Genomic DNA, 71582 nt, shown 5'->3' with positions numbered 1-71582 from the left:
TTCCTATGTAGTTATGTATGCTTACCACAACCATATCGTCTCCCTTATAATCCTTGCATACCCCCCGACCCATCTCTCACATGCACGTGCATAGACAGACAGACATCCCCGCCCTCTCTTATTGATATTTCACTTGTACCCTCCGTTTGTCTAGCAGGCCTCTCCCACCATTTGTGAGACGCCACTCCACCACCAACCCTCCGACACTCTACCTTTGTCTTTCTCCCGACCTTATTCCTCTGCTACACATATCCATGGATGTTGATCGATCTCCCTCTATACATAGCTAGGTCTCTCTCCTTCTCCACACATATACTAGTCGATCTACCTCTCTATAGTTAGGTCTCTGCCCCCTCCCCCCACCGATAGTCGAACGTTGTAGGTAGGTATCCATGCCACAGAGAAAAATTGCACCTCTGCCCTCTCAAATTCCAGTAGGCCAGCCACCCTGCCTAGACGCATTAGTATTAAATAAAATGATTGCTGTGCGAAAAATTGAAAAATCCGCTCCACTATATACAATGGAGCCTGCCTGTCGGGGTTTGTCTCTCATCACACCATCTCACACAAGGCGGAGGTGGCCTCTCTCTCTCTTACCATTGGTCAGTGATCTGGCCGCATCCCGTCCACTGGCGGAAAGGGAGGATATGCATCGTTTCTCTGTTTGACGGCGTTGAGGCAGCATGTCCCGATCTGCGGTACCCGCCATTCACTCTGACCAAGCTCCGGCATGGTAGGGCCTTCGCCACTTGCTCGCTGCCGCAGTATGGGCAGATCCCGGCCACCGGCGCCCTCCTAGTAACATCCCGATGACCCTCAGGTACAACTTCCTCTAGCCTTGCTCCACTGCCCATCTACCCACGTTGTTGCATGGGGATCTTCTTTAGTTGTTTGCTTAAAATGTATCTCGGCCGGCGTACTTTCCATCTTGAAATCTCGTCCTAAAACCATTTTTGATAAACCACCATGCTTCTATCTTTCCCTTATTACATGGAATATGCTTCTTTTTTGTCGGCGTATGTGTCTTCAACTCGTTTTATTCGCAAGTAATTGTTTCCTTTCTACCTCTTTTTTTGCAAACAGGGTTATCCATTTCACCTCGTTGCTATTGGGACCTTTTGGTGAACTGCACATATCACTTTTTTCTTAAGAGTGTTTTGTGCAGTTCCGCCACAATGTCACACAGGAAACGTTATTACATTCTGTGGGACTATAGAAAGGGAGATTGGTTTTGCTATCCTCCTCATCCAACTCTGTGCCTAATCGTCTCCAACAGGTAGTTAGTCCTAAAGAGAGATCGCAGAGGTGATCGGCTTCTATTTGTGTGTGTTATGTTTCATCATCTAGTTCCACTATTATTGTAATCACACTGACTGGATATCTTTGAAAATAGGGATGGTCAGCCCGATTTTAGTGGAGCTGCAAAAATTGATCGGATTGTGGTGTCCTCCGTACACCCCCTTTTTGGCTACAACGTTGGGTGAAACTAGCTGCCAAGCAATGAACACTGTGCCCAGGAAATGGACCCATGCCTACGAACAGCATCAATCAATTATATATTTTTCTTTATTTGTACGCCTTCTCACAACTTTGTCTTTAGTTGTGATGTGAATATTGGCGCTGATCTGCCAACCATTGAGATGCATTAGCAGCCATGGTAGTTTCATTTGTATTTGATGGAATGTTTTAACGAGATAATCTTGAGGCAAGAGGACACATGAATCCTAAGTGGAATCCTAAGTCGCCTCACCTTAAAAGCATTGCAATTTGTTTTGAAGGACAACAGCTCATCATCGGAGATGCCTCTTCACTTGAAAGGTTGCTCGTTGATAATTGTTATAAACCTTTGCAAATAATTGTCGTCTCTGCGCCCAAACTGGAGACCTTGGGTGTAATTTGTGATCCGTTTAATGATCATAAAGAGTTGGTGTTTGGCTCCTCACTTTTTTAGGTACCTTATATTATCATCTACACATTTGTAATCATAAGCTGCATCTTTTATTTGTGCGCATAAGTTTTATATCATCTTGGAGTACACTTTGGGTACTAATATTATGTTATATGCTCAATGAAGAGTTCGTCCATGGATAGCCTATCAATGCTGCTGGATTTTGTCAAGATCTTATATATCAGAATGTATAGTTATGATGTGAACATAATTATTGGCTTGCTGCGATGCTTTTGGTCTCTGGAGAATTTATATGGAGGTGACGATTTCATGCACATTGAAAGACTGTATATATTGTACTCGAATTAACCGTTCAGCTGTTGCTCTTTTGACATACTCTTTTTTGAGACTTTAACTGTTTTCAAATCTTCATGTCTACTTAGGTACTGCAAGTACATGGACATAAACGTATAACCAATCGGTGGCGTAATAAGCACCAGGATTTTCTCAGTTCTCATGACATTCCTTTTTGGTTCTATGGAGGCAAGCGCAGGTGCGGGGTCCCGAGGAATCAGGTAAAGGTTTCCATATCGGTGCAACAAGACCAATACCAGCAGGACGGAGGTCATCGCGGAGCCCATAGCATCATCACTAAGGATGGAAATGGGTTGGGTTTGGATCGATTGAACAATATCAAATCCATATCCATATCCATGAAGGCAGTCCTAGCCCATCCATGAAATATCCATGGGCGAAAAATTGTGACCATGTCCAAATCCGATGGATATCCATACCCATTGGATATCCATCGGGTCCTGTCAAGACCTATACATAAGACATAACTCATTGCACAATGTGCACTCTGCATTGGCGTGCTCACTCCCTGTCGTGCAGTCATAGCCCTTGCATTGTCCCACTGTTGCGGCCATGCATCAATGCGTGTGTGGAAAAGCGAAGACGGAGGGGTCAAGGAGATATGGAGCTGGGTTGTCGTAGGCCAGTAGTGGCTGCTGCAGTGATCCACCTTACGTGGGGGTAGCGGCTGGCAGCGGCGGCCACCTCTAGGGCTATGAGAGGAGTAACTCAAGGAGATGGCACCGATTCTCAACAACAAGTCATTTAATTAGTGTAGATAATAGGATGAGAAGGTGTGTTGGAGTATGTTACGGTGGGGATTGTGTAATTTCTTTTGGATGTTTTAGATAAAGGATAAAATTATAGTGGGACATGTGAATATGGGGTAGGGGTTGTAGAATATTGCTCGTTAAGTCAGACGATCGGGTCGGGTTTGGATATATCCATGGGTACAAGATTATGTCCATGTCCTATCCACGAGTAATCGGGTCGGGTTTGGGCGCTGCCCATGGGCGCAAAAGCATATCCAAACCCTATCCATTCGGGTTGGATATCCATGGGTAAAATTGCCATCCTTAATCATCACCACTAGAGCGTTTGGCAGGAGAAGACCACCTTTTGTAAGGATAGCTTGTACTAGCTGCCCCCTTCAAACTTGGCCATTGTGGGATCCCTTCCTGCCTGACATTTGGCCTTCAAACTTGGCCATTGTGGGATCCCTTCCTGCCTGACATTTGGGAAGAGAACTAATGCCACTATAAGTAGGACTTAGCCACCACCATAGAGAGGGGCTGGGATCGGATTCATTCCACCCTAACAAGATCACCAGTTCATCGAGCCCAAGCACACCTCATCTCCTGAGGCTGTTCATCCATTGTATTAGTTCATCCTCAGCCCGCCGAGGCAATCCACCCACAAACTGGAGTAGGGTATTACACCGCAAGGTGGCCCGAACTAGTATAAACCCTCATGTCTCTTGTTCTTCGTGTCCGTCGAGCTAGGCCGTGGAATCGTTGAGTGAGTGAGCGAGCAAGAGAGTGTTCTTCGTGCGCACCCTAGAGTTCGAAGCTCACAATGGTTTGCCGGAACCCACAATCTGACAGGCACCTCTTCCAACAAGAGCACCAGTAGTGGCGGCTATGACATGCCGCCACGCCACCGGGCTCGCTTTGAGGACGGTGGCGTGTCGTCCCGCCATGCTCCGGTGAAGCACGAGGAAGGCTCCGGCTGAGTCCGGGGGGCCCTTGGAGCCAATCCTCGTGTGTTGCTGCGGTTGTGCATGCCACTTTTGTTCATCCTTTCTTTTCTTCATGAATTTTTCTAAAGAACAAGCATGGGGCCATGCGGGGGGCGCGTGTAATGAACTATGGTATTTATGCTGCTATGTTATGCTTATCGCTCAATCTTCAAATGCGTACGGTAGGATACTTAGCTTGATACGCTTGCGGTAGTCCCCCTCCTCATGAGGGCGCGTGTTCCACTATCTGGTGAGGCCCTTCTTGCCGTTGGCTCGGGTGTCTCCGACCTCAGGGGGTGTCATGAGGCTGTGGGGTCGTTAGAAAGCTCTGTTGGGTGTCCTTATTCTTCTTTGCGCGAGCCCTTAGGCATGATCCCATCGTGGCTCAGTGCACCATGCCGCAGTACCCGAGGGGCATGGACATCAAGAGGGTGCATAGATCACGAGCTTGCAAGAGGGCGTCTCGCAAGGACAGAAGAAGCCGGAGCTCCGAAGGAGCGGGGCTACGACGAAGTGTGTTCGCTGCGTGGGGCGAGCCCATCGCACACACACACCTGCCCAGCCCCCGCGTGCGAGACGCGCGAGAAGGAGCGACGGGCAACTACCACTCCTCTATAACCAAGACCAAAATGCAAAAGAGAAAACGGAGAGGGAAGTCCGCCAGGCAACTGAAAGCATGTGAACTCCAAATTCACTAAAAGGTTGCAAACCAGATACAGAAAGCAAATGGACAGTCGTGTTGGGCACCTAGTCTAGCATTCTCACTAGCACGAAGCTAAGTGCTGCCACTAGGATGTGTGAACATTCTGGGAACGGGGGTCCCTAGACTTGCCTGCCTGCGGCCCACGGCGTGGCTCTGCGAGCGGGCCCGAACGGCCCATCTTCACCAACAAGCACTCAAGACCCTCGCGAGGGGCCAAGCCTCGCGAGGTGGACGACACAAGACCTCCTCGGGAGCACCCTCACCAGGCTGGCTCGTGAGGGGCGGAGAGTTCAAGGCAAGGCAAACCTCGCGAGGCTCCAATAATGTAAGCCATGATGATCAAGATCAGGCGGGCGCCAATGCGCACAGTGTCCTTGTTTCCTCTTTGGTGCGAAGGAAGCAAGCGTAGGCACAGAGTACCGAGGCGTCAAGCAAAGGTTTCCATATCGGTGCAACGAGACCATGACCAGCAGGACAGCAAGATGGAGGTCACCATGGAGCCCAAGGCGACGTCACCACCAGAGCCTTTTGTAGGCGAAGACTGCTTTTGTCAAGATAAGCTGGACTAGCTGTCCCCTTTCAAATTGGCCGTTATTGGCTCCCTTCCCGCTCAATATTTAGGGAGAGGACCAGGGCCTCTATAAATAGGACAGGCCACCACCATAGCAAAGAAGAAGAGAAAGAGGAAAAAGAAGAGAGGAAAAGAAGGGAGGAAGAAGAGAAGAGATCCGAACAACCACAAGTTGACCAAGCACAAGAACACCTCTCCTCAGGAGGCTGTTCTTCCCCTTGTACTGTTCATCCTCAGCCCAAGAGGCAATCCACCACACCACATTGGAGTAGGGTATTATACCACAACGGTGGCCCGAACCAGTATAAATCTTGTGTCCTTTGTGTTGCGAGTTCGTTGAGTTAGCCCTTGAGACCTTAGCCAATCTAGGATGTGGATCAGTAGGGGGAGATCTTCGTGCGCACCGTAGTGTTCGAACCTTGAGGGTTTTGCCAGAACCCGAGATCTGACATTTGGCGCGCCAGGTAGGCGTGCGCCGAAGCTTCCCTTCCGTCACTGCACGTCCCGCTGCTCCATCATCTCCATGGCGGACGCTCGCCGCGCTCGCGCTAAGCGCCGAGCAGCCCTCGCCGCCCGCATTGCTTAGACGGCTCCCGTTGGCGGGCCAGCCCGTCGTTCTCCGTCGCCTGCCGCCAACACAGCCACCAGCCCGGGCGGGAACGAGTAGCAAGCATCCTCACTGCACCCCTCGATGCGGCGGGACAGCCGCACCGCCACTCCATCGCTGAACCAGGCCGGGTCGTCATCCCACGCTCGTCGCGCTCCCGTGGACGCGCATGCCGCTCTGTGCATGGCGCGCGAGCTCCTGCACTATCGCCCCGTCGACGACCTCTACGAGGACTAGCTCGACCACATCACCGAGCTTGTCAGTGCCGCAGGGGGCTCCCCTACGCCGTACCTCTCGCTGCCTCGCCCTCCACCAGCCGCGGGCGCGTGGCCCATGGAGCGCCTCCACCACCTCTGCCCCAAGACGGAGTCTTGGCGCCCAGGCGTGTGGCCCCACGGCGCGACCTACCACGTCCGTCGCCCGCGCAAGAAGAAAGAAGCTGCCAAGAAGTCCTTTGGCCGCGAAAAAACGCCCCCGCGCTACCTGCTCCACCACGGCAAGACCGTGTGCCGCCTGCGACGGCGGTGCGCGGACCCCATCAAGGACAAGTTCTCCACCAGCGCAGAATCCCAGTGACCACGACAGGCTGTCGTGCCTTCACCCCGGAGTTGCGTAGCATCATTTGGCCGAGTAAGTTGAAGCCGGATCTGCCTCCTCGCTATGACGGCACCCCAGACCCTGCGGAGTTCCTGTAACTCTATGAGCTGAGCATCGAGGCGGCCAACGATGACGAGAAAGTCATGGCGAACTAGTTCCCCATGGCTCACAAGGATGGTGCCCCGCTCTTGGCTCCTGAACCTGCCTCCAGGCTTGATCTCCTCCTGGAACGAGATGCGCGACCGTTTCATCGCCAACTTGCAGGGCACTCGTGACCGCCCATCGGCTGCGGGTGACCTACTCTGCGTCAAGCAACAACCAGGAGAGACCCTCCAAAAGTACATCCAGCGCATCAACAACGTTCGCCTCAAGATCCCCATGGTGACAGACGAGGCCATCATCTTCGTGTTCTCCAATGGCGTGTGTGACGTCAAGAAGAAGGAGGAGCTTGCCATCCACGAGGAGCTGTGCATGTCTCTGGAGCTGTTCAACCTAGCGACCAAGTGCGCAAGACCTGAGGAGGGGCGCCTCTCCCTCCTCGAGCTCCCGGCCATGGACCCGGAGGAGAAGAAAGCCAAGGCCAAAGACGTGAAGCGCAAGGGAGCAGCCGGGCTCGCGGCGAAGCCGGACACAAAGCGTGGTAGGGACCAGCCCGAGTCATCCAAGAGCAGCTGACCGTTCTGTGCCTTCCATAACCTGCATAGACACAATACCAGCGGCTATCAAGAGCTCAGAGCTATTCAAGAAGGACGCTTAGGTCGACGCCCCGAGCGCAACGACCGGGGCTACAGCCAAGGAGGAGGACATGGTGGAGGACGCTGGGATGACCGTGGCCCGTGCCAGGAGTGGCGCGACCGGCCTCGTGAAGACCACACGCAGGATCAGTCTCACGAGGGCGCCTGGAGGGATCAGCCTCATGAGGATCGTCCTCAAGGCAACGCCGGTCTCCCTCCACTACCGCCACCACCAAGAAGGAATGACGACCACCATCAGGACGAGGGGGCTGGGGGCTTCCAGGAGTCGCGTGCCATCGCCTGCATCTTGGGCGGAGCTCAAGCCCCAGCCTCACATTGTATCTTCAAACAGTTTGCTCGTGAAGTGAATGCAGTCCTTCCCAAGCTCGAGGCCACGCGCCCACTCAGATGGTCCAAGTGCGCCATCATGTTCAGCATGGTAGAGCAGCTCAAGTGCGCGGTTACCGCTGGCGCCATCCCAATGCTCTGTTCACCAGTCATTAGCAACGTGCAAGTTAACAAGACTCTCATCGATGGCGGCATAGGGCTCAATGTCCTATCTGTCAACATGTTTGACAACCTCCATGTGTCGTATGATTAGTTTCAGCCCACCAAGCATTTCTCAGGAGTGACCGACGGCTCCACCACCCTGATCGGGCAGGTCTGCCTCCCCGTCACCATTGGACAGCGCGACAACTACCACACCAAGCTCATCGACTTTGACGTTGCCCAGATCCGTCTGCCATACAATGCCATCCTCGGGTATCCGGCCCTGGCCAAGTTCATGGCTGTGACGCACCACGGCTACAATGTCCTCAAGATGCCAGGAAGCGGCGGGATCATCACAGTCCCCTACGAATAAAGAGATGCGGTGTGCTCCCTCGAGCGCGCCTTCCAAGCAGCGTCAATCAAAGACCCCAGCAACAATGCAACTCGGTACCCTCCTGAGGTAGTCCCCAAGAAGAAGAAGCAGCTACTCCATGCCGGACCTCAGGAGGGCAGCGCCACAAGTGGCACCTCGTTAGGATCAGCGCCCGCACCTGAGGCGCCTCCCTTTGTCGCATAGGAAGGCATGCCCGACGCCCTCCTTAGGCAGGGCACATGGGCTCTCTTCTGGAGGGACTCATACCTAGCCAACATCACGAGGGAGGCGCTCGGGAACCACTTGGAGGCGTGTTTCGCGGCACGTCTCCGTCAGGACGACACTGGGCAAGGAGCGCCCAGCGCTCAGGAGTTCATCACCAAGGTATCTCAGGAGCTTCAGGAAGCAAGAGCAATACGCGGCGAGCGCCGTCCACCTGGTGTTGCTCCCCACCCAGGCAAGGGTCGTGAGCTGCGCGTCTGCATCAACATACCAGGGCTCAACCGAGCCGCATCTCAGGAGCTCTTCTGGCCTTCACGTGTTGGGCGCTGCGAAGGTCCACCTCACATCTACGCTCGTCTGCCGAGCGTGGCTGCTGCCTTCTAGCGCAACCTGCGGAGTGTCATAGCGGGTCAGGAGGCCAGGCACCACGCAGTCCTGGCGGAGATGGCGATGGTCCTCAAGGAACCGCCTGAACCCCCAGGGCCTCCCGAGGCTCAGGGCCCCGGTGGCTCGTGAGGGGCAACCCCTTCGCCGTGTACGTTCAGCTGCCTCAACACCCCTTCATCAACGATACCAGGTGACATTTTCCAAGTTCATTTAGCTAGGAGCGCCCAGGAGGCTGCATTATTCCCAGGCCATGTGGGTCCATCCCTGTGGCATGTATCCCTTCTTTTTTATGTCTTTAGCTTACCTTGCCGGGGGCGCCCCTCGGGCTGCATCATCCCAAGCCGCTCGGGCTGGACCCATTGGCGCGTATTGTTCATGCATTTACCTAAGCTAGTTTGCCTTCCATGCTTAATCTACCTATGATTATCACCTGCTTGATTGTCTCCCACCACGGGAGCCGTGCGTCGGTCGTCTTTCTTCAGGACCCTTCGCGTGAGAGGGTTAGGCACGGCGTTTGTGCTCGGGTCCATCCCTGCAGCATCGATAAATCCAACGGCTGAGCTCTGTCTGTCGGGCCGGCCCCGTTCACATCACCTCCTGGGCTGTTTGTGCTTGGCTATCACACGCGATAACCCCAGGAGATTCGTTTGGCGCAGGTTGTCTGACCACCTCGCAGGACCAACACACCGAACAAGAATCAAGACCAGGCGCAACCCGCCTTGAGGTTAGGCCTCGTAAGTCCCGCGCTGGCTCACGAGTGCCCAAACACACCTCGTCTAGCCATGCCGTGCAAGCCACGTGTCAAGGCGGGGCTATACACGCCCCGGGAGCTCTCCGCAGTAGGGAGTTCCCTCCCACGTACCAGTGGAAGCACCATGCTCCGCCCTGGTGGTCGACACTGCCAAGGAGCGGCTATGCCCATGCAAGTGCGGAAGCGCCATGGGTATGTCCTAGTGATAAACAACTAAGGGCAGCCACACGTCCGTATCAACCTCAGGGAGCCTCCGGGCTCGGTGTCTGGCCTCAACGCAATGCCTCCCCTCGAGAGAGCCGCGTGAGGGGGCTGAGCACGGGGGCTGCGCTCGGGTCACGCCCAAGCATACGCCACCCCGCCAGGTCCCTCGGACCCGGTCGTCACGCACCCCTCCCAAGCCTCGGCGATGGCGATGGTATGAAGGGTGTTTGCACGTCAAGGGGGACTCCTGAGCATCGCGACTCAGGAGCCTAACTGGTCACGTAGCCCCTCACTCCTTGAGTCCGTCCTGGTCTCTGGTCAGTCCAACGGCGGTTGAGGTATGCGCGGGGTTGGGCCCTGATGATGTAGAACACAAGACCTACCATTGCATCTCCTTTCCACAAGTTGTTTCCGCGTCAAGGGGGACTCCTGAGCATCGTGACCCAGGAGTTTAACTGACCATGTAGCCCCTCACTCCTTGGACCGTCCTGGTGATCCAGTCGGCCGAACGGCGGCTGAGGTATGCGCGGGGTCGGGCTCTGCCGACGTAGAACGTAAAGCAAATGGGAAGGAAATCACAAAATCTCAAAGCAAATATTACAAGACATATTGTTCTCTGAATATCAAACACAAGTTTAAACGCCTCCACGAGGCACGCTACATGTTGCAGGAGTTTCAACAGGAAAGGAGCCGCAAGTCAGTCATCCCTCGATACCGCCGGCACCTGCAAGAGGTGCCCCCTCTTGGGTGGCGTCGCCTTCACCTGCACCACCGGTTAAAGGCGCGGGGGCGAAGGCATCAAACTTCTCCAGCGGGGCTTCCACCTGACCTTTCACGGCTGCGGCGGCTGCTGAAAGTGTTCATCAGCCACGGGCTCCAGCAGCTCGTCAAGGCGGGCGGCAGGATTGCGAAGATGGAGGTGGCTGAAGATGCGCGTCAGCGCGGCTGAACAAAGGACGCGAGCCTCTGCCTCCGCCATGGGGCCGATGCCGCGCATGACTTCCTCAAGCGCCTCGGCCAAGTAGGGAAGCAACTGGGCGGGGCAGTCCTCATTGGTGGCCAACGGCTTCTCCAAGCCCTTCTCATAGAGTGACTTCAGGGCCTTGCGAGACCTCTTCTCCAGAAGCGCGAAGGCCGCGCGGTCCTCGGCCAGAACCTTCGCCTTGGCATCAAGTTCGGCCTTTTAAGCCTGCACCTTTTGCTCCAGCTCCTCTAGCCGGCCGCGCTCAGCGGCCTGCGCCTGCGCTAGCTGCTCTAGCTCGGCGTCGCGACCCTTAACGGCGTCCTCCCGGGCCTTCATCCTCTCTTCCTCTGCCTTACGGCCATGGGAAACTTCAGCACGTTCATCACGCAGGATCTTCAGCTCGGCCTCCAACACCTGGCAACGACCTTGGGCGGCCTCGGTGTCCTTTAGCGCCGCCTCGCGAGCAGCTGCTGCCTGAGCTGCGGCTGGCTTCTCCCCCTCCGAGGTCACCACAACCTAGCTCAGCGCCGCCCGAATGGACACTTTAGAATGGAGCTAACCGGAGACCAGCTCTAGGCGACCAGCCGCCAGGAGGGGTTCAGCGCTCTGGAGATCTTCTTGCAGCCGGGCAATCTCAGAAAGGGCCCGCTCCGGGACATTAGGAGAAGCAGAGGAACCTGGGGTCAACAACATGGCAGAAGAAGGAGGAAGCAGCGGCGTCATCACCATGGCCTAGGAGGCATGAAGCTCCTGAGCCTCTCAGACCTCAGCACCCGAGCCGGGTGCTGGCGCCTCCTGAGTCAGCGGTGCTTCGGGGGCTGACTCCTCCCGAGGATGCTCCACCCAGCCTCACAAGGATGATCGGGATGGATAAGCACGAGCACCGTCCCCATCTTTGCTCATGGTGAGCGGCGCGGTGGCAGGAGGCGACCCGGTCTCAAGCAGCGCCACCTCGCTCTCCCTTCTCCTCTTTGCCGCAGGCGTCAGCCTGGTTACACAACAAGGAAAAAGAGTTGGAAACAAGCATCAATAGTAAGAACAAGGTGAGACGGGGACACTTACTGGTCCGCCGCGACATAGTCTCTCCTCTTCGGGAGCTTGAAGCCGGAAAGCATCACAACCCGAGGCGCAGGCGTGCCAGCTCCGGAAGCAGAAGCAGTTGCGGCAGCTGGGCCGGAAGCGGCTCCAGGCGGCATCGGAGCAGAAGCAGCGTCCCGGGAGATCAATGTCGGTCGGTCCCTCGTCGGGACAACGGGCGTCTCTCCCTTCTCCGGGTGGGTGTCAGCCTTGTCGTCGTCGGGAAGGGTGCGGAGGATGTCAGCTTTGCTCAAGGGGGGGTCTCCCCCGTCCCTTCAGGGGTCTCCTCTGAGTCTTCCTCCCCACGGGACTCACCAGAATACAGCTCCACCGACGTCAGCGCTGCAGGTGCCCCGGTGGGCACTGGCGGCACCAGTCTGCGCCCGTCAAAGGTCGGCCTGGAGGCCACGACCAGCGCCTCGTCCTTGCGGTGGAACAAGGGAGTGAAGACATTTGGCGGGTACTCATGGTCGTCCTCGACTAGGATGCGGAGAACCACAGCCAGCTCATCATCGGACAAGGCTTTCGGGCTCAGGCGGACCTTGTCCTCTTCGTTCCCAAGCTCCCACAAGGGGCGCGTACGTGCCTGGAGTGGGGCTACGTGCAGCATCAGGAATTCCCTCAGGAGCATGGCCCCTGTCACCTTCGCTGCCTGCGCATTGCCTGGCTTCAGGTCGGCGTTCATCTGCTCCATCATGAACATCACCCGCTCGTCAGTGAGCTTCGCATGAGACCACCCCTTGTCTGTCTGGGGCATCTCCGTTGGCAGCGTCAAGCGTGGGTGGACGCACTTGGCGTCCATCATGGCCCACTTTCTCCGGAAGCCGTCGGCCTTCTTCCTAGTCTTCGAGATTGAGTTGGCCTTGCCGGCCGCGATGAAATTGGCACACCCAGAGGTATGGCCATCGTTGATGTGGAGGAAGAAGAAGTGGCGCAACAGAGCCACGAACGGCATCACGCCAAGGTAAGCTTCGCAGTAGTAGGCGAAGATCGACAAGAGAAGGATAGAGTTGGGATGTAGATGCAGCGCCTGCAGTCTGTAGTGGTCCAGGACCTCGAAGAAGAAGTTAGAAAAGGGGGGAACCAGCCCCATGACGATGCTGCTCGTAAAGAAGGGGAAGAAGGTGCTTCCCTCGAGCTCCGGCACGTCGGAGCCGGCCCGGAGCCCGGTCTTCCCCTTCTCATTGCTTTCCCCCGCCGTCAGCAAGCACGTGGCGGCGAGGTTCTTCTCCGAGAGACTAGGCGCGTCAAGGGTTGGCTCATACTAAGCCGACGATGAGGCGGGCTTGACCCTTCGGGGCGCCATTGGTCGCTGATGTGGGAGAGGATGGGAGTAGATCTGGAGATTTCGGAAGCAGGGAGCAAGAAGGGGGGTCTGGAGCAAGGCGAAAGGAAGCAGTGAAAGCAAGCGTTGTCTACGCCATCCTTTTGACAGTCGAGCAGTTTCCGAGGCTGCGTTGGGAAGCGGAGACGCCCACGTCCAATCAACCACCATGCGACGAACAAGGCCGCAGGCTATTGGGGCCTGTGGCGCTCCACACTTGCCCTTTCGCTTTGCCTCGAAACCAAGCCCGAGCGCGCCCTGGGCCCGGGGGCTACTGTCGGTGTTCTGGGAATGGGGGTCCCCAGACTTGCCTGCCTGCGGCCCACGGCGTGGCTCTGCGAGCGGGCCCGAACGGCCCATCTTCACCAACAAGCACTCAAGACCCTCGCGAGGGGCCAAGCCTCATGAGGGGGACGACACAAGACCTCCTCGAGAGCACCCTCACCGGGCTGGCTCGCGAGGGGCGGAGAGTTCAAGGCAAGGCAAACCTTGCGAGGTTCGAATAATGTAAGCCATGACGATCAAGATCAGGCGGGCGCCAGTGCGCATAGTGTCCTTGTTTCCTCTTTGGTGCAAAGGAAGCAAGCGCAGGCGCGGAGTACCGAGGCGTCAAGCAAAGGTTTCCATATCGGTGCAACGAGACCATGACCAGCAGGACGGCAAGACGGAGGTCACCATGGAGCCCAAGGCAGTGTCACCACCAGAGCCTTTTGCAGGCGAAGACTGCTTTTGTCAGGATAAGCTGTACTAGCTGTCCCATTTCAAATTGGCCGTTGTTGGCTCCCTTCCCGCTCAATATTTGGGGAGAGGACCAGGGCCTATATAAATAGGACTAGCCACCACCATAGCAAAGAAGAAGAGGAAGAAGAAAAAGAGAAGAGATCCGAACAACCACAAGTTGACCAAGCACAAGAACACCTCTCCTTAGGAGGTTGTTCTTCCCCTTGTACTTTTCATCCTCAGCCCAAGAAGCAATCCACCACACCACACTAGAGTAGGGTATTACACCACAACAGTGTCCTGAACTAGTATAAATCTTGTGTCTTTTGTGTTCTGAGTTCATCGAGTTAGCCCTTGAGACCATAGCGAAGCTTGGACGTGGATCGATAGGGGGAGATCTTTGCGTGCACCCCAGTGTTCGAACCTTGAGGGTTTTGCCGGAACCCGAGATCCGACAGGATGTGGGAGGGAGCCCCTGAGGCTAGAGGGCGGCAGTCTGGAGACTCCGGGGTGTGTATAGCCCCACTCATTATTACGTGAGAGTATCACAAGCGGAGACCTTCACAAGCATTGGGCCTTGCTTCATAGGTAGAACCTTGGGAGGTGTTGGATGTTCCAGGCGTTCTGGATGGGGATCCTGTCCTGCGTCTACAGGCGCGCGGCGACAGGCCTAGAGACACGGGCGGCCATAAACGGGCCCTCCCACATGGGTGAGAGCTTATGCAACCCTTCCTTGGAGAGCACCCGCTGTAGGACGAGATATACCACCTCGAGCGCCGTGGAGCGGACACTGCCGTAGTGGTACCGCCGCGGCGCCTGCTGGTATCTTGCCGCTTGGAGCGAGGCTTGATGGTGGCGTTCCTCCCCCAGCACGAGGTCCATCCCTCGCTTGGCGTCCTGGCGCGCCTCGTCAAACGCCACGACCCATGCGGAACGATGCCTGGCCACATGTTGGAGAACCACTTCGGCTCCGTAGACGGGGAAGAACAGAGTTTTGCCGGTCGGCTTGGTCGCAGTGGTGCGGACGAACCACAACACGGACTGGAGCTCATCAAGCCAGCCCTTTCCGCAGGCCTCGAGCTCATTCTTGAACATTCTTGTCTTGAGGCCCCTCAGGACCTCCGCATTGGCGCGCTCAGCCTAGCCGTTGCTCCTCGCGTGTGCTACTGAGGCATAGCATAACTGCGTTCCAAGGTTAGCACAATATGTTTTGAAGAGGTTGCTAGTGAACTGCGAGCCGTTGTCTGTGATCATGCGGTTAGGGACTCTGAAACGGTTAACAAGGCCCTTGATGAACTTGACTGCTAAGCCGATGGGGATTCTGCATAGTGCCCATTTGGTAAACTTGTCGATGGCAACCTAGAGGTAGTGGTAGCCCCCGGGCGCTCGGTGGAACGGACCCAAGATGTCCAGCCCCCAGACCGGAAACGACCATGAGAGTCGGATGGTCTGGAGGCCCTCGGCAGGCTGGCGGATTTGCTTGACGTGGAACTGGAAGGCTTCACATGATCTCACCAGCTCGGCTGCGTTGCTTAGTGCCGTGGGCTAGTAGAATCTGCTGCGGAATGCCTTGCCCATGCGAGTGCATGATGATGAATGATGCCCGCAGTCTTCGTCGTGTATGTCAGCTAACAGCTCGTGCCCCTGTTCCATGGAGATGCATCACAAGGAAACATCGTTTGGTCGTTTTTGGTAAAGCTCACAGTCCTGAATGCAGTAGGTTGTGGCCTGTCGAGCTATGCGTTCAGCGTCTTCTTCTTTCTCCGGCAGGGCCCTCTGAAGCAGGTATGCCTTGAATTCTTCAGTCCAGCACCCCTCTTGAGGCTCGAGCACTAGGAGTAGGCGCGCTCCTAAGGTCGGGCCGCAGGCCGGGGCTCCCGAGGTTGGTGCTAGCGGGAGCTCCTCCTGAGGCGGTGCTGGTTCCGTAGCTGGAAGGGATGCTGAGGGCTTGAAAAGCTATTCTTCAAATATGTCGGGCTCCTAAGGCTGGCGCTTGGATGTCCTCTTGGCGATATCGTTGGCTTGCTTGTTCATGCCACGGGGCACGTGCTGCAGCTCCAGGCCTAGAAATTGCTTCTCCATCTTGCTTACATCCACCAGGTATACCTCCATGTGTTCATCCTTCGGCTCGTACACTTTGTTGGAGAAGTTGACGAGGAGCTGAGAGTCGCCCTTGATGGTGAGGCGCTTCACGCCCAAAGTGGTTGCGGCTTTGATGCCGGCGATCAAGCCTTCGTACTCTGCAATGTTGTTGGAGACTTTCTCACCGTGTTGGAAGCAAAGTTGCATGGCGTAGTAGAGCTTGTCTTGAGTAGGCTAAACGAGCACGACTCCAGCCACCATGCCCTGTCGTGCGAAGGAGCCGTCGAAGTACATGACCCAGCTGTCCGGTGCTTCGTCCCCTGGTGTGAGCGTCCGTTCCTCGCCTGCCTCTGGCCCTGGGTCATCAGTCCACTCTGCCATGAAGTCGGCGAACACAACCCCCATGACGACCCTCATGGTGTTGAACTCCAGTTGAAATGCCTGTAGCTCAACGTTCCATTTGGCGACTCTACCTACAGCGTTGGGGCTCCAGAGTACCCTCTCCAGTGGGTAGGCCGAAACGACCTTGATGGGGTGCCCTTGGAAGTAGTGGTGCAACTTGCGCTTGGCGACAAGGAGCGTGGGCAAGAGCTTTTGCGGCATGGGGTAGCGTGCTCGCGCGCCCTGTGGTACCGTGCTGACGAAATACACTGGGTGCTCGACGAGGGCGGAAGTGTTGGCGGAGTCTGAAGCCTCCTGAGGCTGGAGGACCTCAGGAGTTTGGTTGCCCGTCGGGGCAACTACAGCATCGTGAGCGCCATCTTGTGGAACCTGGTCATCCGTTGGTGTCGTCGAAGCTTCAGGGACATCGTCCTGAAGCTGTGTTGCCTTGTCTTGTTGTGGGGCATTGCCTGGCGGGCCCTTGGTTTGGTGCTCCTCCCGGACCGCCACTAGTTCTGCGCTGGCAGAGTGAGGTGTGGCGGCCAAGTAAAGCACTAGGGGCTCAAGGGGGCGCGGCGCCACCATCACTAGTTGGCTGGTGAGGTATCTCTTGAGATCTTGAAACGCTGCATCAGCCTCCGGAGTCCACTCGAACGACCCCTTCTTCTTCATCAGTTTGAAGAACGAGAGAGCGTGCTCCCCTAGCTTGGAGATGAAGCACCCCAGCGAGGTCACACGGCCCGCCAGCTTTTGCATTCCCTTAAGAGTATGTGGCAGGCTCATCCTTTATATTTCCTTGACCTTCTTCGGATTTGCCTCGATCCCCCTATGCGACACCATAAAGCCCAACAGCTTGCCGGAGGGGATGCCAAACACACATTTCTCCGGATTGAGCCGCAGGTCCACCTCGCCCAGGATGGTGAACGTCTCTTCTAGGTCCTTGACGAGGGTCCTTGCCTCCTGAGATTTCACCACTATGTAATCGACGTAGGCCTCAGCGTTCCTCCCGAGCTGCTGGCCCAGAGCGATGTGCATGAGCCGTTGGAAGGTTGCCCCGGCGTTGTGTATCCCAAAGGGCATGCAGGTGTAGCAGTACACCCCACAAGGGGTCAGGAAGGCCATCTTCTCAACATCCTACACCGCCATCTTGATTTGGCGATACCCTGAGAATGCATCCAGGAAGCATAGCAGGTCGCATTCGGCAGGGGAGTCAACGATCTGGTCGATGTGTGATAGTGGGAAAGGGTCTTGACGACACACCTTGTTTAGGTTGGTGAAGTTGACGCACATGCATTCATTCCCGCCTTTTTTAGGTACCACGACCGGGTTCGCCAGTCATTCTAGGTGTCGGCATTCTGGGAACGGGGGTCCCCAGACTTGCCTGCCTGTGGCCTGCGGCGTGGCTCAAAGGGGGGCCCAGCACGGCCCATCTTCATCAACACAGACCCAAGACCCTCGCGAGGGGCCAAGCCTCGCGGGGTGGACGACACGGAGCTTCAGGCACGGCCTCACCAGGTTGGCTCGTGAGGAGGCGGAGAGATCAAGGCGGGGTACCTCACGAGGTGCCCGTGACGCAAGCCATGACGACCAAGGGCGCCAGGCGGGCGCCAGCCCGCGTAGTGTCCTCCTTTCTCCTTTGGTGCAAAGGGGGCAAGCGCAGCCGCGGAGTACCGAGGCATCAGGCAAAGGTTGCCGTTTCGGTGCAACAAGACCAAGACCAGGAGGACCGCAAGACGGAGGTCATCGTGGAGCCCAAGACGGCGTCACCACCAGAGCTTTGTGCAGGCAAGTACCAAATTTAGTCAGGATAAGTGTACTAGATGTTCCCCTTCAAAATGGCCAATTGTTGGCGCCCTTCCCGCTCAATATTTGCAAAGAGGCCCAAGGCCATTGCCTATAAATAGGACCAGCCACCCACAAGGATGGAGGGTCGGGTTCGAGGTAAAAGGAAGGTTAGAGACGGAGATCTAGGATCAAGGATCAGATCAAAATTAGAGAGAGAGAAGGGTGACTGAACTCCTCCTAGCAGTTTGTCCCCCCCAGCAAAGAGCAGACCTTCGCGAGGCTGTTCTTCCTTGTATTGTTCATCATCATCAGCCCAAGAGGCAATCCACCACACCACACACTGGAGTAGGGTATTACACCACAACGGTGGCCCGAACCAGTATAAACCCTGTGTCTCTTGTGTTGCTCTTTCCTTAGCTTAGATCTTAGCGAGGCGGAGGGGTGCAGGTAGGTAGAAGGCGAAATCTCCGTGCGCACCCCAGTGTTCGAACCTCAAGGGTCTGCCGGAACCCGAAATCCGACATTTGGCGCGCTAGGTAGGGGTGCACCGGAATCCACCTTCTACCGCTTCATGCCCCGTCGCGTCGTCATCACCATGTCCGGCGACCAGGCGGGCAACCCAGATCCATGGGCGGCATGGCCCGCCCGTGCAGAGCCGCTCGCCTCGGGCGACCCCGTGCCCAAGGCAGCTCGTGGTCCGCAGGGCGCTGCGGGCCGCGGGCGACGCGGACAGGCTTCGACAGCTCTCACACCGCGGCAAGCGCGGTCGGCTGCAAGGGCCTCCAATCACGCCCCGACCACGACACCATACACCCACCGGGAACAGGCAAACTCGAGGGCTGCGCTCACGGTGGCCCGAGAGCTGCTGCAGTGCAGGCTGCTGGAGGGCGGTCGCGACGTGCTGCTGGAACGGGTGGCAGAGCTCCTGGGCTTCGCCGCCTCGGGGGCTCACCCCTTCTGCACCCAGCTCCCATCTCAAGCCCAGGGCGGCCCGCGCGGGGGCTCTGCGCGCGCCCGCAGGCTCCAAGGCTACTCCAACGCTAGCGAAGCTGTCGGCACTGGACCGACGGCGGCGCTGCCCCCGCTCCCGGTCCGCGAAGAAGAAGGACTCGATGCGACCCGTGGCCCCAGTGGACAGCCGCGCTACGACCCCACGCTGGGCGCGTCAAGCAGAGCTGCGTGGCACGCAGAGCACTACGGCATGGCCTTCGGGATGACGGCGCCGGAAGAATATGTGCCCCTCATGATGGACCAAGGACACCCTTACCAAGGCGAACAAGGCTCGCTCCTCAGTCCGAGCTAGGGGGACGAGGCGCCAGAAGCTGAGCCCTTCCAGGAGCCCCGGGACAGTCCCACTGGCCACGCTGGAGGCAACGATTATCGGGTACCGCTAATTCCTCAAGAGCAAGCATACGCTAATCATGGATCGCAGGAGGTGCAGGTCGCCACAGCGAGCAGCAGCCCCGCTCCCATAGTCTCCTACCCCTCGGGAGGAGGGCGCAGGGGGTTGTAGGAGAGGGGCCGAGATCCGACATCACCACCGCGGCGTTCGGAGCAAGGTGTTCTCAGGAGGTAGGCCCTCTGCTGGGGAGGTGCCTCAGGGCCTGCCCCTGGCGGAGGACCCGTGGTCGTCGGGGGAACCGCTGGCGACCACTCTACCCCATCGGCGGCGTCCTGGTTTCTGGTCGTCGTTGATGGCACTAGAGTGTGGCGCAAGGCGGGGCCCTCGTCTGGCGATATGAAGCAAGGCCGGTTCCTATGAAGAAGGCCCAGTGCCTGTGAAGCTCGCCGCCCCGTGACACTATCACGTAATAATGAGTGGGGCTGTACATGCCCCGGAGTCTCAGGGGTGCCGGCCTCAGGCCCTGGGGCTCCCTCCCACACCCAGTGGCAGCACTTAGCTCCGTGCTGGTGAGAAGACATCCAAGACTAGATTAGGTGCCGGACGCGGCCTTTTATCTGCTTTCGTTGCTTTTCCCTTTGGTTGTCGCTTTCCCCAGCTGGATTCAAGTTGGATTCGAATTTGAGATTTGCGTGTGTTCGGGGAAGGGGTGCTTAGTCTCGTTCGAGCAATTCCTCGCGTTTTGGTTACCACTTCGCCTCAGCTGCCTCCCCTCGTGAGCCCCTCGCGAGCCGGGTCAGGCCTAGCTTGCGTGCAGCCCAGACTGCCATCGCCGCGTCCTCTCAGGAGGGTGTTTTACTGCATGTCCTACGGATTCAATCAGGGAACACTCGGGACACCACAGCCTCCCACAGGCTACCTCAGGGCCAGCACGGGACAAAGGTAAACTAGCCGACCAGCGCGTCGCTTAAGCCAACCACTTGGCGCGGGCGCATGGGCGATGTAGCGTCTACTAATACGGTGAACACAAGTTTTACATGAGGGGCTCCCCCTCCAAAATGCTCTCACAGCCATCAGGCCAAAACCTGAGTTCTATTCATGTAGGGTAAAGGAAGCAGGAACGATGCACAATCAGTCGGATAAATCCCCCATGCGTCCTCAGGAGCACCACCCGAGCCGTTGCTGGCGTCGCTGAACTCGCCATCGCTGTCCGCGTCGCCGCCAGCGGCGTCAGGGCCGTTCACCACGCCGCCCTCGTAGGCAGCCACGATCACGTCGTCGTTGTCTGAAGCGAAGGCCCTGATAAGAGCATCCACATTGTCATCCACCCAGTGCGCCAGGTCGTCTCGGACGACCTGGGGGACTGGGGCGATGGCGGCGTCGAAATCGAAGTGGGGATCCATGTTCCGGAGATGGCTGAAGACGCGAGAAAAGGCGCCCCCGAGCAGGGCGCGGCTTCTCTCCTCCACCAACCTGTCAGCCCTGACCGACCGCGCCTCCAGCTGCGTCACCATGTCGGTGAAGAACTGAAGATTGCCGGCATAGTTGACTGTGTGCGGCTCACCAACAGCCGCCTCGCAGATGTTGCCCAAGGCTGTGTTGGCTCTCTCCCGGAGTGTGGTGAGCATGAGGCCGTGCTCATGCTCCAGGATCCACCGCTGACGTATCTCGTCCGCATTCTTGCGCGCGACAACCTCAGCCTCCTCCACCCGCTGGCGAAGAAGGAGCACCTCGGCCTGGGAGGTGGTTAGCTCACCTTGCGCCACCTCAAGGGCGGCCCGGAAAGCATCGGCCCGCCGGGTCACCTCCTCCAGCTTGGCCCTCAAGGCGGCAGTCCTGCCTTCAGCCTCGGCCCGGATCAACCCCAGCTTCTCCTCGAACTCGTGCTCGAGGTTCAAACACGCCATCGCCACCCGACGCCCGACCTCCTCCAGGACACGGGCTTCCTGTGAAGCGACATCATCCTCCGCCTGCGTCACCAAGCGCTCCCTCGTCTCCAGACGCTCGTACTCGCGGGTACGTTCGGCGGCTTCCAACGTCAGCGCCTCCTCATGCTTCTAGAGCTCTGCCGGGTCGCCAGAGGCCACCTTCATCGACGCGAGGGCTGCCTCGCGTAGCTCCACTTGCTCCTCTAGTGAGTAGCACCAGGCCAGGAGCTCCCGAGCCCGCTCCTCCGCCGCCTCTCGCCACCGGTCGGCTTCTCGGGCCTCCTCAGCGGCCCGAGATCGGGCCTCCCGGGAGGCCACCAGCGACGCCTTGGCCTCTGCGTCGTCAAGATTATGCTGACGGCGCGCAAGGGCGATGGCGCCCTCCAGCTCGCGCCTCTCTGCAGCCAAGTGCAGGCCCTCGGCCTCAAGGCGCGCGTCTTCATCAGCGAGCTCCTCACCAAGCAGGCTCACGGCGTCAGCCACCCTTCGAAGGAATCCTTGGCGAAGAGCATGACGCTCCCAGGCGTGCTCGAGCACGTCTTCCACACCATCATCTGCCCCGAGAAAGCGCCGGGGGCCACGAATTAGCACTCCCCCTCCGGGCAGGGGGCTAGGGACTGGCACCCTCGCGACGGCCGGGCACGTCACGCCAGAAGGCTGGCCTGGAGCCAGCCCGTCCCTGGATGAAGAGCGCAGGGAGCGCCTCAGCCAATCGCAGTCCACGACCAGGCGAGAAGCCCACGGCAGGCTGGCTATGCCACGAGAAGGCCCGCGAAGGAGGATCGCGAGGTGCGCAGGGCCACAATGCACCTCGGGATGGTTCGCCTCTCTGATCGCCCTCACCACAAGGGCTCTGCTGCTCGGAGCGCTTGAGGACGATGGAGGGGGCGAAGCCAAGGGGGACGGCACCTCAGCCGTCTCCGTGAGCTCGGCTGAAAGGGGCCTGCGGAGCAAGGATCAGTAAAAGCAACAGAAGGATCGGGAGCCGGGAAAGGAGAAGGCTTACTCATCAGTGGCGAAGTACTTCCTACGCTTCAGCAGGCGATAAGGGTAATCGTCGCCCAGGGCCTCCCTTTTCTTCCGGAGGGCCTCAAAGTCCACGCGGAAGCGGCCCAAGAGTTGAGCGCAGGGATCAACCTGCAAAAAAGATGGAGCATCAAGGCGATCTGCGTCAAGCGCGCCTGCCTGATGCGCGCTGCCAATCGCCTCGCCAGGAGAAGTAGCTGGAGCCTCAGGGGCCTCGGTCGCAGGCGCTAAGGGCAGCTGTTTGTCACCCTCAGCCTCAGTGGCACGGGCCCCAAGAGCTGCTCCCTCATGAGCATCGCCCGGCGCTATCACCCCGCCGGGAGCCCCCTCGGCCTCTGGCGCCTCATGCCTCCCTGCTCCGCCATTTGAGGAAGAGTCGCCTTGGCCGACTGGAAGGGCAGTCACCATCACTGGGTTATCACGAGGCCCCTGGAGGCCGGCGGGGCGCGGCCCCCACACATCAAAGATAGGCATCTGATTCACAAAATCGCCCCAGCTCTGGCAGGGGTACAGCAAGGCCCCTCCCTGCTGGATGCTGCCAGGGTTGGGGTCCCCAGTCAGGGTCAAGAGCGCTATCCTCGGCACTTCAGGCGTCAGGTCCTCTTCCTGGAGCCTCATACGATCATTGCGCCCGCAGAAGGCCCACATCCGGTGGGAGTGGCGTCGGAGAGGAGCAACGCAGCGTAGCAGGAACTCCTTCACCACCTTGGACGCTGTCACGCCAAGCGACCTCAAGAACGCGAAGCGGTGCCAGACAAAGATGAGCCGGGGGCTCTCAAGCGTCTCTTGGCCCCAGCCCGAATTGGGGACAGCAGGCGAAGTTGGCTCCGATAGCAGGGGGCTGGGCACCCCTGCATCCACATACAGCCACCGCTCGCCGAACCCAGCCGCGGGCAGAGGGAGCTTGAAGTCAATCCCAGAGGCCGTTGTCTCAGACGCGGCAACGAAGCTCACGCACGCCCAGCATTGGGTAGGGTCGACAAGGCGCAGCGAGAAGAAGTGGCGCAGCAAGGCAACTGAAGGAAGGATGCCCATCATAGCCTCGCAAACAAAGGCGACGACCGAAAGAAGGGTGATGGATTCAGGACCCAGATGCATCATGTGGATCTGATAGTGGGAAAGCACGGCATTGAAGAAATCAGAAAAGGGAGGAACCAGACCCGCCCACAGGGCATCGGCAAAATACGGGACCTCGGTGACTATCCTGTCGATGGAGAAGTGGGACGTGGGCCAGGACGTCGTCCTCTCGCATTCGTTGAAGGTAGTGGCCAGAGCCGAGCTGACCTTGCCCAAACCCTCGGCGGGGGCCGCCAACAGCGGCGGGCAAGGCGGAGGCACGGGTTTCTTCCCTCTTCCCTTCTTCGTCGGAGCCATGGCGATGGGAAGGGGGGGAGGTTCGAGATTGGGTTGAAAACAGAAGCTGGAGTTCGGGTGGAGGAAGGGCAGAGGGTGTTCGAGCAACAGAAAGGGGAGCGGCTATGTACGACTGCGAGTCTGCCTAGCATGGCGCAAAATAAGGGGGCGTGGGGGAACAGTGCCACCCACGTCCAATCGACTACCACGCGGCGCCCAAGGCCGCAGGCTGTTAGGGCCCGCGGCGCTTCGCTCTTGCCCTTCCGCCTCCCTGCACGGCCAAGTCTGAGCGCGCCTTGGGCCCGGGGGCTACTGTCGGCGTTCTGGGAACGGGGGTCCCCAGACTTGCCTACCTGCGGCCTGCGGCGTGGCTCAAAGGGGGGCCCAGCACGGCCCATCTTCATCAACACAGACCCAAGACCCTCGCGAGGGGCCAAGCCTCGCGGGGCGGACGACACGGAGCTTCCTCAGGCACGGCATCACCAGGTTGGCTCGCGAGGAGGCGGAGAGATCAAGGCGGGGTACCTCACGAGGTGCCCGTGACGCAAGCCATGACGACCAAGGGCGCCAGGCGAGCGCCAGCCCGCGCAGTGTCCTCCTTTCCCCTTTGGTACGAAGGGGGCAAGCACAGCCGCGGAGTACCGAGGCATCAGGCAAAGGTTGCCGTTTCAGTGCAACAAGACCAAGACCAGGAGGACCGCAAGACGGAGGTCATCGTGGAGCCCAAGACGGCGTCACCACCAGAGCTTTGTGCAGGCGAGGACCAAGTTTAGTCAGGATAAGTGTACTAGATGTTCCCCTTCAAAATGGCCAATTGTTGGCGCCCTTCCCGCTCAATATTTGGGAAGAGGCCCAGGGACATTGCCTATAAATAGGACCAGCCACCCACAAGGATGGAGGGTTGGGTTCGAGGTAAAAGGAAGGTTAGAGACGGAGATCTAGGATCAAGGATCGGATCGAAATTAGAGAGAGAGAAGGGTGACTGAACTCCTCCTAGCAGTTCGTCCCCCCCCCCAGCAAAGAGCAGACCCTCGTGAGGCTGTTCTTCCTTGTATCGTTGATCATCATCAGCCCAAGAGGCAATCCACCACACCACACACTGGAGTAGGGTATTACACCACAATGGTGGCCCGAACCAGTATAAACCCTGTGTCTCTTGTGTTGCTCTTTCCTTAGCTTAGATCTTAGCGAGGCGGAGGGGTGCGGGTAGGTAGAAGGCGAAATCTCCGTGCGCACCCCAGTGTTCGAACCTCAAGGGTCTGCCGGAACCCGAAATCCGACACTGGGTACCACACCTCCCGGATGACACCAGCGTCTTGGAGCCTGCGGGTTTCTTGGACAATGAACGACTGCTTCTCTACGGACTACCGTCGTGCCTTCTGCTTCACCGGGCATACATTGGGGAACACATTGCGGTGATGCTCGATCACCCCCTTGGGACCCCGACCAGGTCCATGGGCTCCCATGCAAACACCTCCTTGTTCGCGCGTAAGAAATCGACTAGCGCACTGATACATCTCCGTCGTATCTATAATTTTTTATTGTTCCATGCCAATATTCTACAACTTTCATATACTTTTGGCAACTTTTTATACTATTTTTGGGTCTAACATATTGATCCAGTACCCAGTGCTAGTTCCTGTTTGTTGCATGTTTTTTTGTTTTGCAGAAAATCCATATCAAACGGAGTCCAAACGGGATAAAAACTGACAGAGATTTTTTTGGAATATATGTGAATTTTGGGAAGTGAAATCAACATGAGATGATGCTCGAGGGGCCCACAAGGCAGCGGGGCGCCCCTAGGGGGCAGGCGTGCCCCTGACCCTCGTGGACACCCCGTAAGGTGGTTGTTTCCCTTCTTTCGCCGCAAGAAAGCTAATATTAGGATAAAAATCGTGTTCAAATTTCAATCCAATCGTAGTTACGGATCTCCGAGAATATAAGAAACGCTGAAAGGCCAGTTCTGGGAGCGCAAAAACAGAGAGAGACAGAGAGACATATCCAATCTCGGAGGGGCTCTCGCCCCTCCCATGCCATGGAGACCAAGGAACAGAGAAGAAAGCCTTCTCCCATCTAGGTAGAAGGTCAATGAAGAAGAATAAGGGGGGCTCTCTCCCCCTCTCTCCTGTGGCGCCAGAACACCGCCGGGGCCATCATCGCAACAAAGATCTACACCAACAACTTCACCGCTGTCATCACCATATCTTCCCCCCTCTATGCAGCGGTGTAACCCCTCTTTTACCCGATGTAATATCTACTTAAACATGGTGCTCAACGCTATATATTATTTCCCAATGATGTATGGCTATCCTATGATGTTTGAGTAGATCCATTTTGTCCTATGGGTTAATTGATGATCGTGATTGGTTTGAGTTGCATGTTTTATTATTGGTGCTATCCTATGGTGCTCTCTGTGTCGTGCAAGCGTGAGGGATCCCCGTTGTAGGGTTTGCAATATGTTCATGATTTGCTTATGGTGAGTGGCGTGAGTGACAGAAGCATAGACCCGAGTAAATAGGTTGTTTGCATATGGGAATAAAGAGGACTTGATACTTTAATGCTATGGTTGGGTTTTACCTTAATGACCTTCAGTAGTTGTAGATGCTTGCTAGAGTTCCAATCATAAGTACATATGATCGAAGAAGAGAAATTGTGTTAGCTTATGCCTCTCCCTCAAATAAAATTGCAATAATGATTACCGGTCTAGTTATCGATTGCCTAGGGACAAATAACTTTCTTTTGTGACAACAAGATCTCTACCAAAACTAACTTAGTTGTGTCTTCATCTAAACAGCCCCTACTTTTTATTTACACGCTCCTTACCTATCCCGTTACACCTACAAAGTACTTCTAATTTCATACTTGTTCTAGGTAAAGCGAATGTCGGATTTCGGGTTCCGGCAGACCCTTGAGGTTCGAACACTAGGGTGCGCGCGGAGATTTCGCCTCCTACCTACCTGCACCCCTCCGCCTCGCTAAGATCTAAGCTAAGGAAAGAATAGCACAAGAAACATAGGATTTATACTGGTTCAGGCCACCGTTGTGGTGTAATACCCTACTCCAGTGTGTGGTGCGGTGGATTGCCTCTTGGGCTGATGATGATGAACAATACAAGGGAGAACATCCTCGCGAGGGTCTGTTCTTGGCTGGGGGACGAACTGCTAGGAGGAGTTCAGTCACCCTTCTCTCTCTGATTTCGATCCAATCCTTGATCCTCGATACTCGATCTCGATTCCCCTCCCTGTGGGTGGCTGGTCCTATTTATAGGCAATGGCCCTGGGCCTCTTCCCAAATATTGAGCGGGAAGGGCGCCAACAATTGGCCATTTTGAAGGGGAACATCTGGTACACTTATCCTGACTAAAGTTGGTCCTCGCCTGCACAAAGCTCTGATGGTGACGCCGTCTTGGGCTCCACGATGACCTCCGTCTTGCAGTCCTCCTGGTCTTGGTCTTGTTGCACCGAAATGGCAACCTTTGCCTGATGCCTCGGTACCCCGTGGTTGCGCTTGCCCCCTTTGCACCAAAGGGGAAAGGAGGACACTACGCGGGCTGGCGCCCGCCTGGCGCCCTTGGTCGTCATGGCTTGCGTCACGGGCACCTCATGAGGTACCCCGCCTTGATCTCTCCGCCTCCTCGTGAGCCAGCCTAGTGAGGCCGTGCCTGAGGAAGCTCCATGTCATCCGCCCCGCGAGGCTTGGTCCCTCACGAGGGTCTTGGGCCTGTGTTGATGAAGATGGGTAGTGTTGGGCCCCCCTTTGAGCCATGCCGTAGGCCGCGGGCAGGCAAGTCTGGGGACCCCCGTTCCCAGAACACCGATAGTAGCCCCCGGGCCCAAGGCGCGCCCGGACTTGGTCGTGCAGGGAGGCGGAAGGGCAAGAGCGAAGCGCCGCGGGCCCTATCAGCCTGCGGCCTTTGGTGCCGCGTGGCGGTTGATTGGACGTGAGTGCCTTAGCAACCGCGCGAGTTGATAAAGGAGCGGCATCCGCTTAGGCTTTGCTTTTTTGCTTTCTCCGATTGCTGCTCAGATCCCCTTTCTTGCGCCTCTCCTTCCTTCCTCCAAAATTTCCAGATCCACTCCGACCGCGTGACCTAGGAAGCCATGGCGCCTCGTCAGTCCCCAGCCGTAGCTTGGTACTCGTCTGCCGTGGACTCGCCGAATGTGTTGGAGGCGAGCCTCGCCCAGTTGCGCCGGATGGCGGCGGTGCGGGGCATTGACGAGGCGAAGGTGTTGAAGGCCGGCTCCGCCACCCCTGAGGGTCAAGGGAGCACCTTCTATCCGTTCTTCGTAAGCGCCATTGCCGCTGGCCTGGTGCCTCCCTTCTCCGAGTTCTTCTTCTCTGTCCTCCGCCATTATAAGCTATAGGCTCTGCATCTCCACCCCAACTCCGTCCTTCTCCTGGCGATCTTCGCCTATTACTGCGAGGCTCATGTAGGGGTGCAGCCATCAGTGGCCTTGCTGCGCCACTACTTCTACCTCCGAACCTCTCGCGGTCCTGCTTCCGCGTGCGTGAGCTTCATCGCGTACGGTGGCGCCATTGCCATTTCGAACCCCGGGAAAAGGATTGAGGGCTTCAGGAGCAAGTGGGTCTTGGCGGATGCTGGGCGCATCCACCCTCGGCTGATCTTGCCCACGGAGCAACCCACGAGCTCCAGCGATTGGGGTCGAGCGGAGCTCGCAGACCTCCGCGCGAAGCTGGTGTTGGAGAAGATGGACGCGGATCTGAGGCCGGCCAACATGGCGGCGGCGAAGCTGACCGGCGCGTCGCTACTGAGGGAATTCCTGGAGCACCAGCTGGCTCCGCTTCGGCAGTACTCACTTCCGATGTGGACGCCCCATCCAAGCCCCACGGCCTTGGCCGACGGAGATCTGGCTGCGGTCCTCCAATCTCTGGTCGTGGGCGATGTGGCAAGGTTGGAGGGCGCTCCTACGCCCTTGTTCCTCCGCGACGACTGGGAGCAGGTAGTGGAGTCCATGCCCGTCTTCAACGGGGATGGGCCCGTGCCCATGGAAACTCCCGAGGAACTGGTGGACGTGCCCTCCGACGACTCCAGCGAAGAGGAGGAAGGAGGGGAGCGGGAAAAAGGGCCTGACTCCGAGGCGACTGACGGAGAGTCGAGGGCTCCCCTCCCCCGGCGCAGGTCCTGCGTTCTCCGCCTCTCTCCGAGCGATGACGACGAGGATGATAACGAGCAGGAAGGCGGGAGCTTGCCCCCGATCCCGAAGAAGGACAGGAACGGGCTGATCTCCCGTGGGTCTGCCCCGGCCCCGAGGCGGACCGTAGACGCACCTTCCGCTTCCAAGCTTCCCGAGGTTGACCCTTCTAGCCGGCTTTCGGGCTTCAAATTTGGCCGGAGGCCGCTTGAGCTCACTGGCAACGACCCGTAAGCGCTTGATTCTTGTCTTTATTTCTTGTTCTGCTTCTGAGGCTTGACGTCCGCATCTCTTGGATAGGCTGGCGCCCGCAGCAAAGAAGCCGAAGGGAGCTCCTGAGGTTCCATCCGTGGTAGCGCCTCTGCCCGCGAAGGAGGGTGACCGCGACGCACGGGCTTCTCCTGCCTAGTCGTCCTCGCGAGGCCTGGCTGAGCTGGCGTGGGCGAGCTCAGCCCCCATGGCCCAAGTGACTCCCGAGGTGCCTTTGCCTACTGCCGCCACTACAGCCGTTGGGGCGCAGCAGACTCCGCCTCAGGATGTTGTGGCCGTGCTGCCGCCTTCTCCTTCTACTCCATCGACTGTTGTCTCTCCGACTAATCCTGCCGTTCTGGATCGTGCTGCTGCTGAGCTGGACTGGCTGCGGCAGGATCTTCTTGGTGCCGACCCTCGCTTGGTGGCCGGGCGCTTGGAGCTGGCTTCAGGATGGATTCGCTCCGACGCTTCGATTCGGGCGGCGCTAGTCCAGGCCTCGACGGCTTGCGATGAGGAGAAGCAGGCCGTCCTTGAGGCGAAGGCTGCTCGTGACGCAGCCCTGGGGGAGGTGGTCGACGTCCGTGGTCGCTGCAAGGCGCTAGAGGACGAGCTGCAAGGCCTGCGGGACCAGCTCGCGAGAGGGGTCCGCCTTCGCCAAGAGCAGGAAGAAGGCGTGAAGGCTCGCGAGGCGGCCGTCAAGGAGAGGGAGGTCAAGCTCAGGAAGCGCCACGACCGCCTAGGCGCGCTGGAGCAGGAGTTGGGGGCGAGGAAGGCTGAGCTGGACGACAAGACCCTGGTTCTTGCCGAGGACCGCGTGGCCTTCACGGAGATGGAGGCGAAGGCTCGCTCCTCGCTGAGGATGCTTTACGACAGCGGCCTGGAGAGCCCGCTGGCTGGCGCCGAGGACGGCCCCGCCAAGCTGCTTCCCTTCCTGGTTCGTGCTCTTGAAGATGTCGCCCTTCGCCTTGGCCCCACGGCCGAGGCCGAGGCGCGTGTCCTGTCTTCTACAACGCTGACCCGGGTCCTCACCCACATCTACCTTCGCGATCCCGGCGTCGACCTCGACAGCCTGCTGGAGCCAGTAAGCAGCGAGCGTGCCGCTGCCGCTGCCGCTGCCGAGGCCGTGAAGGGTCGCGTGGAGGCTCTGCTGGGGAAGTTCCGGGCCTTCAGCACCAAGCCGAAGCAAGGCGCTGCCGACCCCACTACTCCATGAGGCGAACCCACTCCGTGCTGCTCCACCGCCGACAAGTGACTCCTTTGTGGCTCCTGTCCTGCCTTTAATTCCTGCACACGTATCATGCCTCGGGGAGGCGTTTAAACTTGCATTTGGCATTGAGATAACAGTGTGGACTGTAATATTTGCTTTTGAATTCCTTGAGATTTACGCTTTTCCTTCCTACTTGCTTATGTTCTATGCCGGCAGAGCCCGGCCCCACGCATACCTCAGCCGCCGTTAGCCCCGACCGGAAACCAGGATGGGACCAAGGAGTGAGGGGCTACGTGACAAGTTAGGCTCCTGAGTCGCGATGCTCAGGAGTCCCCCTTGGCGCACGAACAACAAGTAGGCAGGTATGATGTGGGTGGATCTACCGTTCTACGTCTGCAGAGCCCGGCCGCGCGCATACCTCAACTGCCGTTAGCCTTTCGGAACTAAGGAGTGAGGGGCTACGTGACCAGTTAGGCTCCTGAGTCGCGATGCTCAGGAGTCCCCCTTGACGCTCAAACGGCCTTCATACCTTGGCTCCGCTCGGGGAGAGACGCGCGACGAACCAGGCCCAGGGGGGCCTGGCTGGGCAGCGTGCGTCTGGGCGTGACCCAGGCGCAGCCCCCGTGCCCAGCCCCCTCGCACGGCACTCCCGAGGGGAGGCGTTACGATGAGGCTAGACACTGAGCTCTGGGCTCCCTGAGGTTGATGCGGCCCGGGGGCCACCCTTAGTTGTTTATCACCAGCGCGGAGCATAGAGCTTCCGTATGTGTACGGGCATAGCCGCTCCTCGGCAGTGTCGTCAGCCAGCGCGGAGCATGGTGCTTCCACTGGTACGTGGGAGGGGACCCCCTCCGGGAGGAGCCCCCGGGGCGTGTACAGCCCCGCCCTAACACGCGGCTGGCACGGTAGGACCTGGCAAGGTGTATCTAGGCACCCGTGAGCCAGCGTGGGACTCACGGGGCCCTACCTCTAGGCGGGTTGCGCCTGGCACTGGGCCTTATCTTGTGATGTGTCCCTGCAAATTTGGTTAGATGCCGGCACTCTACATCCTCGGGTCCCGGCCCTCGAGCTGGTCTCAACCGTCGCTGGTATGCCAGGTCGCGATGCCGTGGACAAGGCCAGAGGGTGAGGGCTGGAGAGCCAGTAAGAGCCCTGAGGCGCAATGCTCAGGTACCCCCCCCCCTTTAACATGCAAGTGGTCAGCATGGAGAAGAAGAGGTGCCGTGGACCGGCATCAAATAATCAAGCATGGTGGGTCGAACGCATAACCGGAAATAAACGCAAAAGGGATACATGCCACTGGGTCTGGCCCGAGCAACTTGGGCATGATGCAGCCCGAGGGGCGCCCCCAACAAAGTAAGCTAACAACATGAAATGAAAGGGATACATGCCGCAGGGACGGACCCACGCGGCCTGGGAATAATGCAGCCTTGGGGGGGCGCTCCCAGCGGGAAATGAAACTTGAAAGGTGTCACCTGATGATGTTGAGGACGAAGGACTGTTGGTGTAGCACACTCGGTGGGCTGCGGAAGCCGATCCTCACGAGCCCCCAGGCCTAGGGGCCTCGGGAGGCTCCGGAGGCGCTGGTGGCTCCTCGTGGACCATCTCCATCTCCGCCAGGGCTGCGGAACGCCTGGCCTCTTATGCCTCCATGATGCCCCTCATGAGGCGCTAGTATGTGGCAGCCGTGTTCGGCAAGCCGTAAGGCATGCGAACGTAGCTGTGCGGTGGACCTCCGCAGCACCCCACTCACGAGGGCCAGAGGCGCTCCAGAGAGGCGACTCGATTGAGCCCTGGTATGTCGATGCAGACGCGCAGCCCACCATCCTCGCCTGGATGGGGAGCCACTGCTGGTAGGCGGTGGCCGCCTTTCATGACTCTTGACTCCTGTAGCTCCTGAATGGCCTTGCTGATGAACTCCTGAGGGTCTGGCTCTCCTTGCCTTACTCCTTCTTGAGCGAAACGTGCTTCGAAACACGCCTCCATGTGGTGCCCAAGCGCCTCCCTCGTGACCCTAGCCAGGTCAGTGGCCCTCCAGGAGAGAGCCCTCGAGCCCTGCCTGGGGAGGGCGTCGGGCGCGCTTTCCCATGCGATGGAAGGATGTTCCCCCTGGGCAGGCGCGGGCCTAGAGGGGCCTGCCTCCTGAGGGGCCGGGCCGGACGATGTCTTCTTCTTCTTGGGGGCGGTCTCGGGAAGCCTCCTGCTTCCGCGATCCGGGTCTTCCAGTGACGCGGCCTGAAAGGCTCGCTCCAGGGAACACACCGCGTCCTTCTTTTCACAGGGCAGCGTGATGACTCCGCCACTTCCTGGCATCTTGAGGACGTTATAGCCGTGGTGAGTTACGGCCATGAACTTGGGCAGCGCTGGGTACCCAAGGATGGCGTTGTACGGCAGGCGAATGTGAGCGACGTCGAAGTCGATGAGCTCGGTGCGGTAGTTGTCGCGTGCCCTGAAGGTGACAGGGAGGCGGACCTGCCCAATCGGGACCGTGGAGCCGTCGGTGACTCCGAAGAAAGGCTTGGTTGGCTGAAGCTGGCTGTAGGGCACTTGGAGATTGTTGAATGTTTCCATGGACAGGACGTTGAGCCCTGCCCCGCCACGTTGCTGATAATTGGGCAACAAAGCATCGGGAGGACTCCGGCTGTAGCCGCACACTTGAGCTGATCTGCTGAGCTAAACGTGATGGCGCACGCCGACCACCTGAGAGGGCGCGTGGCTTCGAGCTTGGGGAGGATTGCATTCACTTCACGGGCGAACTGCTTGAAGATGCGTTGAGAGGCTGGGGCTTGAGCCCCGCCCAGGATGCAGGCGATCGCGCGCGGCTCCTGGAAGCCCCCGGCCTCCTCGTCCTGGTGGCGGTCCTCGTTTCTCCTTGGCTGCGGCGGCAGCGGAGGGAGGCCTGTGTTGCCTTGCGGGCGATCCTCGCGAGGCTGATCCCTCCAGTCTCCCTCGCGAGGCGGATCTTGCCAGCGATCCTCGCGAGGTTGATCACGCCACCCTTGGCACGGGCCACGGTCTTCCCAGCGTCCTGTGTTCCTTCCTCCTCCTCGACCGAGCCCCGGTCACCACGGTCGGGGCGACGGCCGATCCTTCCTTCTTGCACGGCTCGGAGCTCTTGACATTCGTTGGTGTTGTGGGTGTGGAGGTCGTGGTACACATAGTATCGACTGCCCTTGGAAGGTTCGGGCTGATCTCTGCCCCACTTGGTGTCTCATTCTGCCGCGAGCACGGCAGCCCCCTTGCACTTCACATCCTTGGCCTTGGGCTTCTTCTCTTCTGGGTAGGCGGCAGGCAGCTCAAGGAGGGAGAGACGCCCTTCCTCAGCCCTGGCGCACTTGGTTGCCAAGTTGAACAGCTCCAAGGAAGTGCACATGTCTTCATGCATCGCCAGCTCCTCCTTCATCTTGACATCGCCGCACGCCGTCGGAGAAGGCTGAGATGATGGCCTCCTCAGTCACCTTGGGAATCTTGAGGCGTGCGTTGTTGAAGCGCTGGATGTACTTCTGCAGGGTCTCCCCGGGTTGTTGCTTGACGCAGCGCATGTCGCTCACGGCGGGAGGCCGGTCGCGAGTACCTTGGAACTTGGCGATGAAGCGGGTGCGCATCTCGTCCCAGGAGGAGATCGTGCCTGGACCCAGGTTCAGGAGCCAGGCGCGGGCCCCGTCCTTGAGCGCCATGGGAAACCAGTTCGCCATGACCTTCTCGTCTCCGTTGGCAGCTTCGGTGCCCAGCTCATAGAGCTGGAGGAACTCCGCAGGGTCGGCCGTGCCGTCGTAACGAGGAGGCAGGTCTAGCTTGAACTTGCCGGGCCACGCGACGCTGCATAGCTCGGTGGTGAAGGCACGGCAGCCTGCTGTGGCCACGGGAGGCCTTGGGTGACGGAGAGCTTGGTCTTGCATGTCCCCACGCGCTGCAGCTAGGAGCAGCGCGGGGTCTTGGCGTGCGGGAGCAGGAGCATGGTCGCGACATGTTGGAGCAGGGAGCGCTCAGGCAGCTTCTCGCGGGCGAGGGACTTCTTGGCAGCTCTGCTCTTGCCGCGCTGCCACCTGACGGAGCAGGTTCCGCCCAGGGGCCGCGCACCTTGGAGCCATGGCGCCTTCTTGAGGAGGAGGTGGTCGGGGCGCCGCCGGAGCCTCGTCGCCCGCGCGGGGCGGGGTGCGGTGCAGCGGAACGGACGGTGCAGGAGAGCCCCCTGCGGCGCGGACGAGCTCGGTGACGCGGTCGAGCCATTCTTCGTAGACGTCGTCGACGGGACGGTAGCGCAGGAGCTCGTTTGCCGCGATGAGCGCAGCTCGAGCCTCCATGGGTGCGCGGAGCGCGCGGGATGAAGAACCAGCTGGGGTGAGCGAGGGAGTAGCGGTGCGGCCGTCTTGCCGCACTGACGGATGCTGAGACGATGCTTGCTGCTCATCCCCCGCCGGGCCGGTGGCGGCGTTGACGGCGGGTGACGGGGAACGGCGAGGACGCCCGCCGACAGGAGCCGTCTGGGCGACGCGGGAAGCGAGAGCGGCCCGGCGCTCGGCGCGGGCCTGACAAGCGTCAGACATGGGCGCGATGGTCGGAGGAGAACGGGGTGGTGGAAGACGAATTCCAGTGCACCCCTACCTGGCGCGCCAAATGTCGGATTTTGGGTTCTGACAGACCCTTGAGGTTCGAACACTGGGGTGCGCGCGGAGATTTCGCCTCCTACCTACCTGCACCCCTCCGCCTCGCTAAGATCTAAGCTAAGGAAAGAACAGCACAAGAAATGTAGGATTTATACTGGTTCGGGCCACCGTTGTGGTGTAATACCCTACTCCAGTGTGTGGTGTGGTGGATTGCCTCTTGGGCTGATGATGATGAACAGTACAAGGGAGAACAGCCTCGCGAGGGTCTGTTCTTGGCTGGGGGACGAACTGCTAGGAGGAGTTCAGCCACCCTTCTCTCTCTGATTTCGATCCGATCCTTGATCCTCGATACTCGATCTCGAATCCCCTCCATGTGGGTGGCTGGTCCTATTTATAGGCAATGGCCCTGGGCCTCTTCCCAAATATTGAGCGGGAAGGGCACCAACAATTGGCCATTTTGAAGGGGAACATCTGGTACACTTATCCTGACTAAAGTTGGTCCTCGCCTGCACAAAGCTCTGATGGTGACGCCGTCTTGGGATCCATGATGACCTCCGTCTTGCAGTCCTCCTGGTCTTGGTCTTGTCGCACCGAAATGGCAACCTTTGCCTGATGCCTCGGTACCCCGCGGCTGCGCTTGCCCCCTTTGCACCAAAGGGGAAAGGAGGACACTGCGCGGGCTGGCGCCCGCCTGGCGCCCTTGGTCGTCATGGCTTGTGTCACGGGCACCTCGTGAGGTACCCCGCCTTGATCTCTCCGCCTCCTCGCGAGCCAGCCTGGTGAGGCCGTGCCTGAGGAAGCTCCGTGTCGTCCGCCCCGCGAGGCTTGGCCCCTCGCGAGGGTCTTGGGTCTGTGTTGATGAAGATGGGCCGTGCTGGGCGCCCCTTTGAGCCACGATGTAGGCCGCAGGCAGGCAAGTCTGGGGACCCCCGTTCCCAGAACGCCGATAGTGAACGTTAAGCCTGCGTAGAGTTGTATCAGTGGTCGATAGAACTTGAGGGAATATTTGTTCTACCTTTAGTAGGCTACAATTGATCCCCTATACTTGTGGGTTATCAAGACCTTTTTCTGGCGCCGTTCCCGGGGAGTTATAACATGGGGTGAATATTCTCATGTGTGCTTGTTTGCTTTATCTCTAAGTAGTTTTTATTTTGTGCTCTTGTTTTCTATCTTTAGTTATGGGTAGGAAACGTAAAATACCAAAAACATTAGTTGTACCTACTACACCAATGGTTGAAGAACCACTCAAAATCTATCACACTCCTGAAGCTTTTTACTTGGATCATCTTCGATCCCTTTGTGCTCGTGCTGAAATTCCAACTAGCTTAGTTGAGGTCAAATCTTTAGATGAGCATGCTTGTTATGTGCGACACCGCTTATCTGAAAAAGGGAAACTTTTACTAGATCAAATTCATCATTTGCAATGATATGGTTGGAATTTGTGTGAAATATATGATTGTACTCGATGTTCTAAAGACCCTAAGAAACACCTTCCTTACCAATGTGGGTTTAGTGATAATGGAATCTTATCTTCGTATACTAAGGGTGTTTATAATTACTATGATGTTCAACAAATTGAAGAATTTGTTGCTTTTAGGGGTACTTGTGAAATTGCTTATTTTATTGAGGAGTGTGATACTACTCTCTACAAATCTGAAAATTTGGCCATACTTAAATATTGCTATGATAATTATGCTTCTAATCCTTATATTAAACCATATATTGAGGACTCCTCCGCTATCCAAGAAGAGATTAATATTTTGCAGGAGTCTATGGAAGAAGAAATTAATGACATTGTGAGCTCATTGGATGAAAAAGATGATGAGGAGAGCGAAGAACAAAGGGAGGAAGAGCGGATTAGCTACCCGTGCCCAGCTTCTAATAAGAGTAACTCTTCGAATCATACATTGTTTAATTTCCCTTCGAATTTACCAAAGGATGAATGCTATGATGATTGTTATGATCCCGTTGATTCTTTTGAAATATCCCTTTTTGATGAGGCTTGCTATGCTTTTTGCCAAGATGCTAATACGAATTATGCTTATGGAGATGAACTTGCTATAGTTCCTTATGTTAAACATGAAATTGTTGCTATTGCACCCACGCATGATAGTCCCATTATCTTTTTGAATTCTCCCGACTACACTATATCGGAGAAGTTTGCTCTTATTAAGGATTATATTGATGGGCTGTGTTTCACTACTACACATGATGATTTTGATAGATATAATATGAATGTGCTTGCTGCTCCTACTTGCAATTATTATGAGAGAGGAACTACATCTCCGCCTCTCTATGTTTCCAATATGATAAAATTGCAAGAAACTTCTTATGCTATGCATTGGCCTTTACTTTGTGTGCATGAATTGTTCTTTTATGACAGGCCGATGCATAGGAAGAGAGTTAGACTACGTCATTACATGATATATGTTGCTTTGTGCTCACTACTAAATGCCAAATCATTGTTAATTAAAATTGGCTTTGATATACCTTGGGATCCGGGTGGATCCATTACTTGAGCACTATATGCCTAGCTTAATGGTTTTAAAGAAAGTGCTGCCAGGGAGACAACCCGGATGTTTTAGAGAGTCATTAATTTCTGTTGTGTGCTTTTATAAAGTTTAAAAATGAAAATAATGTGCCAAGATTTGCCTTTAGGATGTTTACATTGCTTGTTGGTTTGTGCGGTGCAAGACAGAACTTTGGCTATAGTGCGCGATTTTACATTTTTTTTACTTGAACGTGAAACAGTTCTGAAACTTTTTGCACTGTATTTCTATGCAATTTTTTTATTTTTCCTAATTTTGGCAGAATTTTTGGAGTACCAGAGGTATGGTGAATGTTCATATTATTACAGACTGTCCTGTTTAAGACAGATTCTATTTTTGATGCATAGTTTGCTTGTTTTGATGAAACTATCGATTTCTATTAGTAGATTAAGCCATGGAAAAGTTATATTATAGTAGCTACAATGCAAAAACAAAATATGAATTGGTTTGCAACAGTACTTAGATTAGTGATTTGCTTTATTATACTAACGGATCTTACCGAGTTTTCTGTTGAGTTTTGTGTGGATGAAGTATTCTAAGATCGAGGAGGTCTCGATGTGAGGAGGAGGAGAGGCAAGAGATAAAGCTTTGGGATGCCCAAGGCACCCCAAGTAAATGTTCAAGGAGACTCAAGCGTCTAAGCTTGGGGATGCCCCGGCAGGCATCACATCTTTCTTCAACAAATATCGGTATGTTTTTGGATTCGTTTCGTTCATGCGATATGTGCAAATCCTGGTGTCGGATTTCAGGTTCTAGTAAAACCCTTGAGGTTCAAACACTGGGGTGCGCACGGAGATCTCTCCTCCCTCTAACTCGCGCCCTCACCGTGATCTCAAGGCTCGTCGCGTCGAACCCGTAGAACAAGGGACACAAGATTTATACTGGTTCGGGCCACCGATGTGGTGTAATACCCTACTCCAGTTTGGTGTGGTGGATTGCCTCTTGGGCTGAGGATGAACAGTTACAAGGGAAGAATAGCCTCCTGAGGAGAGGTGCTCTTGTGCTTGGTGAGTTTGTGTGTGGCCTTAGTGGAGTGGATCCGGTCCAAGATGAGATCTCTCCCTACGATGGTGGCTAGTCCTATATATAGAGGCCCGGGTCCTCTTCCCAAATATTAGGCGGCAAGGAATCCCACAACGGCCAATTTGAAGGTGGACAGCTAGTACAAGCTATCCTGATGAAAGATGGTCTTCGCCTGCCAAAGGCTCTGGCGATGACGCCGACCTAGGCTCCACGATGACCTCCGTCCTGCCGTCCTGCTAGTCTTGGTCTCGTTGCACCGATATGAAAACCTTTGCTTGACGCCTCGGGACACCGCACCTGCTCTTGCCTCTTTAGCACCAAAGAGGAAACTAGGACACTGCGTGCTAGCGCCCGCCTGGCCCTGGTCATCATGGCTTGCGTCACAGGAACCTCGCGAGGCGCCCTTGCCTTAATCTCTCCGCCCCTCACGAGCCAGCCTGGTGAGGCCACCCACTAGGAGGTCTTGCGTCGTCCGCCTCGCGAGGGTCTTGAGTGTTTGCTGGTGAAGATGGGCCATACAGGGCCGCTAGTGGAGCCACGTCGTGGGCTGCAGGCAGGCAAGTCTAGGGACCCCCATTCCCAGGATGCCGACAGTAGCCCCGAGGCCCAAGGCATGCTCAGACTTGGCTTCGAGACGAAGCCAAGGGGCAAGTGTGGAGTGCCGCGGGCTCCAACAGCCTGCCGCCTCGCTTGACGCGTGGCGATTGATTGGACGTGGGCGCATCCGCTTCCCCATGCTGCCCCGGCAACTGCCCGACTGACAAAAGATTGGTGCGGGCTGTATTTTCCTTCATTACCTTCCTTTGTTTTGCTCCAGATCCCCTTTCTTGCCCTTCACTTCTAGAGACTCCAGATCCACCCAGATCATCCTTCGAGCTTGCCGTCGATGGAGCCCAAGAAAGCCCGGGCTACTCCTTCGTCATCCTAGTATGAGCCCGCGCTCGATGCACCGAGCGTGTCGGAGAAGAACCTTGCCTCCGTGCGCTTGATGACGGCAGAGGGTGACGAGAAGAGGAAGACTATACTCCAGGTCGGCTCCACCGAGCCTGAGGCCCCTGGCAGCACTTTCTACCCCTTCTTCACGAGTACCATCATCGCCGAGTTGGTTCCCCCCTTCTCCGACTTCTTCTAGTCCATCCTCAGTCACTATAAGATCCACGCCCTCCATCTTCATCCCAACACCGTCCTTCTCCTGTCGATCTTCGCCTTCTACTGCGAGGCGTACGTCGGAGTGATGTAGTCCATGGCACTGCTGCGCGACTTCTTCTTTCTTAGGCTTAAGGAGGTTCCCTGCTCAGGGTGCGTTGGCTTCGTCGCGGCGACCAAGACCAATGCCATCTCGAAGGCTGGGAAGAAGGTCGAGGGCTTCAGGAGCAAGTGGGTCCTGATGGATTCCAAGCGCGTCCACCCCCACCTGGTGCTACCGACGGAGATGCATGTGTCCCACGAGGGATGGCTTCACGCGAAGCTCATTGACCCGCGGGAGACGCAGGTGCTGGAGAGGATGACTGCCGACTGGAAGCCCGGTGACTCGAGAACGGCAAAGCTGACAGGGGCCATGATCACCAAAGAATTCATGGCGCAGCGCATGGCTCCCCTCCAAGCGCGCCCGCGCCCACTGTGGAAGCTTGGAGACGAAGGGGACGACCTCCGCCTATGCCCGAAGCCCCTTTCCGATGAGGAATTGCGCTTGACTCTTTGTTCCTTGGTCGGGGACGACCAATGGTACCCACCTGATGGCCTTGTTCCCTTTTTCCGCCGCCAGGACGGGGCAGAGGTCGCCAATGCCATGCCCATCTTTGACGAGTGCGGGCTCGTGCCGCCTGCTCCCACAAACATCTCGGTGGCGACAACTCTGGTGGTCGTGTCTTCTGGCGAGTCTCGCGAGGAGTTAGAGGAGGAAGAAGAGGGAGAGGAGGAGCACGACTCGGAGGCGACCTGCGAAGGGGCGGGTGAGACCTCCCCCTTGCGCAAGGCCGACATCCTCCGCACCCTGCCTGATGATGATGACGAGGCCGATGTCCCCCTAGAAAGGGAGGAGCTGCATACTGCATGGGTATCCTCGAGGTCCATGGTCAGTTCCCGGAGGAAGTCACCGGTCAGGATTCCGACAAGAGGATGGTCGGAGCTGGTCTCCAGAGACGACGCCCCTGTTCTGTCGCTGCCTGAAGCTGCTTCCAACTTGCCTGCTGCCCCATCTTCTATGCCTAGAGCCCTTGTGCCCGTGCTTCAGGTTGGGAGGCTCTCAGGCTTCAAGCTCAGGAAGCAGAGGGACTATGCCGTGGTGGACCAATAAGTATCCTTGTCTTGCCTTGTTCTTGCTTTTGCTGCTGATTCTTGACACCTTCCGTTGCTTGACTAGGCCGACGCCCGCGGGGAAGAGGAGGAAGGAGGCCATGGCGGTACTGCTCGGGACCAAATCGCCTGCAGAGGCCGCTCCCTCCTCCGCAGGGAAGGATAGTGGAGGTGCTCGTGCTTCCCCAGCCCGATCGTCCTCACGAAACTTGGGGGAGCGTCCTCTGGAGGAGGCAGCCCCCATGGCCCCGCTGGCACCAAAGGCGCCGGCGTCCGGCTCGGCTGCTGAGGTCCCCAAATCTTAGGAGCCCTTAGCCTCCCAGGCCATCATGATAATGTTGCCTCTTCCTTCCTCTGCCGCTCTGCTGACCCCGGATTCTTCTGCCTCCCCCGACATCCTGGAGCGCGCTCTTTCTGCACTGACCTTGCTGCGGGAGGATCTCCAAGGCACCGACCGTCGCCTAGTGGCCAGGCGCCTGGAGCTAATCTCTAGCTGGATCCACTCCGACGTGGTCTTTCGGGCGGGGCTGAGCCAGGCTGCGATGGACTCTAAGAAGGAAAGTAGGCCGTCGCCCTAGCTATGGCTGCCCACGAGGTGGCGCTAAAGGATGCCGGAGCCGCCCAAGATCGCTGCCAGCTGCTGGAGGCCGAACTGAAGACCATGCGCAGTGAGCGTTCGGACGAAGCTCAGGGCCGCAGGGCGGAGGAGGAGAAGATGAAGGCCCGTGAGGACGTGATCAGGGGTCGAGACGCCGAGCTAGAGCAGTTGGCGGAGGCGCAGACTGCGGAGCACAGCCGGCTGGAGAAGCTGGGGCAGAAGGTAGTGGCAGAGAAGGCCGAGTTGGAAGTCAAGGAACATGTCTTGTCCGAAGACCGCATGGCCTTCAAGTCCCTCGAGGAGAGGTCTCGCGCAGCGCTGTGGTCACTCTACGAGAAGGGCTTGGAGGAGTCGTTGGCTACCAATGATGAGGGCCCCACCCAGCTACTTCCTTATCTGGTCGAGGTGCTTGAGGAAGTCGTAAGTGGTATCGGCCCCTTGGGAGAGGCAGAAGCCCGCATCCTTTCCTTAGTCGCATTGACGCGTGTCTTCAGCCACCTCCATCTTCGCGATCCTGCCGCCCACCTTGACGAGCTGCTAGAACCTGTGGACACCAAGCACTGCGTAGCTGCTGCCGAAGCCGTGAAGGGTCAGGTGGAGGCCCTGCTGAAGAGGTTCCGCGCCTTTGATCCCGCACCCTCAACTGGCGGTGCTGCTGATCCTGCAACTCCGGCAGGTGGTGCAGGTGAGGGCGACGCCGCTCTGGGAGAAGCATCCCTTGCGGGCGACGGCGGCGTCCGGGGATGACAAGATGACCTGCTGGCGGCTCCTTTCCTGTTTAGCTCCTGCAATATGCACCATGCCTCAAGGAGGCGTTTAAACTTGTGTTTGGTATCGGAAGAACAATATGTCTTGTAATATTTTCTTGAAATTTTGCGATTTCCTTCCCATTTGCTTTACGTTCTATGTCAGCAGGGCCCGACCCCGCGCATACCTCAGCCGCCGTTGGGTCGTCTGGATCACCAGGACGAGACCAAGGGGTGAGGGGCTACGTGGCCAGTTAGGCTCCTGAGCCACGATGCTCAGGAGTCCCCCTTGATGCGCAAAAAGCTTATAGAAAGGAGATGCGGGAGTAGGCCTAGTGTTCTACGTCGGCAGGGCCCGACCCCGCGCATAACTCAGCCACCATTGGACCATCCAGATCACCAGGACGGACCAAGGAGTGAGGGGCTACGTGGCCAGTTAGGCTCCTGAGTCGCGATGCTCAGGAGTCCCCCTTGACGTTCAAACGACCTTCATACTTTGGCTCCGCTTGGGAGGGTGCGCGACAACCAGGTCCGAGGGACCTGGCAGGGTGGTGTATGCTTGGGCGTGAGCTGAGCGCAGCCCCCATGCCCAGCCCCCTCGAGCGACTCTCCCGGGGGGAGGTGTTGCGATGAGGCCAGACACTGAGCTCAGAGGCTCCCTGCGGTTGATACGTCTATGAGGCCGCCCTAAGTTTTTTATCACCAGCGCGGAGCATAGCGCTTCCGCACTTGCACGGGCATAGCCGCTACTCGGCAGTGTCAACTGCCAGCATGGAGCATGGTGCTTCCACTTGTGCGTGGGTGAGGGCTCCCTCTGAGTGGAGCCCCCAGGGCATGTATAGCCCTGCCCTGACACGTGGCTTGCACGGGAGGGCTAGGCGAGGTGTGTCTGGGCACTCATGAGCCAGCGCGGGACTCACAAGGCCCTACCTCAAGGCGGGTTGCGCCTGGTCTTGGTTCTTGTTGACTGCGATGGCCCTGCGAGATGGTTAGGCAACCTGCGCCGAACGAATCTCCTGAGGTTATCGCACGAGAAGGCCAAGCACCAACGACCCCAGGAGGTAACATGAACAGGAATGGCCCACCAGACAGAGCTTAGACATTGCATTTATCGACGCTGCAGGGACGGACCCGAGCACAGACGCCGTGCCTAGCCTTCTTATGCGAAGGATATTGAAGAAAGACGATCGGCGCGCGGCTCCTGTGGTGGGTGGCAATCAAGCAGGTGATGACCATAGATAGCTTATGCATGGAAAGCAAACTAGCTTAGGTAAATGCAAGAATGATACATGCCACTGGGTCAGACCGAGCGGCCTGGGGATGATGCAGCCCGAGGGGCACCCCCAGCAGGGTAAGCTAAAGATGCAAGAGGATACATGCCACAGGGATAGGCCCATGCGACCTGGGAATAATGCAGTCGGAGGGGTGCTCCCAGCTGACTGAACTTGGAAAATGTCACCTGGTTTTGTTGTCAAAGGAGCGTTGGGGTAGCTGAAGGCGCGCGCTGAAGAAGTCGCTCCTCATGAGTCGCCAAGACCCTAAGCCTCGGGAGGCTCTGGGGCTCAGGTGGCCTCCTGAGGACCGTCTCCATCTCTGCCAGGACCGCATGGTGCCTGGCCTCCTGGGTCGCCAGGATGTCTGTAGATTGCGCTGGAAGGCGGCTGCCACGCTCGGCAGGCCAAACGGCATGCGAACATAGCTATGAGGTGGACCCTCACACCGGCCAGCACGCGAAGGCCAGAAGCGCTCCTGAGATGCGGCCCTGTTTAGCCCTGGGATGTCGATCTAGACGTGCAGACACGCAGCTCAACACCCTCGGCCGGGTGGGGAGCTGCACCAGGTGGGATGCGGTCGTCGCGTATCGCCCTTGCTTTCTAAAGCTCCTGGGTGGCCTTGATGATGAACTCCTGAGCGCCGGGCGCTCCACGCCCGGTGCCCTCCTGAGGTAAACATGCCACAAAGCACGCCTCCACGTGATGCCCGAGCGCCTCCCTCGTGATGTTGGCTAGGTCTGAGGCCCTCCAGAAGAGAGCCCCCGAGCCCTGCCCGAGGAGGGCGGTGGGCGCGCCTTCCTATGCGAGGGTGGGTGGCGCCCCAGGTGCAAGCGCCGATCCTGATGTGGCACCGCTAGAGGTGCTGCTCCTCTGAGGCCCTGTGCGGAGTAGCTGCTTCTTCTTCTTGGGGATGGCCTCAGGAGGGTATTGCGCGCCCTCGCTGTCAGAGTCTTCGATTGCTGCGGCTTGGAAGGCACGCTCGAGGGAGCACACCGCATCTCTTTCTTCATAGGGGACTGTGATGATTCTGCCGCTTCCCCGCATCTTGAGAAATTTGTAGCCATGGTGGTTCACTTCCATGAATTTGGCTAACGCTGGGTACCCGAGGATGGCATTGTACGGAAGACGGATGTGGGCGACGTCGAAGTCGACGAGCTCGGCGTGGTAGTTGTCACCCTGACCAAAGGTGACAGGGAGACGAACCTACCCTATCGGGGTGGTGGAGCCGTCGGTCACTCCTGAAAAGGGCTTAGTAGGCTGCAGGTGATCATAGGGCACTTGAAGGTTGTCGAACGTCTCGACGAACAGGACACTGGGCTCCACGCCGCCATCGATGAGGGTCTTGGTGCCTTGGACATTGCTGATGACGGGTGAGCAAAGCATTGGGAGGATGCCAACGGTCGCCGCACATTTGAGCTGGTCCGCCGAGCTAAAGGTGATGGCGTACTTGGACCATCTGAGTGGGCGCATGGCCTCGAGCTTGGGGAGGGCTGCATTCACCTCATGAGAGAACTGCTTGAAGATGCGCTGGGAAGCGGGGGCCTGAGCACCACCCAAGATGCAAGCGATGGCGCGCGGCTCCTGGAAGCCCCCAACCCCCTCGTACTGATGGTGGTCTTCGTTCCTTCTTGGTGGTGGCGGCAGTGGAGGGAGACCAAGATTGCCCTGAGGACGGTCCTCGAGAGGCTAGTCCCTCTAGGCGCCCTCACGAGGCTGGTCTGCCAGTGGTCCTCGCGAGGCTGGTCATGCCACTCCTGGCGGGGGTCGCGGTCGTCCCAACATCCTCCGCCTCATCCTCCTCCTCGGTCAGCCCTGGTCGTTGTGCTCGGGGCATCGACTGAAGCGTCCATCTTGAATGGCCCTGAGCTCTTGACAATCGTTGGTGTTGTGGCTGCACACATTGTGGAAGGCGCAGAACGGACGACCTCCCTTGGACGACTCAGGGAGGTCCCGGCCGCGCTTTGTGTCTGGCTCTGCCGCGAGTACGGCCACTCCCTTGCGCTTCCCGTCCTTGACCTTGGCCTTCTTCTCCTCTGGGTCAGCAGCAGGGAGCTCGAGGAGGGAGAGACGCCCCTCCTCAGCTCTTGCACACTTGGTTGCTATGTTGAACAGATCTAGAGTCGTGCATAGCTCCTCATGGATGGTGAGCTCCTCCTTCATCTTGATGTCGCGGATGCCATCGGAAAACGCTCAGATGATGGCCTCATTCGTCACCTTGGGGATCTTGTGACACACGTTGTTGAAGCGTTGGATGTACTTCTGCAGGGTCTCTCCCGGATGTTGCTTGATGCGGCGTAGGTCACCCACGACCGGAGGGAAGTCGCGAGTGCCCTGGAAGTTGGCGACGAAGTGGTCGCGCATCTCACCCCGGGAGGAGATCGAGCCTGGAGGCAGGTTCAGGAGCCACAAGCCAGCGCCATCTTTGAGAGCCATGGAAAACCAGTTTGCCATGACTTTTTTGTCGCTGTTGGCCGCCTCGATGCTCAGCTCGTAGAGCTGCGGGAACACCGCGGGGTCGGGGGTGCCGTCATAGTGAGGAGGCAGATCCGGCTTGAACTTGCCTGGCCAGACGATGCTACGTAGCTCAGGAGTGAAGGCGCAGTAGCCTGCCATGCTCATCAGGGCCCTTTGCTGATGCGGGGCCTGGCCTGGATGTCCGTGTACCGCCGCCGCAGGCGGCACGCGGTCTTGTCGTGGTGGTGCTGGGAGCACTGGAGCATTTTCTTGCGACCGGGGAACCTCTTGGCAGCTTCCTTCTTCGTGCGTGGGCACACGGCGCGGTGGATCACACCGCAGGACTACACGTCTTGGGGCAAGGATGCCATCTTGACGCAGAGGAGGCGGTAGCGCTTCGTGAGCTGCGCGTCTCGTCGCGAGAGTGCCATCTTTATGCGGAGGCAGCGGAGGCGCTCCGCGAGCTACATCGCCCGCGGCTGGAGGTGGGCGAGGCAGCGAGAGGGATGGTGTAGGAGAGCCTCTAGCGGCGCTGACGAGCTCGGCGATGTGGTCCAACTAGTCCTCGTAGAGGTCGTTGACCGGGCGGTAATGCATGAGCTCGCATGCCATGAGCAACGCAGCCTGCGCGTTCGTGGGTGTGCGGCGAGCGTGAGACGAAAAGCCGGCTGGAGTCAGCGATGGTGTGGCGGTGCGGCCGTCCCGCCGCACGGAGGGGTGAAATGAGGACGCTTGCTGCTTGTTTGCTGTCGGGCCTGTAGCAGCGTTGGCAACAGGAGATGGAGAATGATGGGGAGGCCCGCCAACAGGGGCTGTCTGAGCGACACGGGTGGCGAGGGCGGCCCGGTGCTCAAAGCGGGCTCGGGGCGCGTCCGACATGGATGTGGTGGAGCGGTGGAATGCAGATCAGCAGAAGGAAAGCTTCAGCGCACCCCTACCTGGCGCGCCAAATGTTGGATTTTGGGTTCCGACAAAACCCTTAAGGTTCGAACACTGGGGTGCGCACAAAGATCTCTCCTCCCTCTAACTCACGCCCTCACCGCGATCTCAAGGCTCAGTGCGTCGAACCCGTAGAACAAGGGACACAAGATTTATACTAGTTTGGGCCACCGATGTGGTGTAATACCCTACTCTAGTGTGGTGTGGTGCATTGCCTCTTGGGCTGAGGATGAACAGTTACAAGGGAAGAACAGCCTCCTGAGGAGAGGTGCACTTTTTCTTGGTGAGTTTGTGTGTGGCCTTGGTTGAGTGGATCTGGTCCTAGATGAGATCTCTCCCTACGATGGTGGCTAGTCCTATATATAGAGGCCCGGGTCCTCTTCCCAAATATTAGGTAGGAAGGAATCCCACAACGACCAATTTGAAGGGGGACAGCTAGTACAAGCTATCCTAACAAAAGATGGTCTTCGCCTGCCAAAGGCTCTGGTGATGACGCCGTCCTGGAATTGAGGAGCCACGCCGTGGGCCGCAGGCAGGCAAGTTTGGGGACCCCCGTTCCCAGGATGCCGACACTTGGAGCATCTGTTGCAGTTAGTTTTCACTTTTCTTTTATGCACCATGCTGGTATGAGATAGTCCTTGGTTGATTTATAGAATTCTCATTGCACTTCACTTATATTTTTTGAGTATGGCTTTATAGAATGCTTCATGTGCTTCACTTATATCATTTGAAGTTTGGATTGCGTGTTTCCCTGCACATAGAAAACCGCCATTTGTAGAATGCTCTTTTGCTTCACTTATATTTGTTAGAGCGTGGGCATATCTTTTGTAGAAATAATTAAACTCTCTTTCTTCACTTATATCTATTTGGAGAGATGACAGTAATTGGTCATTCACATGGTTAGTCATAAAATCCTACATAAAACTTGTATATCACGGAATATGATATGTTTGATTCCTTGCAATAGTTTTGTGATATAAATATGGTGATATTAGAGTCATGCTAGTGGGTAGTTGTGGATTGTAGAAATACTTGTGTTGAAGTTTGTGATTCTTGTAGTATGCACGTAAGGTGAACCGTTATGTGATGAAGTCGGAGCATGATTTATTTATTGATTGTCTTCCTTATGAGTGGCGGTCGGGGACGAGCGATGGTCTTTTCCTACCAATCTATCCCCCTAGGAGCATGCACATAGTACTTTGTTTCGATAGCTAATAAACTTTTCCAATAAGTATGTGAGTTCTTTATGACTAATGTTGAGTCCATTGATTATACGCACTCTCACCCTTCCATCATTGCTAGCCTCTTTGTTACCGTGCATTGCCCTTTCTCACCTCGAGAGTTGGTGCAAACTTTGCCGGTGCATCCAAAACTCGTGATACGATACACCTTATCACACATAAGCCTCCTTTTATGTTCCTCAAAATAGCCACCATAACTACCTATCATGGCATTTCCATAGCCATTCCGAGATATATTGCCATGCAACTTCCATCATCATCATATACATGACTTGAGCATTCATTGCCATATTGCTTTGCATGATCGTAAGATAGCTAGCATGATGTTATCATGACTTGTCCGTTTTGTGATGTCATTGCTATGCTAGATCATTGCACATCCAGGTACACCACCGGAGGCATTCATATAGAGTCATATTTTGTTCTAGTATTGAGTTGTAATATTGACTTGTAAGTAAATAAAAGTGTGATGATCATTTTTATTAGAGCATTGTCTCATGTGAGGAAAGGATGATGGAAGCTATGATTCCCTCACAAGTTGGGATGAGTCTCCGGACTTTACAAAAAAAAAAGAGGCCAAAGAAGCCCATAAAAAATTAAAAGAGGCCAAAGAAGCCCACCAAAAAAAAACAAATGAGAGAAAAGGAGAGAAGGGGCAATGTTAATATCCTTTTACCAAACTTGTGCTTCAGAGTAGCACCATGTTCTTCATATAGAGAGTCTCTTGAGTTATCACTTTCATATACTAGTGGGAATTTTCATTATAGAACGTGGCTTGTATATTCCGATGATGGGCTTCCTCAAATGCCCGAGGTCTTCATGAGCAAGAAAGTTGGATGCACACCCACTTAGTTTCAAGTTTGAGCTTTCATACACTTATAGCTCTTAGTGCATCCGTTGCATGGCAATCCCTACTCCTCACATTGACATCAATTGATGGGCATCTCCATAGCCCTTTGATTAGCCACGTCGATGTGAGACTTTCTCCTTTTTGTCTTCTCCACACAACCTCCGCCATCATATTCTATTCCACCCATAGTGCTATGTCCATGGCTCACGCTCATGTATTGCGTGAAAGTTGAAAAGGTTTGAGAACATCAAAAGTATGAAACAATTGCTTGGCTTGTCATCGGGGTTGTGCATGATTTGAATATTTTGTGTGGTGAAGATGGAGCATAGCCAGACCATATGATTTTGAAGGGATAACTTTCTTTGGACAGGTTATTTTGAAAAGACATGATTTCTTTATTAGTATGCTTGAAGTATTATTGTCTTAATGTCAAATGATAGACTATTGCTTTAAATCACTCGTGTCTTAATATTCATGCCATGATTAGATTACATGATCAAGATTATGTTAGGTAGCATTCCACATCAAAAATTATCTTTTTTATCATTTACCTACTCGAGGACGAGCAGGAATCAAGCTTGGGGATGCTGATACGTCTCCGTCTTATCTATAATTTTTTAATGTTCCATGCCAATATTCTACAACTTTCATATATTTTTGGCAACTTTTTATACTATTTTTGGGAATAAGATATTGATCCAGTGCCCAGTGCTAGTTCCTGTTTGTTGCATGTTTTTTGTTTCGCAGAAAATCCATATCAAATGGAGTCCAAGCGGGATAAAAACTGACGGAGATTTTTTGGGAATATATGTGAATTTTGGGAAGTGAAATCAACGTGAGGCGATGCTCGAGGGGCCCACGAGGTAGGGGGCGCGCCCCTGACCATCGTGGACACCCCGTATGGCGGTTGTTGCCCTTCTTTCGTCGCAAGAACGCTAATATCCGGATAAAATCGTGTTCAAATTTCAATCCAATCGAAGTTATGGATCTCTGGGAATATAAGAAATGGTGAAAGGCCAGATCTGGGAGCGCGGAAACAGAGAGAGACAGAGAGACAGATCCAATCTCGGAGGGGCTCTCGCCCCTCCCATGCCATGGAGACCAAGGACCAGAGGGGAAACCCTTCTCCCATCTAGGGAGAAGGTCAAGGAAGAAGAAGAAGAAGGGGGTGTAACATCCCAAATTTTCAATTTGGAATGTTATACACTAGATCATCATTGCATATCATATTTCATTGCATTTTGGTTGATCCTAAAAATTCTACGCAACGCAAGGACCCTCGGAGAGAGTTGGGGATTTCGTTATTTTCATATTTGAGTTTTCTCAAATTTTGAAAATAGGATCATTTGTTTTTATTTATTTCATCTTCAATTATTTCTATTATGAAAATTATGAGAGAGGGAATAAAATGACTTTCCCAAAATAAATAAATATTGAAGGTTTAATAAAAAAATCAAATAAGATTTTATTTTCGTTTTATTTGCTATTTTATTTGAATTTAGGAAAAATTGCACGTTTTCAAAATTGCATTTAGAGCCAAAAAAAATGTTCATCCTGTTCTAAATATTTTATTTAGACGGAGAAAATTTGTTTTGGCATTTTAAGAATTTTATTTATTTTTCTAGAATTTTTTTTAGTAGCAGCGAAATTGTTTTAAAAAAGAGAGAGAGACCCCGCGCCCGACTGGGCCAAGGGCCCAGCCGAGCGGGCCGGCCCAGCCAGCCGCCATCGCCTCTCGCCGGGTCGGGACAGAGTCCCGACCAGCGCCGCCGCCGCCCGAGTCCGAGGAGGACTCCGCCTCCCGAGGCCGACCCCTCCACCAAGTCGCCTCTCCCCGCCCCTTTATAACCGCCCCCCCTGCAGCCCACACCGCCGCCGCCACCGCACGCCCCCAGTGCCGCCGCCGCCTGCCGCCGCCCCGCGCCGTTTGCCGCCACTGCACGCCGCCCGGAGCCGCCGCCCCGCTGCCTCGCGCCACCCGCGGCCCTGCCGGAGTCTCGCCGGAGCGCCGCCGCCGAGGTAGTCGCCGCCCGTTTTTTTGAGAAAAAGCCGATTCAGTTTTTTTTTTAAAATAGATCGGTTTTTCTCCAGTTTATTTATTTAGCGAGCGTTCGCTCGTCCGTTCATTTTAATGAACGCGTTTTTCATTTAGTTCCTGTTAATGAATGTTCATTCGTTAACCTGTTTGTCGTTTTTCTTTTTCTTGGATTAAATCCTTGATTTTTCTGATCGCGATTTCTGATCCGACGTTCGTTTTAGTTTAACTTTTCACCCGTTTGTCGGAATTAGGCGATTCAAGCACCTAGAGTTTTGTCTTGAAACCCTCTTTCCGTTTAACCAACCCAAACAAGTTTTTGCCTCAGTAAAATTTGCCCTAGTTTCAGATTAGTAAACGAAGCTTATTTCTTTTGTCGTTTGTCTTTCGTTGCTTCGTTCGATTTGATTCTTTTTGCCACCCAGAGTTCTTAAGTTGAACTTTCTGGTTAGATCTCTTATTCGAGTTTTACCTATGCATTAGATGAGTACTTATTGTATGCTTGTTTGTTTGCGATAGAGTACCCGGAGTGCGCCGCTTGCTACTTCAAATCGCTAGGTTTCACGGATCATCGGCAAGGCAAGTAACACTTTGATCATACTTCCTATTACCCAGTTTTATTGCATTAGATCAATCCCCACACATTGCATTATTAGGATCTATTTAAATTGTGGGTTTGGGAAGTAGTTGAGGTAGTACCTATTACCCGTTATTATCAAACCTTTGGAGTTACTTTTACGTTTGCTTGTTATGCCATGCTATGCTAGTAGACGTGGATTGGGAGAGTGTATCCATGACAGATGTGAGATTGTTAAATAAATGGTTTATCTAAGGTGGCAACTTAAATACACATCTGGGTGGATTGAGGCACCTGGGTATTCTAGCGATTGCCTGTTTTTCTTTTGGACCGCCACCCAGGCTCAAAGGGATCATGAGATTATTCATATTAGAAACTTCCGTGTGCAGCCACAAGCTACTATGGGCTCTAGCATAGTTGACTAAGTCGTGCGAACTCTTATAGTGGTAGACTAGCAGATGTAGGGGATGTAGGTTGGTACGGTCTACCCGTTCGTAAGGTGCTAGCGCTTCTGAAAGATTATGTCTCGGTCATCCGTTTCTCAAACACCATGTAGTGCGAGAAATCCAACAGAGGAGATCGAGTCTTGTGGGTAAAAGTGCGCAAACCTCTGCAGAGTGTATGAACTAATCATGGTTAGCCATGTCCTCGGTTATGGACATCTTGAGTATCTAGTACCTGGATTATCATGTGAATCTCATCATGTTACTCTAAAAATTAATTTTGTTGGGTTTTGTTTAATGATGATGCTTAATTGGGATTGAGAATGCTGTCAACCATTCTCAAAGTTTAACAACCACCATGATAGTTAAATAAAATTTATTCCTTTGCAGTAGGGAAAAATTGGCTTTACGCAAAACTGTAACCATAGAGCTTTCCACCAGCCAAATATGCATATAGAATAGCCTTATTCTTTTATCATTTCTCTATGTGTTACATTGCCAGCATATTCCATGTGCTGACCCATTTCGGGCTGCAACGTTAATGTTGCAGACTTTTCAGACGACGATTAAGGTGCTTTTAGGTCGTGGTTCTATACTCAGTGATGCCGTTGGAGTTGATGGACTCACTTATCTTCCAAGCCTTCCGCTGTTATCGTTATTAGATGGCCTTAAGCCATATTTATTGTAATAAGTTCTCTTTTGAGACTCTCGATGTAATAAGTGTGTGATTGCTACTCTGTTATAAATCCTTCAAGTACTATGTGGTGTCAGCATTACTGATCCAGGGATGACACCTGAGCATAGAGATTGGACCGTTTGAGGCCTGGTCGCTACAGGGGGGCTCTTGCCCCCTCTCTCCCGGTGGCGCCGGAACGCCGCCGGGGCCATCATCGCGACAACGATCTACACCAACAACTTCACCGCCGTCATCACCAACTCTTCTCCCCTCTATGCAGCGGTGTAACCCCTCTTTTACCCATTGTAATCTCTACTTAAACATGGTGCTCAATTCTATATATTATTTCCCAATGATGTATGGCTGTCCTATGATGTTTGAGTAGATCGGGTTTGTCCTATGGGTTAATTGATGATCGTGATTGGTTTGAGTTGCATGTTTTATTATTGGTGATGTCCTATGGTGCTCTCCGTGTCGCGCAAGTGTGAGGTATCCCCACTATGGTTTGAAATATGTTCATGATTTCCCTACGGTGGGTGGCGTGAGTGACAGAAGCACATACCCGAGTAAGTAGGTTGTTTGCATATGGAATAAAGAGGACTTGCTACTTTAATGCTATGGTTGGGTTTTACCTTAATGATCTTTAGTAGTTGCGGATGCTTGCTAGAGTTCCAATCATAAGTGCATATGATCCAAGAAGAGAAAGTGTGTTAGCTTATGCCTCTCCCTCAAATAAAATTGCAATAATGATTACCGGTCTAGTTATCGATTGCCTAGGGACAAATAACTTTCTTGTGTGACAACAAGCTCTCTACTAAAACTAACTTAGTTGTGTCTTCATCTAATCAGCCCCTACTTTTTATTTATGCGCTCTTTATTATCTTGCAAACATATCACGTTACACCTACAAAGTACTTCTAGTTTCATACTTGTTCTAGGTAAAGCAAACGTTAAGCGTCCGTAGAGTTGTATCGGTGGTCGATAGAACTTGAGGGAATATTTGTTCTACCTTTAGCTCCTCGTTGGGTTCGACACTCTTACTTATCGAAAGAGGCAACAATTGATCCCCTATACTTGTGGGTTATCACGCACTTTTTTGGTCTAGGCGAGGTTGGCAGCTATGGTGAAGGTGGCTCCTGCTGACCCATCTTGGTTGACTAGTACCTGCTTCGTTTCTGTCTGGTCCCAAGAAAACAACTGCTTATTCTTCGTCGGGGCAGCCCTCGGGGCTTCTGGGACCTCTCCCGCTTCTGGCCACGTGGCAGCCGTGGCCCTAAAGGCGAGCTTGAGAGCCGTCAGTGCCTCCTTGGTGTCTCCGGACATGGTGAGGACGCCACTGCTCCCTGGCATCTTCATGCGGTTGTAGGCGGGGTGAGTCGCTGCCATGAACTTGGCCAGGGCCGAGTACCCGAGGATGGCGTTGTACGGGAGGCCGATACGAGCGATATCTAAGTCGATGAGCTCGGTGCGGTAGTTGTCGCGCGTACCGAAGGTGACGGGGAGGAGGATCTGCCCCAGTGGGCAGGTGGAGCCATCGAGGACCCTAGAGAATGGCTTATTGGGGTGGAGCTGGCTGTGTGCCACGTGGAGCAAGCCAAAAGCTTCCGAGGATAGCACATTGAGCCTGGCCCCGCCATCGGTGAGGGTCTTGGTTACGGCCATGTTATGGATGGTGGGGGTGCAGAGCATCGGGAGTGCACCCGCGCCCACGGTGGTCACTTGATGGACTCTCGAGTCGAAGGTGAGGTCGGCCTCAGGTGCCGCCCACCCCGGAGGAGCTCCCTGTCACGTGCATGCGGCGCCTGTTTGACAAAAGAACTGCTTGATATGGCGGTCCGAGTGTGGCGCCTGAGAACCTCCAAGGAGGGCTACGATGGCATGGGGCAGCGGTGCCGCGAAGTGCGTGATGAAGAGGCCTTGCAGCTCCTCCCAGGAGGCCACAGAAGACTCCGGAAGATTGAGAAGCCACGAGAGCGGTACGCCCGTGAGGGCCATGGGGAACCAATTAGCCATGACCTTGTCACCGCCGCCTTCCACCCAGACGGCCTCCACATACGCCCGGAGGAAGCTTGCCGGGTCTACCACGCCATCATAGAGAGGTGGCATCTCCGGCTTGAACTTGTGCGGCCATCGTACCTGCCGCAAGGCGGGGGCGAAGGCCCGGAGCCCCACAGCGCATCAGCGCGCACTTGTCGGCCCAGACGGAGGAGCGGCGCTCACCATGAGGGCGGAACGGGGAGCGAAGCAGGCGGAGCGGACGGAGAGGCGAAGCTTCGATGCACCCCTACCTGGCGCGCCAAATTCCGGATTCAGGGCTCCGCAGACCCTTGAGAGGTTCGAACACTGGGGTGCGCACGAAGAACACTCTCTCCCTAGCTCACTCGCTAATGATCCCATGGCCTAGCTCAAGGAACCCAAAGAACGAGAGACACAAAGATTTATCCTGGTTCGGGCCACCTTGCGGTGTAGTAAGCTACTCCAGCTTTGTGGTGGATTGCCTTGAGGGCTGAGGATTAGCTAGTACAGTGGACGAACAACCTCAGGAGGTGAGGTGTTCTTGAGCTCGATGAGCTGGTGGGTGTGGGGATGGTTCGAATGACCCCCCCCCCTCTATGGTGGTGGATAAGTCCTATTTATAGTGGCCTTGGTCCTCTTCCCAAATGTTAGGCGGGAAGGAATCCCACAACGGCCAAGTTTGAAGGGGGACAACTAGTACAAGATATCCTGACAAAAGTAGTCTTCACCTGCAAAGGCTCTGGTTATCACACTGTAGTGGGCTCCGCGATGACCTCCGTCCTGTCGTCCTGGTGGTCTTGGTCTTGTTGCACAGATATGGAAACCTTTGCTTGATTCCTTGGGACCCCGTGCCTGCGCTTGCCCCCTTAGCACCAAAGAGGAAACTAGCACGCTGCACCCGCTAGCGCCCACCTGGCCTTGGTCGCCTTGCCTTGAAATCTCCGCACCTCAGGAGCCAGCCTAGTGAGACCTCCCCCCAGGGAGGTCTTGGCATCACACCCCCCCCCCCCCCTCACGAGGCTTGGCCCCTCGCAAGGGTCTTGTGTTGTTGCTGCCGAACTGGGCCGTACAGGGCCGCTTATGGAGCCACGGCACGGGCCGCAGGCAGGCAAGTCTGGGCACCCCCGGTCCTAGAACGCCGACATAGGCACTATGCGGCTCGGGAGGGTGACTCCGAACTAAGGCTATTGTGGGCACAATTTTAAGCGCCCGAGCACCCTCCCCTCCTTGTGAATCAAATGAAGCAGTTGATGGAGCTCCACCGGATGGCAGAGACAGCCATGAAGGACCTTGGTGTCTGGCTATGGTCCTTTGATCCCGTGCTGAGCAGCTATTTCGGTCTTGTGGCGAAGCTGTGTGACGTTGTGGCCCAGGTTAGGACCGTCAAGCGCTCGATGTGCATTGAAGGGGCTCAGATGGAGTTCTCGATGACCATGGTGCATTGGCCAAAGATCAAGCCCGTCGAGATGGCCAACAGAGCTCCCCCAACTAGAAAGGAGCATAGGTGCCCAGAGCAACACTTCGCCGCCGTGATGGACGGTGCTCGGGTCGTAGAGGCGTTATGTTCCAAGGGTGTAATCCCTAAGTAATTGACCTGGTTGTGTATTAAACTGTGGTTGAACTTTGATGCTCTTATGTGACGCCCCGAGATCGATGCTCGAGAAGACTTCCTTATATTCCGGGTTTCGCCGTGTGTTTCATTTGTGCTTGCCCTTTTATTTTTGTTTTGCATCATGCCATCATCTCATAAATCTTTTGCATCTCAACTAAATAAATCGTATGGATCTTAGATCCATTTAAATCGAGGGAAGGATGACTTCTCTTTATAATATATCCTCCCGATATTAGTGGAGCTATTATAAAATAATCCATTCTTATGGAATCACCTAAAACACACTTGCAAATTTCCCCATGCCTTTGTTATCTCGCTGCTTGACCTCGAACCTTGTCCGTAAATTCTTTCGTCATTTTCCGGAGCTCCACCAAAAATCCGAATATTTTTGGACTCTTCTTTACCTTGAACTTATTCAAACCATTTGAATTAAATTCAAATGGATTTGAATTTAGATCTTTCAATTTTGGCCTTCTCTATTTTTCACGGAACAAACACATTTTTTTGTGAGTCCAGGAAATTTATCCCCATGCCTAATCCTTTCTCCACCCTTCCTTTCCTTTTTTTCTTTCTTTCTTTCCTTTGCAGTTTCTTTTCCAGGCTTTAGAAGCAAGGGAGAGAGAGAAAGCCCAGCACTCGCAAGCCACTAGGCCAGGCCGGCCCACTAAATCCCTTGAAGCCCAGCCGCACTCTATCCCAACAATACCCTAGCCCGATCCCCCCGGTCCACTCCTTCCTTTCATCCGCCTCCAACGCCGCATGCACACGCAGACATCGCCAGGAGCGGATCCCCTCGCTCGACCCCGCGCTCGGTTTTCCCCTGCATCGCCAGCGCGCCCCATCGCCCTCGCCGGATCCAGCAGGCCGCCGCCCGGCTCCCTCGCACCCCCGCCGGATCTCCTTCCTCGCCGCGAGCTTGCAGCGCCACCGCTCTCCTTCCTCGCGCCCGTCCAGCAAGCCCCCGTGTCGCCGCCTCGCTGCCGCCTCCCCGAGCTCCATGGCGCCGGCCTCCTTGCAAGCCATCGTCAGCAGCCCCGCTGCTGCAGTTCAGAGGCAAGCCCCTCCGACCGCGCCAACTCTAGCGCCCCTGAAGCCTCTCCTCCGACACCGGCGAGTAGAGACCGCCGCCGCGCCATCTTGTCGCTGCTCTTATGGTTCTCGGTGACCTCCATGTCCCGCTGGACCACTCCTTGCCCCGTTGCTGCTGGGTACCATTGGCCGAGCGCATGTCACCTCGACCACCGCCTCGCTACCCTCGTGCGCCTCCGCCTCTGTCGCCTCCGATGGTGGCTATTTCATTTTGGGCTTCCTGGAAAAGTCCTCTCCGACAAGTGCACGAGTACACAGTGTCTCATCCAGTATCTCTACCGACGTCCCCTGAATCGACAAGTACCAGCTTCACTACCGAACCAGGACGCCAAGTTCCGCTCCGTACGTGTACGACTACACCTGGGGACGCGACAAGCCCCGACGTGTACATCTACTCCATCAAGACCGGACCGACAAGTACCCCAACGTCTTGTGTACAACTACCGTCGCTGAGATCGCGAGAACCTCTACTTCCTCCTCGAAACGTGAACGACTACCGTTGACCCCAAGTGACTCGGATTCGTCAAGTCCTTCTACGAAAACGCGTACCACTACCGTCGCGAGTACCTCTACCGTCGTCGTGTACCCCCTACTTCCACCACGTCCCAAGAACGTATACTTCCTCTACTTGGCACCGAACAAGAACCGGCCCGTTTGCACACTTTGAAGGTATAACCATCGAGACGCCGCCCGTGAACTAATGCATGTGTGATGTATGAGATGCTCATGCTTGCTCCATGCTCGAATTGTCGGTGCACGTTGCCCCTCTGTTGCCTTGTCACCATCGTCGACTCATGGGACACCCAGTATCCGGGAGTGCCCCATCATCTTGCATGACACGCTCTCGTCACACTTCCTTTTTTTTTGCCATAGCATCTCAATCGAGTACCGGAACCGGAATGTTGTCGTGGCACCATTTCCGTTGTAGTTGCCGTGACATCCCTTTTATTCCGCCTTGGCGACTAAATGCTTCTTAATATGCTCTTGTCAACTTTTCTTAAAATTGCATAAAACTTGAGCATGCCATCCGCATCATGTTAATAAAATTAAGATGGCTTAAATTGTTGCTGCATCAAATTAGTAATGCATGTGGGGATTTACCGGATTCGTTGTTTGTTATATCCGGCCCCATTTAAATTGCTTAGGTTGTGTAGTTTACTCATGCTTCACCTCTTGCCATGTTAACCAACATTTAATATTGTTGAGTACCTAACCAAGAGTGAACTAAATAATTGATGTGGTGTTCCGTCAATATGCAACGGAGTTGCATATTGAGCTCCACTTAACTTGTAGTTTTGTTTGTGCCTTTGCCATGCCATGCATATTTAAACCGGACATGCATCATACTTGTTTGCGCATCATGCCATGACTATGTGGTAGTTGTTTACTATGTTGTGTGCTTTTTCCGGTGTTTGCTTCTTCGGGTTGGTTCCGATAACGTCGCGTCTGTGAGGACACGTTCAACTATGTCCGTATGTCTTCTTCATGGACTCGTTCTTCTTCCTTGCGGGATTTCAGGCAAGATGACCATACCCTCGAAATCACTTCTATCTTTGCTTGCTAGTTGCTCGCTCTTTTGCTATGCCTATGCTGCGATACCTACCACTTGCTTATCATGCCTCCTATATTGTTGAACCAAGCCTCTAACCCACCTTGTCCTAGCAAACCGTTGTTTGGCTATGTTACCGCTTTGCTCAGCCCCTCTTATAGCGTTGTTAGTTGCAGGTGAAGATTGAAGTTTGTTCCTTGTTGGAACATGGAGATGTTGTTCCTTGTTGGAACATGTTTACTTGTTGGGATATCACATATATCTTATTTAATTAATGCATCTATATACTTGGTAAAGGGTGGAAGGCTCGGCCTTATGCCTGGTGTTTTGTTCCACTCTTGCCGCCCTAGTTTCCGTCATATCGGTGTTATGTTCCCGGATTTTGTGTTCCTTACGCGGTTGGGTAATAATGGGAACCCCTTGACAGTTCGCCTTGATTAAAACTCCTCCAGCAATGCCCAACATTGGTTTTACCATTTGCCACCTAGCCTTTTCTTTTCCCTTGGGAGTCGCGCTCCTGAGGGTCATCATTATTTTACCCCCCCCCCCGGGCCAGTGCTCCTCTGAGTGTTGGTCCAAACTAGAGTCCTGTGCAGCGCCCCCTCGGGGAAACTCGAGGTTTGGTTTTAGTTGTATGGAGCGCTCATCTGAGTGTGCCCTGAGAACGAGATATGTGCAGCTCCTATCAGGATTTTTCAGCACATTCGGGCGGTGTTGCTGGATTTGTTTTAACTTGTCGAAGTTGTCTTGTAGAACCGGGATACCGAGTCTGATCGGAATGTCTCGGGAGAAGGTATATCCTTCGTTGACCGTGAGAGCTTGTCATGGGCTAAGTTGGGACACCCCTGCAGGGATTTGAACTTTCGAAAGCCGTGCCCGCGGTTATGGGCAGATGGGAAGTTGTTAACATCCGGTTGTAGAAAACCTGAAGTTGACCTTAATTAAAATGCATCAACCGCGTGTGTAACCGTGATGGTCTCTTTCCGGCGGAGTCCAGGAAGTGAACATGGTGTTGGAGTTATGCTTGACGTAGGTTGTTCTAGGATCACTTCTTGATCATAGTTTTATCGACCGTGCTTTGTCTTCTCTTCTCGCTCTCATTTGCGTATGTTAGCCACCATATATGCTAGTCGCTTGCTACAGCTCCACCTCATACCTTTTACCTTACCCATAAGCTTAAATAGTCTTGATCACGAGGGTGTGAGATTGCTGAGTCCCCGTGACTCACAGATACTTCCAAAACCATCTTGCAGGTGCCGTTGAACTGTGCGGATGACGCAACCAAGCTCAAGGAGGAGCTTGATGAAGATCTTGTCCTTTATGTTGTTTCGTTCTAGTTGATCAGTAGTGGAGCCCAGTTGGGGTCGATCGGGGACCTTGTCGCATTTGGGGTTCTTCTTTTATTTTGGTTCCGTAGTCGGACCTTGATTGTATTTGGATGTTGTAATGTTGTATTCATGTAATTGTGTGAAGTGGCGATTGTAAGCCAACTATGTATCTTTTTCCCTTATGTATTACATGGGTTGTGTGAAGATTACCTCACTTGCGACATTGCTTTCTATGCGGTTATGCCTCTGAGTCGTGCTTCAAAACGTGGGAGATATAGCCGCATCGAGGGCGTTACAAGTTGGTATCAGTGCCTTCCCCGACCTTAGGAGCCCCATTGCTTGATCGTTTTTAGCAGCCATTGTTGAGTCTAGAAAAATGTTTTGAGTCATTTAGGAATTATATATCGGAGAGTTTAGGAATTATTTTACTCCCCAGTCTCCTCATCGGTCTGGTAAGGCATCCTGACGTAGAGTTTTGACTCTTCTCTTCTCAAATTTCACTAAATTTTTTTTAGGATCACGCAGGTATCTTGGAATTGTTCCGATGGTTTTGTGACGAGAACATTGTTCTTGGTGCCTCCTGTCATTTAGGGGTTGTGGCAGTGTCCCGAGGAGTTGAGCTCCGAGGTGTTGTCGTCACAATTTTATCGTTGCTGTTCTGGAATACCTGAGTTTAGTACACCGACATCGAAAATCTCCTTTATGCAGTTCGTTGGTGAGATAACCTCGACGCCACCCAGTACTGGGGCGGGAGTTCGGGAGTATTGCCATAACTCGTATAACGGATGCTTTTCGAAGGTTGAGGTAGACGATTTCCGAAGGTTTCTTGGTTATGTGTTGAAGGATGGATACAGCTGGATGTAGGATTTGCTAGTTTGGGTGAGATATTATGCTTCCCCTGTATCCCCAACACCTGATTGCATAACTGGGAAAATTTCGGGAGTTTATAAGTGGGAATTCAAGTAGCTCTTAGGATATCTTTCCGACAGATGTATGATACGAAATTGGGGTTCGACGTCTAGTGGTCCGCCTATCCACGGTTGGTTTTACAGTGGTCTCGTTGTGTCTTAAAGAGTCCTTGGCTATGCCGACTCGGGGATGCTTCGTATGTCATGTGCACTGCCTTGTACATGATGGTGTTGTACGATCGAGCCCGTGTAGGCCCCACCACGAAAACTTCGGACGCAATCTCTATCATATGTTTGTTCCGGCTTATTTTGCAAGCCAATCCTTTGTTTTGTTTTGAGTTGTGGTATTCGAGTTGCTTCGATGTCAAGTGTTTGATTCCATACCTTCCCCAAATGGTGTTCTCATACTCCGATGTGAATACTAATCCTTCTTGATAATCGAGATTGTCATGTCAAACCTTTTCAACCGGCGTGTTTTCTCTTCAAGTGGATCCGATCATTTCAACATCCGCAAGATCAACTCAAGTCTTCTCAACGGTGTCCGTTTCATCCATACCAAGTTGTCTTTGTTTTCCCACCCTCCCACCCTTTTTCTTCGAGGACTCGAATTTCTTACTCAAGTATCCTTTTATTATTGTGAAGTCTCTCCATTCCTTTTTTTCGTCAATGTTCTTACCCGGTGGTTTCCATGAAGATGTTCTACTAGTTCGTCACTTTTCATTCTTTTTCTTTCTCCGGTGGATTTAATTCAAGCTTTGTTCATCATATCTTTTTCCTCGTTTCAATACCTTCTCTTGCCCGTGCACCTCATAATCATTCCCCGCTTGCTATTCAATTGTTCCGGAGTGCTGAAGAAATCTCAGAAGGCTCGTTTTGCCATTCAAGATCCGTTCAACTTATTTCGAGGTCGTTATCTCATTCAAGCCGTTAAATTCAACCGGTGCATTCTCTCTTTTAAATCGTTCTACGGTGTTTCTTTTGAGTGGGCCCTAACCCACAGGTCTTTTTCCAGGATCTTACCTGACTCGTCTAATTCTTTTCCGGAGTTACTCCCAAATTTCTTTTCGAAGTTTGACGTAAGAATGATTTATCATCAGTCAAATGTCTTTCCCCAAGATCTTCCAAATTCTTTTCATCGTTGGCTCAACCTCTTCGTTTTGATTCTTCCGGTGTGCCTCAATAATTCTTGGTGGTGTTTCTCGTCGTCATTTGAAGACCGAAGAAGAGTTTTACCTCCATATCTTATCCGTTCTCTCAGAGATTCGTGGTTCTAATTCGAAGCCATCCTCTCATAATTGTTTGATTGTGAGAATTCTTTTTATCCATCCGGAGCAATTCAGGAGCCTTTTCAGTTTGTTCATCCGGAGCCCATCATCTAAGATTTATTCATTCTCAGCTTTCAGCTATAATTCTCCAAATTTTACCGGTGCTTCGCTCAAGTGATCTTTAATCGGCTCGTGATCTCTTCGTTCTCATGTATCTAAATCCTCTCAAGCATCTTCGTGTATTTGCTAATTCTTCCCGGTGTTTCTTTATGTTTTATTCGTTCTTTCTCAATTCTTACGGTGGTTCGTTCAAGAGTTTTCTTCCTTCGTGTATCATATCTATGCATTCGTGCTTTTCAAATTCTACCGGTGGTTCGTTGAAGACCTTCTCAAGTTTGCGATATATCTCTCTTAATCTTTCTACGAGGATAAGTAGTATGCCAAATCCGTTGCTTGTCAGCAATTAAATTGTTGAAGGATACGCATAACATAATTCTTATTCTTGTTCCATCCAAGTGATTAATTCCTTTTTCCGGAGTGGTTCATCATATCATATTCTCAGTTCGAGATGCCTTGTCTTTTCTTTCCGGGAGTTCCAAGCTCTAATTATCACGGATATCCATCTAAATCATTGCAAGGGTTCACCTTGTGTTTTCAATTTCTCTTTCTTTTTATTCTTTTATTACCAGAGTTCTTCATGAAGGTTCTACTTGATGGATTCATCAAGGATTTAATTCCTTCTAGAAGTGTTCATCGACAGTCTTTGCTAAGAAGCTCAAGTTTTCTTCTTCTTGCTATCCGAAGTGCAATTCTTTCTACCATATTATCGGAGGTGGTATTATGTCATTCTTGATAATTTGAGTTCATGTTTCATGATTCACATATTATTAAGAATGAGGTATTTTAAATCCATCAATCTCGTCATTGAAGTATCTTGGGTTATATTTCACCTAAAGCTTTCCCTAAGGATTGTTGCTATCTATGGTGCTCATAAGTGACCCAAGTTCTTCTTTTAACCTCCTGGTGAAATATTTTCTTGTCTCCTTGTTCATATCAATCCAATTCTTTTTCCCGTGAGTGGCAGGTTGTCACCTCATGATTTGAGATGTATTCCATAAGACCATATCAAGCTTATTCTTTTCGTTGTTGGTTTTCCAACAACTCCGTTCTAGCATTTGTTGTAACCGTGCTCTCTCAAGATCTTGTTTCCCTGCGTTCCAGAGGCATTGTGATGTTGCTCTCTGCAACCCATCTTCTTGTTTTGTCAGGATCGTGTTCTTTTCGTCCTTATCCTTTTAACCGGAGTATTGTGCCCCTTTGCCCATGTTCTTATTCAATTCCTTTTCTTTACAATCGGAGTGCTGCCCGAAGTTGTTCTCCCTTGTTCCTCTTTTCTAACGGAGTGTTTTCAGCTTCGTCATCTCTGTTTAATTTTTTTCTCGAGATGGCTTAACCTTTGCAAGGTTCTTTGGTCTCACTCGTTTGTCAAAGAAGCAACTTAGTTTTACCTCTCCTCTTTCTCTTTCGTTGTCCCTCCGGTGCCATTCTAGATCTCGGGACGAGATCCTCTCGTAGTGGTGGAGTGTTGTGACGCCCCGAGACCGATGCTCGAGAAGACTTCCTTATATTCCGGGTTTCGCCGTGTGTTTCATTTGTGCTTGCCCTTTTATTTTTGTTTTGCATCATGTCATCATGCCATCATCTCATAAATCTTTTGCATCTCAACTAAATAAATCGTATGGATCTTCGATCCATTTAAATCGAGGGAAGGATGACTTCTCTTTATAATATATCCTCCCGATATTAGTGGAGCTATTATAAAATAATCCATTCTTATGGAATCACCTAAAACACACTTGCAAATTTCCCCATGCCTTTGTTATCTCGCTGCTTGACCTCGAACCTTGTCCGTAAATTCTTTCATCATTTTCCGGAGCTCCACCAAAAATCCGAATATTTTTTAACTCTTCTTTACCTTGAACTTATTCAAACCATTTGAATTAAATTCAAATGGATTTGAATTTAGATCTTTCAATTTTGGCCTTCTCTATTTTTCGCGGAACAAACACATTTTTTTGTGAGTCCAGGAAATTTATCCCGATGCCTAATCCTTTCTCCACCCTTCCTTTCCTTTTTTTTCTTTCTTTATTTCCTTTGATGTTTTTTTTCTGGGCTTTAGAAGCAAGGGAGGGAGAGAAAGCCCAGCACTCGCAAGCCACTGGGCCAGGCCGGCCCACTAAATCCCTTGAAGCCTAGTCGCACTCTATCCCAACAATACCCTAGCCCAATCCCCCCGGTCCACTCCTTCCTTTTGTCCGCCTCCAACGCCGCACGCACACGCAGACATCGCCAGGAGCGGATCCCCTCGCTCGACCCCGCGCTCGGGTTTCCCCTGCATCGTCAGCGCGCCCCATCGCCCTCGCTGGATCCAGCAGGCCGCCGCCCGGCTCCCTCGCACCCCCGCCGGATCTCCTTCCTCGTCGCGAGCTTGCAGCGCCACCGCTCTCCTTCCTCGCGCCCATCCAGCAAGCCCCCGTGTCGCCGCCTCGCTGCCGCCTCCCCGAGCTCCATGGCGCCGGCCTCCTTGCAAGCCATCGTCAGAAGCCCCGCTGCTGCAGTTCAGAGGCAATCTCCTCCGACCGCGCCAACTCCGGCGCCCCTGCAGCCTCTCCTCAGACGCCGGCGAGTAGAGACCGCCGCCACGCCATCTTGTCGCTGCTCTTATGGTTCTCGGTGACCTCCATGTCCCGCTGGACCACTCCTTGCCCCGTTGCTGCTGGGTACCATTGCCCGAGCGCATGTCACCTTGACCACCGCCTCGCTACCCTCGTGCGCCTCCGCCTCTGTCGCCTCCGATGGTGGCTATTTCGTTTTGGGCTTCCTGGAAAAGTCCTCTCCGACAAGTGCACGAGTACACAGTGTCTCATCCAGTATCTCTACCGACGTCCCCTGAATCGACAAGTACCAGCTTCACCACCGAACCAGGACGCCAAGTTCCGCTCCGTACGTGTACGACTACACCCGGGGACGCGACAAGCCCCGACGTGTACATCTACTCCATCAAGACCGGACCGACAAGTACCCCAACGTCTTGTGTACAACTACCATCACCGGGATCACGAGAACCTCTACTTCCTCCTCGAAACGTGAACGACTACCGTCGCCCCCAAGTGACTCGGATTCGTCAAGTCCTTCTATGAAAACGTGAACCACTACCGTTGCGAGTACCTCTACCGTCGTCGTGTACCCCCTACTTCCACCACGTCCCGAGAACGTATACTTCCTCTACTTGGCACCGAACGAGAACCGGCCCATTTGCACACTTCGAAGGTATAACCATCGAGACGCCGCTCGTGAACTAATGTATGTGTGATGTATGAGATGCTCATGCTTGCTCCATGCTCGAATTGTCGGTGCACGTTGCCCCTCTGTTGCCTTGTCACCATCGTCGACTCATGGGACACCCGGTATCCGGGAGTGCCCCATCATCTTGCATGACACGCTCTCGTCACACTTCCTTTTTTTGCCCCGGCATCTCAATCGAGTACCGGAACCGGAATGTTGTCGTGGCACCATCTCCGTTGTAGTTGTCATGACATCCCTTTTATTCCGCCTTGGCGACTAAATGCTTCTTAATATGCTCTTGTCAACTTTTCTTAAAATTGCATAAAACATGAGCATGCCATCCGCATCATGTTAATAACATTAAGATGGCTTAAATTGTTGTTGCATCAAATTACTAATGCATGCAGGGATTTACCGGATTTGTTGTTTGTTATATCCGGCCCCATTTAAATTGCTTAGGTTGTGTAGTTTACTCATGCTTCACCTCTTGCCATGTTAACCAACATTTAATATTGTTGAGTACCTAACCGAGAGTGAACTAAATAATTGATGTGGTGTTCCGTCAATACGCAACAGAGTTGCATATTGAGATCCACTTAATTTATAGGATTGTTTGTGCATGTTGCCATGCCATGCTTCATTAAACCGGACATGCATCATACTTGATTGTGCATCATGCCATGTTCATGTGTTGGTTGTTTACTATGTTGTTTGCTCCTTTTCCGGTGTTGCTTCTTCGGGTTGGTTCTGATAACGTCGTGTTGTGAGGATCCGTTGACTACGTCCGTTTGTCTTCTTCGTGGACTCGTTCTTCTTCCTTGCGGGATTTCAGGCAAGATGACCATACCCTCGAAATCACTTCTATCTTTGCTTGCTAGATTCTCGCTCTTTTACCATGCCTATGCTGCGATACCTACCACTTGCTTATCTTGCCTCCTATATTGTTGGACCAAGCCTCTAACCCACCTTGTCCTAGCAAACCGTTGTTTGACTATGTTACCGCTTTGCTCAACCCCTCTTATAGAGTTGTTAGTTGCAGGTGAAGATTGAAGTTTGTTCCTTTAGAACATGGAGATCGTTCCTTGTTGGAACATTGTTTACTTGTTGGGATATCACAATATCTCTTATTTAATTAATGCATCTATATACTTGGTAAAGGGTGGAAGGATCGGCCTTATGCCTGGTGTTTTGTTCCACTCTTGCCGCCCTAGTTTCCGTCATATCGGTGTTATGTTCCCGGATTTTGCGTTCCTTACGCGGTTGGGCTATTATGGGAACCCCTTGACAGTTCGCCTTGATTAAAACTCCTCCAGCAATGCCCAACATTGGTTTTACCATTTGCCATCTAGCCTTTTTCTTTTCCCTTGGGAGTCGCGCTCCTGAGGGTCATCATTATTTTACCCCCCGGGCCAGTGCTCCTCTGAGTGTTGGTCCAAACTAGAGTCCTGTGCAGCACCCCCTCGGGGAAACTCGAGGTTTGGTTTTAGTTGTATGGAGCGCTCATCTGAGTGTGCCCTAAGAACGAGATATGTGCAGCTCCTATCGGGATTTGTCGGCACATTCGGGCGGTGTTGCTGGATTTGTTTTAACTTGTCGAAGTTGTCTTGTAGAACCGGGATACCGAGTCTGATCGGAATGTCTCGGGAGAAGGTATATCCTTCGTTGACCGTGAGAGCTTGTCATGGGCTAAGTTGGGACACCCCTGCAGGGATTTGAACTTTCGAAAGCCGTGCCCGCGGTTATGGGCAGATGGGAATTTGTTAACGTCCGGTTGTAGAAAACCTGAAGTTGACCTTAATTAAAATGTATCAACCACGTGTGTAACCGTGATGGTCTCTTTTCGGCGGAGTCCGGGAAGTGAACATGGTGTTGGAGTTATGCTTGACGTAGGTTGTTCTAGGATCACTTCTTGATCATACTTTTATCGACCGTGCTTTGTCTTCTCTTCTCGCTCTCATTTGCGTATGTTAGCCACCATATATGCTAGTCGCTTGCTGCAGCTCCACCTCATACCTTTTACCTTACCCATAAGCTTAAATAGTCTTGATCGCGAGGGTGTGAGATTGCTGAGTCCCCGTGACTCACAGATACTTCCAGAACCAGCTTGCAGGTGCCGTTGAACCGTGCGGATGATGCAACCAAGCTCAAGGAGGAGCTTGATGAAGATCTTGTCCTTTATGTTGTTTCGTTCTAGTTGATCAGTAGTGGAGCCCAGTTGAGGTCGATCGGGGACCTTGTCGCATTTGGGGTTCTTCTTTTATTTTGGTTCCGTAGTCGGACCTTGATTGTATTTGGATGTTGTAATGCTTTATTCATGTAATTATGTGAAGTGGCGATTGTGAGCCAACTATGTATCTTTTTCCCTTATGTATTACATGGGTTGTGTGAAGATTATCTCACTTGCGACATTGCTTTCAATGCGGTTATGCCTCTAAGTCGTGCTTCCACACGTGGGAGATATAGCCGCATCGAGGGCGTTACAAGTTGGTAATCATAGCCTTCCCCGACCTTAGGAGCCCCCACTGCTTGATCGGATTAGCAGCCGTTGTTGAGTCTAGAAAAAATGTTTTGAGTCATTTAGGAATTATATATCGGAGAGTTTAGGAGTTCCTTTTACTCCCTAGTCCCTTCATCGCTCTGATAAGGCATCCTGACGTAGAGTTTTGACTCTTCTCTTCTCAAATTTTCAATAACTTTGGAATCTCTAGAACATACTTGCAAAATAATTATGTGCCTTTTCTGCTTCAAGTTTGTTCTCCAGACTTTCCCCTAAATTCTTTCATCCCTTTCCCGAGCAACACCTAGTCCGGAACATTTTTGGAACTTCCAAACCCTCACTTCCTATTCAAATAATTTGAATTTAAATCAAATGAGTTTTAATTTAAACTTTCGGTCATGCCCACTTCTATTTTCCTGGTTCAAACTTATTTTTCTATGAGTTCAAAAAAATTAACCGTATGCCGAAATTCTTCTTTCAACCTTCTCTTCTCTCATTTCCTTTGTTCTAGTTCTCTGTTTTTTTTTTGAGACAATTCTAGTTCTCTGTTAATGAAAAGAGAAGGGAGTGAAGAGAGAAGGCCAGCGGACAGCCAGCAGCCCAGCCAGGCAGGCCCATCTGCGCCTAGGCCCAGCCGCCCTTTTGTCTTAACCCTAGGCTGATCCCCCGATCCCATCTCTCCCTCTTGTTCCCCCTCAGCGCCGCACCTCCCTCAATCCCACCATTGCCAGCGCCCTGCCTCCTCACGCGCGCCACGCTGTCCGGTAGCCGCAACCGATCGCCAAGCCGCTGCTTCCCCGCGACCTCCCCTTCTCCCCTACTTGCCTCCACGGCTAGCTTCGAATGGCGCCGCCCTGCTCGCGACTGTAGTCCAATGCCATGGCTGGCCCCAACCTATCCTCCACCATGCCGCCACCTCCTACACGAGGCTCGAGCGCTGCTGCTCTGCTCCGCTCTCCTGCCCCTACTTAAGGAGCCAGCAGCTGCAGCCGCCGAGGCGCTGCCAACTCTAGACGAAGCCCCGATGCCATGGCCGGGCCCGACCTGCTCGAAGTTCCGACGATCTCGACTTCTAGCTCACCGCCCCCGCCTCCTGCAGCCTCCACTCGTCTCCGTAATGTTGGCTGGAGCCCCAAGAAAGGGAGCCCGCATGGACTGCGTGCTAAGACCATCTGTCCTCAAGCCCCACAGCTCCTCCCCCTTTTTGCTGCGTCGTCGGGCACCGTTCCTGTGATGTCTCCGCCGCCAAGTCCCTCGTCCTACACGGAGCCGAGTGCAACGCCCACCTTGACTTCCCCGCTGCGGGCCTTCAGTCGGCCTCCTCTGCTTCGCCTCGAGGCCCAGACCCTCGCCTTGCAGGAGGTCCGCCCCGCACCCGCAAGGCCTTGCCTGCGCTCGGACTGGGCGTGGATCCGCCACGACCATCGCTGTTCCGCTTTTTCTCTGTCAAGTACAAGACTGTCAAGTACAACTAGATACGGGAACCACTACCGTCGCTAGAACCAAGACCGGAAAGTCCGAAGAGCCCAAATACAACGACAATTGACGCATAGTACCACTATCTTTGCCGTGTACATCTACCGTCGCCAAAGACCCATGTAGCACAAATGTGAGATGTGTACCACTACTTTCATTATCGTCGCGAGAACATCTACTTTCATCTACGCCGCATTGAACCCGATCCACTCCGAAAATGCACGCTTCGAAGGTATAACCATCGAGACGACCGCCCGTGGATGAATGTATGAGTTGTATGAGATGCTCGTGTTTGCACTGTATCTAAATTGTCATTGCACGTTCCTCCTCGTTTGCCATGCCGTCGACCTGTGGGAACCCGGTAACTGGAATCACCCCACCATCTTTTGCATGTTCCATAAATCCACACTTTCTTTTGCCACCGACATCTCAATCGAGTTGCTGGATCATCAGAATGTTGTCGTGGCACCATTTTCATATTCATCGACGTGGCACCATTTCCATTCCGCCATGGCAACAAATGCCTCGTATCATATCATACCAACTTCTTCATAAAATTCCATATAACTTGAATATGCATCTGCATCATGCTAACAACATTTAAAATGTTTAAAAATGAGTGTTTGCATTAAATTGCTAAATGCATATGGGGATTTTCGGGAATTGTTGTTTGGTGTTTTCGGCCTCATTTAAGCTTGACTAGATAGGTAGTTTTATTATGCTTCACATCTTGCCATGTTTAACAACATTTAATATTGTTTGGTACATAAACGGGAGAGAACTAAATAATTAACTGTGATGTTTTTTTAGTGTGCAACTCGTTGCATATTGAGCTTCACTTAATTTGTAGTATTGTTTGTTGCACTTTGCCATGCCATGCCTCATTAAACCGGACATGCATCATATTTGGTTGTGCATCATGCCATGTTTATGCTTGTTGGTTTACCATATCATTTGCTTCTTTCCGGTTGTGCTTCTTCTTGATAGTTCCGGTCACGTTGCGATTTTGAGGATCCGTTCGACTACGTTGGCTCATCTTCTTCATGGACTCGTTCTTCTTCCTAGCGGGACTTCAGACAAGATGACCATCACCTTGGATATCACTACTATCTTTGCTATGCTACTTGTCTCGATGGTATCGCTATGTTGCGCTACCTACTACTTGTTTATCAAGCCTCCTAAATTGCCATGATAGCCTCAGACCTTTTTTCACCATCCTAGCAAACCATTGCTAGTTGCAGGTGCAGTTGTTCCATGTTGGGACATGGATATCCTGGGATATCACAATATCTCTTATTTAATTAATGCATCTATATACTTGGTAAAGAGTGGAAGGCTCGACCTTTTGCTTGGTGTTTTGTTCCACTCCTGCCGCCTTAGTTTCGTTCATACCAGTGTTATGTTCCTTGATTTTTGTGTCCCTAACACGGTGAGGGTTTATGGGCCCCTTTTGATAGTTCGCTTTGAATAAAACTCTTACAGCAAGGCCCAACATTGGTTTTACCATTTCCCCAATATAATACCTAAACCTGATATTAAATTTGATGCAGGGGGGTTAGCGCTACCCGAGGAGTAATTCCACATAATACAGGGGGCCTGTGCTGATGGTGTTGGTCCCAAACTAGAGCACTATATGGGGCCGCCCCGGGGTAACCTGGGTTATTTTCTTTGGCACATGTATGCGTAGCTCATCCGTCGTGGCCTGCGACGAGATATGTGCGGCTACTATCAGGGTGTCGGCACATCGGGAGGTCTTGCTAGACTTGTTTTACCATTGTTGAAATATCTTGTGCACCGAGATTCCGAGTCTGATCAGAGAGTCCTGAGATGGAGGATTGTCTCCGCGGATCGTGAGCTTGTCATGGGCTAAGTTGGGACACCCCTGCAGGGTTTAAACTTTCGAGAACCGTGCACGCGGTTATGTGGCAGATGGAAGTTTTTAATATCCGGTTGTAGAGAACATGACACCAGATTCGGA

Source organism: Triticum aestivum, chromosome 4A, assembly GCF_018294505.1.
Source record: "Triticum aestivum cultivar Chinese Spring chromosome 4A, IWGSC CS RefSeq v2.1, whole genome shotgun sequence".
In the NCBI taxonomy this organism is placed as follows: domain Eukaryota; kingdom Viridiplantae; phylum Streptophyta; class Magnoliopsida; order Poales; family Poaceae; genus Triticum; species Triticum aestivum.
Note: the sequence above shows the minus strand (reverse complement) of the source record.